This window comes from Euphorbia lathyris, chromosome 10 (assembly GCF_963576675.1).
Source record: "Euphorbia lathyris chromosome 10, ddEupLath1.1, whole genome shotgun sequence".
Lineage (NCBI taxonomy): Eukaryota > Viridiplantae > Streptophyta > Magnoliopsida > Malpighiales > Euphorbiaceae > Euphorbia > Euphorbia lathyris.
Genome location: NC_088919.1, coordinates 1,234,084 through 1,295,031, shown reverse-complemented (window position 1 = coordinate 1,295,031; position 60,948 = coordinate 1,234,084). Strand labels below are relative to the sequence as shown.

General features: G+C 37.8%; 3 protein-coding genes and 1 long non-coding RNA gene across 13 annotated transcripts; 1 reads left to right on the top strand and 3 right to left on the bottom strand.

Annotated features, from left to right (window-relative positions):
- Positions 1 to 738: 738 nt before the first annotated feature.
- Positions 739 to 8,944, bottom strand: LOC136208626 (sufE-like protein 1, chloroplastic/mitochondrial). 8 transcript variants are annotated; one of them, XM_065999695.1, is made up of 6 exons: positions 8,765 to 8,944; positions 7,349 to 8,525; positions 6,666 to 6,754; positions 6,169 to 6,339; positions 1,310 to 2,165; positions 739 to 1,117 (listed from the first exon to the last, which is right to left on the bottom strand). In XM_065999695.1, exons 1-2 carry the CDS (start codon positions 8,896 to 8,898, stop codon positions 7,379 to 7,381), a joined length of 1,281 nt encoding a protein of 426 aa, XP_065855767.1. In that variant the 5' UTR covers positions 8,899 to 8,944; the 3' UTR covers positions 739 to 1,117; positions 1,310 to 2,165; positions 6,169 to 6,339; positions 6,666 to 6,754; positions 7,349 to 7,378. The 8 variants fall into 8 exon arrangements, with proteins under 8 accessions (XP_065855767.1, XP_065855764.1, XP_065855766.1 ...); XM_065999692.1 differs by having other exon boundaries at positions 6,169 to 6,754; XM_065999694.1 differs by lacking the exon at positions 6,666 to 6,754 and having other exon boundaries at positions 6,169 to 6,411.
- Positions 4,859 to 5,725, top strand: LOC136208627 (uncharacterized). Its single transcript, XR_010677211.1, has 3 exons — positions 4,859 to 4,934; positions 5,352 to 5,387; positions 5,614 to 5,725. It is a non-coding gene; the product is annotated as an uncharacterized lncRNA (long non-coding RNA).
- A 7,879-nt stretch (positions 8,945 to 16,823) lies between the features above and the next one.
- Positions 16,824 to 18,059, bottom strand: LOC136208958 (NDR1/HIN1-like protein 3; the record flags this gene model as incomplete). The annotated part of the gene is made up of 1 exon (XM_066000266.1): positions 16,824 to 18,059. A coding segment is annotated over one exon (585 nt), but the record flags the coding sequence as incomplete, so codon positions are not given.
- A 721-nt stretch (positions 18,060 to 18,780) lies between these two features.
- LOC136208824 (tubulin-folding cofactor B-like) lies at positions 18,781 to 30,739 on the bottom strand. 3 transcript variants are annotated; one of them, XM_066000075.1, is made up of 10 exons: positions 30,486 to 30,739; positions 29,881 to 30,092; positions 28,022 to 28,163; positions 27,773 to 27,924; positions 23,074 to 23,180; positions 22,572 to 22,633; positions 22,383 to 22,424; positions 20,865 to 20,998; positions 19,684 to 19,753; positions 18,781 to 19,027 (listed from the first exon to the last, which is right to left on the bottom strand). In XM_066000075.1, the coding sequence occupies exons 3-10, from the start codon at positions 28,121 to 28,123 to the stop codon at positions 18,977 to 18,979; spliced, it is 720 nt and encodes a 239-aa protein (XP_065856147.1). In that variant the 5' UTR covers positions 28,124 to 28,163; positions 29,881 to 30,092; positions 30,486 to 30,739; the 3' UTR covers positions 18,781 to 18,976. The 3 variants fall into 3 exon arrangements, with proteins under 3 accessions (XP_065856147.1, XP_065856146.1, XP_065856148.1); XM_066000074.1 differs by having other exon boundaries at positions 29,881 to 30,051; XM_066000076.1 differs by having other exon boundaries at positions 29,881 to 29,970.
- Positions 30,740 to 60,948: the final 30,209 nt, after the last annotated feature.

Below are 60,948 nucleotides of genomic sequence, written 5' to 3'. Positions count from 1 at the left end.
TTAATAGAAGGAGAGAACCTGAACTTGAAGGTACTGCATTCTCCCAAGGGGAACGGCTTATCACATCTTCTCATTCTGCTATCTCCTCTCTTGTTGTTATACCCCGGATAGTCTTCTATCTTAAAATCAGCACACTCAATTAACCTTAAAGAGTTCTTCCAAGCAAGTTCCTCGATGTGCCAGCGGCTAAACGGATATGATGTTTTGTGAGTTACATGTATTTCTCCTTCGGCTCGTAGCATGCCACTTGCGCTTGTGAAGAAACCAAGCACAAGTTTCTTATGTCTCCTAGGCAGTCAAAAATAGGCAATGGCAACAATATATGCCAGATTGAACTAGGCAAAATGTAAAATTTGGTCCCCGAAACATTGTTTGATTATAAGTAGTCCCTCTACATTTTCATTTTATTACAAATGGTCCCATATAGTAAAATGCAGAATGTAAATTATACACACTTAAATTGAATTATTAGCGTACATTTAATCTTGTTTTAGTTTAAACCATATCCATTTTTCATCTTAATATTGTTATAGGACATGTCATATGTTTCTAAAGGGTAATTAGAGATGGATTATATGTGGTAAAAATGAAATGACATGTAAAAAATAACAAGCTATTAACATCATGTCCTTGGACTATTTCTATACTTTAGATTCTGGACCATTTATAAGCAAATCAACAAGTTCAGGGACTCTGGTATGACCAAATTGAAGTTCATTAACCAAACATACACATTGAGACATATAAAGGGATCAAATTTAGTGTTTTTCCATCAAACTATAACAAAGTACCTCAAAAAATTTGATGTTTCAGTTCTGTTTCATGATGGAAAATAATGTGTATTCATGCTAGAAATTCTAAAGAAGAAAGGAAAGCCTCATAAAATATACTGAAAGTCATCAAAGTGATCATAATGTAACAGGCAGCTTACCCAATCTGATGGCGTGAAACCCTGCATGCGGAAAGTTAAAGATAATCATCCTGTCGAACTTTTGCATCTTCAAATCTGAGTAGAGTTTCATTTTGGTTGCATCAACACCATGTAATATCCATGCTCCTAACTTGAATAACATTTCCAAATTCCATTTTGCTTTCTTGTATTTCCCAACCACAATATCTAATTGATCAAACAAGCAAGGAGAAAAACAAATAAATGGAAGCAAAAGAGAACAAATAACATAAAACATATTTATGTGTTTCATGATGGAAAATAATGTGTATTCATGCTAGAAATTCTAAAGAAGAAAGGAAAGCCTCATAAAATATACTGAAAGTCATCAAAGTGATCATAATGTAACAGGCAGCTTACCCAATCTGATGGCGTGAAACCCTGCATGCGGAAAGTTAAAGATAATCCTGTCGAACTTTTGCATCTTCAAATCTGAGTAGAGTTTCATTTTGGTTGCATCAACACCATGTAATATCCATGCTCCTAACTTGAATAACATTTCCAAATTCCATTTTGCTTTCTTGTATTTCCCAACCACAATATCTAATTGATCAAACAAGGAGAAAAACAAATAAATGGAAGCAAAAGAGAACAAATAACATAAAACATATTTATGTCCTACCGAATTTAATAACATAAAACATAAAACATATTTATTTAAAAAAAAACCATTTTCAGGGATCCCAAAACAAGGGTGTACTGGGGGCAAGCCTTCCCTTGCCAATTTATTTGGCAAGAGGCTGCTCCTACGACTCGAACCCGTGACCTCTGGTCACACGACAACAACGTTTTACCGTTGCGCCAAGGCTCGCCCTCTCAAACACTCATCATATAAATAACATTAATCCTTAAATTGGTCAAAACAAAAGGTAAAATTTTCATCAGATCAATACAATCCAATACAATACAAGCACAGAACTAGTACTAGAAAATAAATACATCAAAAAAGCTCAAGATGGAAGAAGCAGGGCCGAGAGTCATATTGGTGAATCAAAAAGATGTATGCAAGCCAAGTGGATGAACAATGCTTCTGCCCAACTGCAATACTTTCTTAAGGTGGTTAAACACCTTGGTTGCCACATCTCAAGCTAGCCAACAATTCAAATTCTACCTCTGCTTTTGTATCCTCTTGTCTCTAATAGGTAGCTCCTCCGGCTTCTGCGCCTCGTGTGGGAGCCCTGGGCCCTTGTACACCTTAAGGTGGTTGAATAATGCTCTGCAATTAACACGAATAATATCAACAACTTCACTGCCCTGCTTCTCAATAGGCAGGTACCATAATATCACATTTGGGCTCCTAATAACTTTTAAGACAAAAAAGATTCTCAATCCTGCATCCTTTAGTTAAACCTATAAGTGACATTATTTCTAATGAATGAAACGATTAAGCTGCATATTAATTTATCGATATGTATAGACAATTATGTGGAAAAACTAAAATGAAACTTGATATAAGTATTTAGATGGCGACTCTTTATGCCATGTTCTGCAGAGAAAAAGCTTGCCTGTCACAAGATGTTGTACATTGTTTGATATTACAGCTCTAAAAGGGTTCGATTATCCAAAATAAAAGTCAAGAGACCAAACATATCTCTGTAGAATGCAGATACTTCAACATTAGCTTTTCTAGTAAAATATTTGACAAAAGAATCATCAGAATAACATGGAGTTGAATAATTTAGTGTAGTTGTTGGACAAAAATATGTACGCACAACAAAGCATGCACACAAGTTAGCATAACTTCAAATCATAACATGACATAAATGCACACGATTTGTTCACAACCATATTAGAGAATTTGATCATAGTATCCTTTGTTTTGGCATTGTGCCTCAAAATTCACACAAGGAAGGAGAGGATAGGAAAAGTGCTTCAATGGCACAAGGTTCCCTTAATTCCAGACTATGAAAAGTCGAAGAAGCACAGCCTTACCCTTGCACAGCAAGGAGGCTGTTTCGGTCAAACTCTGTAATATTGAAGTCGGAACCAAGGCTCTTCCACTCAACCAAGACTCGCCTCAAGAAAATGGGTGAGGATGAACTTAATAGGAACCACATTGTAAGGTATAAACAAGTAAATCGTCACTCTCATAAAAATTTAAGACAGTATCACATTTATTTGAAATCTTGAGAGCATGCAAGGATGTCAAGTGTAATGAATCCAATTTTAAATTTATCAAAACCCAATCATACAAAAAGTCCAATAAATGAGCAACTTCCTCACACTATCTCTTCTACATATAGACCACACAAGGAAAATTTATTTCTTTCAGAAAATTCACCCTGCCCAAAATATAAGGACAAAAGCTCACTTTTCCCTAAACAGTCAACTCAGGATATGAACAAAAGATGTTGTCAGTGATTTTCTTTACTCAAATAAAAGAACAAAAGTTTTTGAAGACAAAAGAGAAATACACTTAGAAGAGATATTATCCTCTCACTTATTCTTACCAGTTGATTTTATTTATTAAGAAAAATATGGGAGATTAAATGCAAAGATTAATCCGTTTCATGTAATAGACTAGCTATTTTATAGTTATACTTTGTACATGTAGTCATAGCTACAACCATCACTAGTTTCAGTTCAGAGTCGCTTCAAAGTTCAAACGCACTACACATTCAACACATCAGTTTCTACACGCTAGAAGATAGAAACCATGCCCTACATTTGTTCCCTTATGTCAAGAGTAAGTAACCAGTGAATATTCTACTCTACAGCTCTCACCAAACTCTTCTCCCCATGGAACTTCAAGTGCCTCACAAATATCAAAATCATTCATGAATACATGGAAAACTGTGATGCAACTTAGCCAAAAGGACTTCAAAAGTGATACAGAATTCAACTTTCTCTGCACTAAAAGCATTGAAATTTCCTTTTGATCAGCTATTTTCCCACCATTGGAGGTGTACAGAAACAGATATAGTATAAGAATAAACATGCCCTTGAGTTGTACACCAACTTTCAATGTTCAGCCTTCTTGGTCACTTGACGGGCTTTGGAATTTAGTATTACACAGTTCATAGACTTATCCAAAGCATCAATATGATTCAAGTCCTTAGCAAGCACAGATTGTCTCCATATGTTATTGATAAACGTAAACCCATCACTAATCCATGTAAGAGCACACACAAATAGAAAAAAGCAGAAAGCAGGGGTACAATTAGGACGTGCACTCATACAATTGATAGCCATAAGGGAGAGATTCTTCTTTAACTAATTATTGAGCCATGCTCATAATTTTATAAGTACTATATCACCGATGGTAACATTCACTGATTGCCTTTTGCCGCATCCAAAACATTTGGAAGTTACTGTGAGACAGTTTGGCATTGCTTTCCCAAACCCTAAAAGCAGCTTTCCTAGCTAAAAGCAGCATTTGGTAAATGCAAAACTGCTTGCTTAAAAGCTGGGAAAGCTGGTTTGCAGCTTTTGGGATAAATAGCTTTCGCAACTTAGCTGATATTAAATTTTTTTGGACAAAAATAGGCCTAATTTTCAAAATAACATAATTAAGGGCGGCCCGGTCGCATTACGCGTCCCCGCTGAGTGAGGGTCCGGGGAGGGGTCCCACCACAAGGGTGTACTGGGGGCAAGCCTTCCCCTGCCAATTTATTTGGCAAGAGGCCGCTCCTAAGACTCGAACCCGTGACCTCTTGGTCACACGACAACAACGTTTACCATGATTGAAGAAAAAGGGAAAGGATGGAAGCCTCTTGTATGAGTATCTACAACTACTATATAGTACATCAATTTATCACATTAAATGATTGTACTTCCCATTAGCAGTAATCATTTTAATTCTAACCGTCAAAATGTTAATAATATTAATGAATATTAATGAAGGATAAGACTTTTGAAGTATTGACTCATTTCAGCATGCATGTTTAAGGGATCAAGTTACGTTGGAGACAGACTCCTATCAGCAGTAATACCATATGAAGAGAGTGGATGGTACGGTGGACAAATGTGGGCAAAGCCGCCAGAGGTAGCACTCTCTCATTATGATTTTGTTTTTCTCAAACTAACTTATATAGAATGATTGATGTATGCAAAAGTAAATGCTCAATTACTTCCCACTGTTGAACTAACTGGCAGCCAAAATGTTCTCTATTTATCATCTTGACAGTGCTAACTCAAGTTACTTCTCTTTAAACTAATACTAATGTCAAACCAGTAAAATTTGCCCAACCTTGATCAAAAGAAAAAATGTAACTACTAAGTAAATAAATGTGTACCAAAACCCCTTGACATTTTCAGCTATGTTCTCATACAGTTGGTCTAATATAGAGCCCTGGGATGAATAGATGTCATGATTGCAAAAGTAGTCATACATAAGCAGCTAATACAGTGTTAAGACTGACATCATGAACTATCAACTAATAACATCTTTTATTCATGGCAGGTCCTGGCTCGTGATAGACTGTTGGGATCTTACAAGGTATTGTGAGTACATATGATCAATCCAAAATAACCAAAATAGAAGAAATAAATATATGCCCTAAACTAGGAAAATTAAGTACCTCACACACAAAGAATATGCGCAAGCTAATAATGCACTCATGGATATATGATACCAAGCCATCAAACTACACTGTAACACCGAGCAGATAATAAATGAAGATTTTAGTTTGAATGGGATTAATATGGTCATTTCATGCTTTCAGGTTAAACCAGTCATCAAGTTGCTGAAACAGACACTAGTTGGAACAGGTGCATTACTTGTTGCATCAGCATTTCTCTTTGTCTTTGCCACACCAGTACAAGATTTCTTTCAAATATATATATATTTTAATTTTTAATTTCTTGACTTTTAGAACTTGTATCATATATTTACCAAACACATCAACTTTGGCCTAAAATGCAGAAGTTTGCTGCTTGACTGAACTCAGAAGCATATGGCAGGAAGACTTGGTTGTACTCAACTTCAAACACAAATGAATTCAGTAATGTCAGCAGCACAGCTACCATAGTGCTCCCCTTTGTTCTCTTACATTTAAAGGACAGTAACTCATTCCAATTAAAATAACCTAGTACCTAAAACAAGAAGCCAAAGACATCTATGCAAAACGAAAACCACACCACCAAAATAAATGGCACCAAAAGGAAGAGGTTATGGAAACAAAAAACTAGACCTGAGCAAAATTCCAGTCATGTAAACACGAGAGGGAAAAAAACTTAATACATAGACAGTCATACTGAATTAGAAATTCAGAACTTACTCTTCCTTTAGGAAGCATTCCACGAACAGCATGTTCAATAATTCTTTCTGGAATCCTCTGTTGTAGTTGATCAAATGTTTCCACTGTCATACCACCTGGTCTTCCTGAATGCCTCCTGTATACTTTTTGAGTTCTTTTCTTGCCAGATACAGCAACTTTCTCAGCATTCACCTTATGGACAAAATGTTTCAGAACCTCATCAACTTAAATTGCAACTAAGTCATTTATGAATCAACAGGCATTCTGCAAAAAATAGTTAAGTCTAGCTAATTTTCCACAACCTTAACACGTGAACAAATCATGTACAACTAACTAAAGCAGAAATATCATTTGTATAAATGTCAGTAACATTTCTATCATAATGAGAAGCAAATACAAACATATTAGGAGCAGTTTCAACAAAATCTTAAGCATGGGCCTTTAGGAGTTAACGCATTAGAAGATTGATATATTTGAAAATTGAAATCTCTAATGACAAATAATACTAGAGATAACACCTAACATATAGGAACTCCAAGAAGCAGCCATCGATAGTTGCAAGATGTCGATTGAACTCCAACATGTTGGGCCAATCCTAGAGCTTATTCTGAAAAGGATATCCCAATAACAACTATATTGAGTTACCATGGATATTCAATATAAATATATATTACCCTGATCAAATATCAAGTGAAACATTATCTTGCAATAAGTGACAGAAAATCTCTTCCGGTCTTCCCTACCCTACTGAGTCTACATTTTAGTGAGCAACACTTTTAGCTTTTAAGTATATCATGTAAATATTGATTTCCTAGATTAGAACACAGCTACAAAACATCTAACAGAAGAGTAATAGACTCGCAAAGACATCATAGAAGTCAAGCCTTAATTATAGAACTAAGTCGAGCCATTTTGACCCAGAATGCAAAGCAACATGAATATAGATAAAAATAGCACTATAAGAAATTGAATCACACTAATGCAATCAATTGACTAAATAACCGAGAAAGAGTGGATGATGTGTTATGATCCATCTTCATAATGCATTAGCAACATTTAACACATAAAAAGTACATTATTAAATATGTTGTCAATGAAATTGGTAAAGTAATAAAGAGAGCATATAAGCATGAGAATACAAACATAACCTATACCACAATTAAGTAGTGCACATATTGATAATAAGCATATATAAATCAACCTAGATGCCAAGTTAAGTCATTGACATTCATCATCTTGCATCAACCTCAGCCGGTGTGTTTGCCACAATTGACAAAGCATGTAATCCACTCTGTAATTCCTCTTGCAGTAAACCATAAACTAATCTATGCCTTTTAACCAAACTCTTCCCCTCAAACTCTTGGGATACCACCTTCAAATTGAAATGAGTCTCGCCATCACTTCCTCTTACACCAGCATGCCCCGCGTGCTGATAAGAAACATCCTCCACTTCCAACTCTATTGGCTTGAGCTCTCTCTCCAATATCTCCTTAATTCTTTTTCCTCTACTGCCTATTTTATCTGAATCATCATTATTACCACCATTAGCAGCTTTTGGTTCTGAAATTGACACCGAATTGTCAATGGAATTCCTTATGGCATTTGACTCTATATCATTTTGAATACTCACTGTTTTATTACCCAATTCAACACTCGATTCCTCGCTTCCACCCACCCCTAAATTCAACCCATTAGGCTTTTCAGCCTCAACATACAACTCAAGTGCCTTCTTTTGCATCAATTTCAACATATTCAAAAACCCATTATTCCTAGAAGGGGTCAAACTTTGCTGCAATCCAAGAAGCACAGCGAAATCCGGTGAAACCCTTAACACCTCTTCCACCGGCCGGCCAGAAAGCCCCTGAACAAGCAAAGCGGCTAGCCCCTTTGTGAGAACTGAATCGGAATCAGCTTCAAATACAACATTCCTATCGGTATCTAAATATGCCCGAACCCAGACTTGCGAAACACAACCTTCTACTTTGTTCTCTCTGGTTTTAAATTGGGAATCGAGTGGCTTCAAGTTTTTGCCATAAAAAAGGAGCTGCTCGTATTTAGCCTTTGGTTCTTGGACAGATTGAAAGAGCTTGACGATTTCTTGAAGCTTTGGAGGAAGTTCTTCAATGGGTTGCAAAGACGTAGCGCCCGGTGCCGATGCAAACGGTGGCGGAGGTTTCTTCGTTGTAATTTTCTGGAAAGAGATTGGTTTATACAAAATGAATAAGGATTGCTTTATGGGTTTGACATCAGAGATGAAGAATTTTGATGGGTTAAGGGAAATTGGGAATCTAGTGGTAAATAAGCGAAGAGAAGAGGAGATCGAGGTAGCCGATGAAAGTATCATAGAAGACGGTGCACAGATTGCCATACTCCCCTTCCTACAAGACAAAATCCAACTATGATTAACCATGAAGAAGCAGAGGACATACCTATTTCAGTATTCATTCTTTTCTTTTTTTTCGAAATAAAAGTTCTAAATCCAAGAATTGCAGCGAGCTAAAGTGACTATGGACATCAAAAACAACAAATTAGAAAGAACCCCATAATTCAAAGATAGGAAAAGTGCTCAAGCAAGCATGTATATGAAAAAACCAAAGAGAGGGAGCGAAGGAATTACAGGGCCGTTAAGCTCGGACTCCTCAAACATCCAGCGTTGATCAAGGGGCACACGAGAAATGATCGCTTCTTCTGGGAGCGAACCACACAATTGCGGCTGCTGGTAAGAGAAAAGGAAGGATTTGATTTTAGCATGGAGTACCCAAGAAGAAATGGAGTGGTACTAGTAACATTGTTGGTTGAACAAGGGAAAAAAGATTTCGCGGTAGAAACGGGTTAAGGTGCAAAAATACCCCTAACGTTTTGGGTTAGGAGTAATTTTACCCCTAACGTCTAAAATGGTGCAATTTTACCCCTAATGTTTATAGCCAGGAGCAATTTTACCCCTAACGTTGATAAATTGGATCAATTTCAGAAATAATTCATCAAACTGTCTTCTCGGTCATAAATCTTATCATCTACACTTCACATGTGCGTCATTTTATCAATAACAAATCATAAACATATGTCGGGTTGTGAAAAAAAAATAAAAAAAAATAAAAAATATACTGTCTTTTGTACGAAGTAAACAAAAAAATTCAAAAAATTCACCGAATTTATAAATATTAATCTCAAATTCTATTATTAAATTACAAAAGACATGAAATCCTTTTTTTAGAATAAATTGATATGCAATTGGTGCAAAATAATAAACAAAAACATCTGTGTTTTATAATAGTGTCTGAAATTGACCCAAATTACCAATGTTAGGGGTAAAATTGCTCTTGGCTACAAACGTTAGGAGCAAAATTGCACCATTTTAAACGTTAGGGATAAAATTGCTCCTGACCCAAAACATTAGGGGTATTTTTGCACCTTAACCCCGGTAGAAACAGTAGTCAGAGAAGAAGAAGATGAGGTAGCCGATGAAAGTATCATAGAAGACGGTGCACAGATTGCCATACTCCCCTTCCTTTCTATCTCACTCCGACTCCCACCCTCTGGTTTTGGTACTGTTAGGTCTATGATTGATGGTCATGGCCATGACTATTGGGCAAAGCTCTTGGACCCAATTCTATTCTTTCTCGGGTCAAATACATGAATATCGGTACAAAATTACAACTAAGTCATATCACCAAACTTAATTCTCAATATATCATTATTCTCTATATATTATAATTTTACATTATAATTTAAATATTCTAAACTCCAATTCATAAATTATAAACCCTATAAAATATATTCTAGACTTCTAATTTATAAATTCTAATCAATAAAATATATTAAAAGGACTGATTTTACTAGTTGGACATAATCCAAAATTATGATTTGACATAATTGTAAATAGTTTATAAAATATGAATTTCTGTGTAATTTTCCCTTCTTTCTCTATCTCCAAGATGGGTCGGAGCCCAACTCCATAATACAAATTTCAAAAATTCAATCTATTTACATATTTATCATTGAACTACTTATTTTACAAAATCTTCATTTTTGTAAATTTCTTTTTTTTTTTTTTTTAACTTTGACATTAAAACAAAAAAAAATTGAAGAATTAAAGTTGCTTAAAATATAATCAATTCTGGATTTTTTTTATTTTGAGGTCATCATCAGTTAAATTGATCATATCAACCTAAAAATCATTAGTTTGCAAATGAGCGAGAAACTCAATCCTCTTTTTACAAAAAAAAAAAAAAAAACCACAAACACTAATTTGTAAATCACCCAAAGCATAGGAATTATTTTTGGAATTATCTCAATCTTATACTAGAGATGGTAGAATGGGTGGAATAATTTTAGTACGATGGAAAAGTTCATTTTATCTCTGACCAAACTTGTTATGTAATTTAAGTATGGCTAAATAATAAAATATATTATTTTATCCTTATCCATGTCCAATATAATAATAATTCTTAATTATATTATTATTATCCACATCTCAATCTTTTATCTTTATCATTATCTCAGGTTCATCAAATATCAAACACTCTTTCAATGGCAAAATAATTAAACTTAGAAAAAAATCATGACAATTGGAAGTTATATTACAGTGTCTAACTACCTCATTTTTTCATATTTTTTTTATTTGTATTTCTTTTTTGAAAAAAAAATTGCATTAATAAGCCTCAAACGAGCAAGCAAATAACATTACAAAGAGATTAAACTGGGTAAATAATCATAAACAACGAGACAAGTGAAAAAAACGGGATGACTTTGCAAACACATGAATCAACTTATTAGCTTATCGCCTATTAAAATTGACTGAGTAGAAATCATGTTGACGAAGGAGTAACCTTCAATTCTTAATGATTCCTCTCTCTCATCTCTCATCAATCATATTTCATTCCCTTTAATTTTTCAATTCAATTCAAGCAAAAAATCACATGTTCTTTTTTTATAAAAATACTTGTATCGTTCCATTAGATGAAAAAAAGTACACCAAAGCTAGAAAATAATGAGGTATAAAACTAAGATATGTCAAATGTCATCAATATCCCCGCTACAATGTACACACACATTATACACTTTGATTCCTTTCTTCAATAGATTCGTACGAGTAGGGACACAGTTCTGAGCTAGACGCCAGCTGAAGTAGCGGACTTTGAAAGGCACATCGGCTTTCCAGGTGAAGGGCCACTCTCTAGCCACTCGGAGGTGTTCAGAAGGCTCCAACTGCTCCACCGCCAGCTTATAGGCATTTTTAACCGAGTACATGTCTAAGGGATTACTACGCTAAATAATTATGTCCTCCTTATCTTCCAACCGTGGTGGAAATTTTGACAATTCTTAAATGTCCCGAGGGAGAAACAGCTCCTCTAATAACTCGAAATCCCACCCCAAATGAATTAGGAATAAAAAGATCATAGAGTCTGAGATTTTCCAATCCATCAATCAAAAATGTCTAGAGTTTAAGGTTTTGTTACTCTAACACAAGGCTCCGACCAAACATTAATATGATTCTCATTACCAATATTCCATTTATACCATTCCTTAAGCAAATGTTGAGAACTCCAAATGTAGCTAAGTAAATTTAAATGATACAATCATTGTTCTTATCCCAAAGGTGGAAAGCCCAGAACAGATGAAGGATCTTAGGCCTATCTTTCTTTGTAACATCTTGTACAAAGTCATTGTGAAGGTCTTATCCAACCGATTGAAGGATGTGCCGCTTATTATCATTTCTGATACCCAGTCCGCGTTTGTCACTAGCAGATCAATTGTGGATAATGTCCATGTTGCATTTGAGGCTATTCGCTACATGAAACATAAGAATAGAGGAGAGCATAGCCAGGTGGCACTAAAGATCGATATTAATAAGGCATATGCAAAGTTAATAGGGATTTCTAAAGACGATGTTTAATAGATTGGGGTTTCACACGACTTTGATTGATTATATGATGTTGTGCATCACTACTGTAACGTATTCAGTCCCAGTTAATTGGGATTTTGTTGGCCCTATTCAACCAAATAGAGGTCTCAGACAGGGGGATCCTGTATCCCCTTACTTATTTATTATATGTGTTGTGGTACTTTCTAATCTGATTAAGCGGGCAAAGGCAACAGGTCAGATTCATGTCAGCCGTGTTTCCATGTATGTGCCTAGTATTTCCCACTTATTCTTTGCTGACTACAGTTTCCTATTCTTTAAAGCATCCACTGAAGAATGTCAAGTTATTCAAGGGTTATTAGCAAATAATAAGTTGGTGTCAGGGTAGGCAGTGAATTTACAGAAATCATGAATATTCTTTAGTAGTAATGTTACTGTTAATACCAGGGAATGCATATGTGATCTATTGAAGGTGGATACACCATTACACATGGGCCAATATTTAGGACTCTCGTCCTTTATTAGGAAAACTAAAAAAAATTATCTTTGGATTCTTAAAAGATAGGTTCAAGAAAAGATTTGGTAGCTGGAGCTTCAAATCTCTATCGATGGCCGATAAAGAAATTTTATTCAAACATGTGGCTCAAGCATTGACCTCATTCTGTATGAGTACATTTTTACTTCTGAATGCAACATGTGATGACCTTCAGAAGATTATGAATTTATTTTGGTGGGGAAGGAATAGTGGATGGGGAAGAATATTCATTGGTATAGTTTGGAACAGGTTGTGCCAGGCAAAAGAACGGGGAGGTTTGATATTTAAGGATCTACTGGATTTCAACATCTCATTGTCAGGTAAACAAGGTTGAAAACTTATTAGCAAACCACATATTATGGTGAGTCGGGTCTTTAAAGCCAAATACTTTAATAGAAATTCATTCATGTCTTCTAAATTAGACAATAATCCTATTTATGTGTAGACCAGTGTCTGGGAGGAAAAATCAGTTCTTACTAAAGAGATGAGATGGCGGATAGGTGATGGTACTTCAGTCTCGATGTGGAAGGACCCGTGGCTTCCAAATATGGGAGATTCAGGGTTCAGTCAGCATGTATAGCCGGGTTGGAGGATTGTAGAGCCTAGGATTTGCTTATTGGTAATATATGGCTTTGGGATAGAGGGAAAATTTAGGCCATATTGAACCTGATCGTGGTTGGGGAAGTGTGCCAAATTGTTTCACCACATATGTTGGAGGAGGGTAGGCTAATCTGGAATTGGACTAAGGATTGCATATATACATCTAAATTTGGCTACCAGTGTTTAGCAGGGCCTTGGGAGGAAGGACCACATGGGGCAGCTTGGAATAAATTGTGGAGCTTACACATTCCACCGAAACTCAAAAACTTCATGTGGCGTTTGTGTGCTGAGTGTTTGCCAACTCGTAGCCGCCCGAATACTAAAAATATGGGGGTTCCACTAACTTGTGTATTGTGTTGGCAGGTGAATGAAAATGAGGGGCACTTATTTTTCAACTATCTGTTTGCGGCAGATTATTAGATCCAATTAGCTATTATCACAAGGCGATCAAAGCGAAGGATACTAGGTTTGAGAGGACTCTTAGAAGGTAGGAACTGAATTATAGTTATCCAAATGAGAGTGCAGGATCCCTAATCTTACTAGAAAAGCATGGTGCCCTTACCCTTTCATGTAGCCTCAAATCACTCTCTTAAAGATCAGTTCCAGCATTATATTATGTGAATTTAGTATATAATTTCTGAATAAGCCTTGTACTAGGCAGGTAGATGAGAGGTATCAAATGAAAATCTTTTTATGGTTGTTGTTGCCATAAAGAAAAGAGTAGTTGATAGGGAGTGAAAGAGAGGAGGTCAGATCAATCTAAAAATTTCTAGACAGAAAAAATACGGTTCAGTTCGATACAACTTAATTCAATCTTCTTTAGTTTGTTTCATGAGAGAAAGAAAGCTATGAATTGATAGTAAAAGCTCATCCTCGGTGCTAGCTTTTATCCTCCACTCTCCATCTACAAGCCGGTCTAAAATTTCCGCTAAATCAGCTTTCAAAAAATGGCTTTACTACTTTATATAAAACGATATCAAAATGATTTGAGCCTCTTTCAGGTTCAGTTCCTGAGATAGTTCCCTTTTGTGCCTTTTGGCTTCCTTTAGTTCATTCTCTCTCACATTTATTGAAGTGTGTCATTAATGGCTTCCTTTAGTTCATTCTCGACAACTTTGATGATTTTCATGGCGAGACTCATTTCAATTTGAAGGTGGTATCCCAAGAGTTTGAGGGGAAGAGTTTGGTTAAAAGGCATATATTAGTTTATGGTTTACTGCAAGAGGAATTACAGAGTGGATTACATGCTTTGTCAATTGTGGCAAACACACCGGCTGAGGTTGATGCACAATGATGAATGTCAATGACTTAACTTGGCATCTAGGTTGATTTATATATGCTTATTATCAATATGTGCACTACTTAATCAATTTGAAAGTATTGGTTTTCTTGTGGTATATTTTACTCATCACTTTTGCAAGTATGCTGTCCTAATGCTTTCTCTGTTCGTCTGAAGTGCTACCTACATGTTTGATGTCAAATATTTTTTAACTCTGCTTTTGTGCTTCGCTCAGAACTAGCTTGTTGGAATTAGGGGTTATTTGTAAAGAAACTTACCAGAATTGAGCATATGAATTTAATCAGGAATGTATATTTTTATATATTGTTAGGAGATCAAAATATCACCCAACAAATTACGGTGGAAACTCTTTGTGAATTCATGGCCTTTTTAGTTCTGCTGCCTTGAGTTTGAGAAGTTCTCTTAGTTTAAATTTCGCATAAAGCAATATGAACTTCAGAATTTTTCAGAATTGGATGAACGAGGATATAATAGAAGATGTGGGAGTTTGGTTTGTAGTTGAATAATTGTGGGGGTGAAAGGCTTATCTACTTGGTGAAGGCAATTACTAACTTGGCATATAAAGGGGTTAGTGGCATCAATCCATAATCACAATAATACATATGTAATCCATATTTTACTTTACCTTCAAAATTTTGATACATAAAAACAACACTAAAACGATTCACGGACAAGCCGCAGTCCCTAAAACCACTTGGTGGAAAATGTATGTTTTATGAAGGAGGTGGCTGCAACTGATCCTCTTAAGCATTTGCCTCCTTTACTGAGATTGCTCAAAACCAGACGTAAAGTTCATAAACCGCTATTGTGTATTCAACTATACATTGAAGCTCGTAAGTTGATACAATTCAGAAAACAGTATTCGTCTTCAGTTGAAATCTTTGGCCTTCAAATGGGTATCTTTTTTCTTCAAAGTTGCTGTTTTCTTTGGCCATGTGGCATTATATTTTGTATTCTTTATTGCTTCTATGTTTTCACATTGAGAAGCCATTGTCTTTTATCTGTTTGATATTTGCCATCAACTTCTACTGTGGAATGAAACTTCTACTTGGGAATGAAGTACTCAATTCAAATAGCCATCCAGAAAACTAAATCTGCTTTTGAAATGAAAAAGTTGTACTTCTTGATTCGAGTAACGTCTCATGCTGACTGATAAAAGTTAGCCTATCTTGTCTCTACATGATGTATATGGCATTCCCATTTTTGTTCAGATGTCGCATTTATAGAATCATTATTATTTAATTTAGTCCTTGTTTGATTATTGGAATTAGGTGAGTCCATAATTTCTCGTGGAGTTAAGCAAGGATTAATCCCTTTTGTTGTCCATTTGCCAAAAATAGCTCGGGCAAGGATAAAGGTGTGCCATATATTGATCTTCTTCAGGCCTATGAAGTGAGAAGTATTTGAGTTCTAGTTTTCATATATGATTTTATTATGTGTGACCAGGTGTTGTGATTGGACTACTGATACGGCCAACAACACCAGCTAGGTAAGACAGTGTACCAACATTGGACCTCTGTTTGCTATTTTAATTTTTTATCCTTTAATAATTATCTGGTGTATGATAATTAGTTCAGAAGTTTCCGTTTGATGATTATGACCATGAAAAACGCTTCATAGGATCTTCCATTACTTGAGTTTGTTATGTGTTTTAGAAGTTCAATATAATTTGTAATTTTAAAAACTATCATGGAGATGATGTTACAGTCAACCTGGTTGGATTGGGCTGTTTAAACATGATTTGATCATCTAACAGTTCAACCTATTGGATATTATTACAAGTGGTTTAGTCTTGCCATTTTTGAATTTTGTTTGCCCCCTTTGAACTCATGTATTACTTCTTCCCATCAAAATTCATAGACCCAAATTGAATTCTCAATGAATCTGCAGCAACCCATTGTGTTTATTTGTTTATTGTTATTATTTTTTTTTTGGCGGGGGGAGGGGAATTGGGACCATGGAAAATTATAACACACTCACTCTTATGCTTCTCTCGAATCATGTATATCATGTTACAAAATGCTACAAAATTAAAAAGATTCTCCAAGAAGCAAAAGAAACTGTAGTAGAGTCAGATATAAGAGCTAGAATGGAGCCATTGAAGGACCAGCTGACTAATACAATCAATCAATCACCTTCAATCAGTATTTGGGAATCTTGTCTTTCTTGCCATCTGACAAGGCTACAGGGATGGAATAGGGAAGGTATGACTTGTGAGATTGACAGTTGGCAATTTATGTGCAATCTCAGCTGTACTGGTGAAACTAAATCACTTCCTCTTTTTTTTATGTTACATAATGTTCTCAGTTTCTTGGAAGACAGGAAAGAAAACAGGTCTTGGTATAAAGGATCACGAATTGCAGTTTCTGTGAGTATTTTTTTTTTTGTTAACTAGTTCAAGTTAACTAGTCCTAAATATTTATCCAACTTTTATGGGATTTGTATGTTCACCAACCAATCAATTATGTTTCTTGATTTATTATCTTATATCTAAGTTACATAACCTTAAATGGTGGTTGCAGCATCTCTGTGGAAAGCAAGTCCATCGGCGTCTTTGGTTAACTGCTCTGATTTTCATATCAACCTTCTAGAACTCGTCAGAGAACTTGAAAATAATATAAAATTTAAGGATTTCATTTTTCATAAAAACGAAATGTGATCAATCACTGAAATTTTTACTATTTGGGCTTCCATATTCTTGTTTCAGCTGTCAAACCTTCAAAGTGGTGGCTCAAGTTCAATGAATAGGAAAAAGTTTATTTTATGGCATAAATTTTTGAAGGATCCTATTACTTATTTTTGTCCTACTGGCTGCTATATTGTGTTATTGATTGAACATGACATTTAAGGATTATCACAAATTAGCTGGATAATTATAAAAAACATGAAAGTAATCTGTTTTCTTTGCATGATGTTTCAAATAACAGGAATTCTTTTCTGAGGGAGGGATTTGACATCATATTTTCTATTTGGATATGAACACCAGACAAAAGTAGGAAAAGTAAAAGTAATATCTATCTTGTGCAACTTCATCTTTTTGTTTTGCAAGTTCGAGCTACTAAAACACCAGTAGGCGGACCTGTCATCTCTATCACACATCTACTGTGTAACCAGTATGAGTAATGGATCAAACCAATTGTAGCTCTCACTTTGAAAGTTCCTCTTACATTGTAGATGATTTTGTTATTCTGCACCTGCCTTTGAAGTTGTGCAGCAAGATCACGAGGTAAATACACTAAACTTGATATCACATGAACTGACTCCAACCTCGTTTCTTTTCGCCTTTGGGTGAAAGGTTGACGAGCTGTTTGTATTCCTACGAGTCTGTCAGAAAAGTAGAGCTCTATATCCACATGCTCGAATCTTACATCGATTTTCTGGTTTGGGTTGGAGAAGTTTGCCAGGAAAGTAATGTCCCCATTGAAATACTGGGGTGAATCAAAGTAGATGCTATTTAGATTTGCATTAGGAATATCAAACACAGGGTTTCTTGGCTTAATGACAAGATAGATGATCAAAGTTGCGATACCGAAGAAGATGAGAATAAGGCTGAAGATGAGACATATTATTGCACCAAACCAGATCAAAAAGGGTTGGTGCGATGGTGATGGAGATTATGTGGCTTTCTCGGTCTTTTGCCTGCAGAAGTGGGTGCGGTTGTGGTTGTTGATGAATTGTGTTGGGTTATGGCTTGTTTTGGTATGTTGAAGAAGAAGACAAGGTTGAAGAAATTTACTCTAAACATTCAAAATTTACTTCTACTTTCTACTTTTTCTTCATTGTTTTTTTAGACCTTTAGGGTCTCTTTACAAATTTAATGAGTTAATCATGTCTTTTTAATTAAGTTCCTGGTATTAATGAGATATTATTTTTTAGACAAGTTTAAGAGGCTACTAATTTATTAAGTTTACATTTATATTTGGGAATCATGTCATTCTATGAAAAGCATGGTATTAGCCAAGCATTTAGTATAAAATTAGTAAAATAGTAACTTAGCTGAAGCATATAAAGATTTTGTTTTTTTCTTTTACAATTTGAAATATACATCATTTTGAACAAATTCATAAAGCTAGTAGATCACTATAAAGTGGACTAATATGTCACTTTAAACAAATTCAGGTGACCAATATGTTACCTTAAGCAAATTAAGTAACTAACGAGACACTTTATAAGTTCATGAGACCTTTGATATATGAAGCGCTAAATACCATATTCATGCATGAATACTTATGTCATATTCTAGATGGTCTAGGAATGTCAAATCTCTAATATTCCATAGGAATCGTACAACCGACAACCCCTTCTCCTTCTCGGATCACCTTAAAAAAAACACAATACTCAAATCACGCATCATCAATATCAATCCCAAATCCCAACATAAAACAAATAAATTCTTTCAATTTCAACTTCTGGTCCTCAAAAGGTCAAACGTTGTTGACTGCTTTGATCTGAAAAGAATGTGGATACTCACTCATAAATCTGATACAAAACGTTATGATCACGAAAATATACAGAAAAAGAACCATTGACACTATGGTATTTCTTCCTCTTCAAAGGGATCTCTTTCTGGAAAGTCACCAACCTGGAAAATAATGCCATCACAAAACAATCAAGCAAAGGCCATGTCTTGACAATTTACGTCAAGTCAAGTGCAGTGTAGATGGTAATGCACAAGCGGCCTGAAGAACTCAAATTAAATGATATTTGGTTGAATTGAAATAAGGGAAGAACATGAAGATCTACCACACCTATGAAAGGATCTAGAAGCAACAAAAGAATTCAGAAAAACAACATGGTACTCTGGTACAAATATTCATTATATGTTTTTTTTATATATTAAGGATTATTTATAAAATTAATATATCATGTAACGATGGAATAGCTATTCTTTTAGTTTCATAAAGAGAGAATAGATATTCCATCCTATCAAGAAATAATTGTTCCAAGTGGAATAGCTTTTTTATTTTTTGCCAAAAACTAATAGTTATTCTATTCCTTATCTATTTCATGAACCAAACATAGCCTATGTGTGTTGAACAAGTGTATTAACAAGCCAGGCAACCGGTTAGGGGCTTCAAGACAAACCCCCGCACTGTTACTCGCATCTGCTCATAGGTTCCTAGTTCATCTAAACTCATTAAAGTATTAGACCGTAAAGCACTCTGCATTTTAATTTCATAATCAGCAATTGATAGTTCCAACATTCAAGCAGCATTGAGGACAGAGTTGCATACGAACCTTTACTTTATCTGGCCTAACCATTGCACCATGTAGTGAAGGGCATTCGAAATACCGAACTCCCTTTACCCTAAAAAACGAACAAGAAACAAAATGATTAGAACAGAGAGACTTGTAAATGAAAAAGTTCAAAGTGGGTGATAAGATAGTTCAGGCAGAACTCACTAGTCCAAGGAACTAGACTCCTAGGACAAAAAGAAGTCTTAGCCAATATGAGTTAGTTATGAACCTGGGATCTAGTATAGGATGGGTATAATTTTTGGCGTCGTTTGATCTTTTGATTTATGTTAAGGGCTTGTTAGAGAGAGCCCTTTGATCTCTTGAAACTAGTTGCTGGAAAATAAATAGGACATAGGGGCCAGTTGCTGTAACATGTTACTGCTATCCAAGACAGTCACTACTTGTAATTGCTGTCTAAAACAATTACCAAAAAAAGTTCCAGGCAGTCTTATTGAAAAATACAGAACTTATGACACAAATGAAGATAGACTAATAAACTTAGGCCACATAGAAAACCCAAACTAATAATAATGAATTAATTTCATGGGCTGCTTGCGCATAACAAAGCTACGAGTGAAAGTTCAAAATAAGAGTAAACTATGACCACACAACTTTTCAGCTGCTCACATAAGTATGGTAAGACTCTTTCCAGCTCATTACAGGCTAGTAAAGATTGGTCGTCATCTTAAAATATAACATTTTGCATGGACTCTAGAATTTAAAATCAATCGGAAGTTCTTGCAAAGCTTGTGCTCCATCTCTAGAGGTCATCAATCATAGTTTCTGTTAAAAAGGCTGCAAGTTTTAATATAGGCCTACTGATGCAGGATAACCATACCCACCAGTAAATAATATATTTACCTTTTCAGGTTGTCAGGCTGTCCAACTAAGTGCTCTTCATCCTTTTTTGTATTCCACAATATGACACGTTAATTTTCAGTCGGAACAATCCTCAAGAATAGATTCTTACCATTCTAAATGCACGACTTTCAAATGGTTTCCATCAATCATATGATTTACCATGCCTTAATAACCCTAAGCCATTGCAAATACATATTAATTCTTCAGTAAATCCATGATGAACATATAACATCACTTAATGCAAGGCCTTCAACAAGTCATAATAAACAAGATATATAGCAAATAAGGGAGAGAGAGAGAGAGCTGACTAATGTACGCACATGCCATCATGTTTCCCCAATGGCTCATCATATTGAACTCCAATCCAAAAGCCTGGTGAAAGAGATTCCGCTCGACCGACAAACTTAACGAATCCTCTTTTCTCCCCTGGTTCAACTTCACATCGATCTCCTACCTAATCATTTAATGACACGGAAACCAAAAGTTATGTATGTCATAACTAACTATATAGCATAATGCCACAAATATTTGACAGAAGCAAGAAGAGAAACTAAAAAAAAAGAACTGTTATTAACTCTTAGCAATTAAAGAAACAAAAATTCAGTCTAAAAAAAGGAATTCTAACTTATCCAACATTATTTCCAACTAAATAACTTTTCCAGTCATGCCTCATCCACCAAAGCATAGCCTACTCTAGGATGCCATCAACAATATGGTATTGATAGATAGGCGGATTGCTTCATGTCACCAAAAACAGGTTTCATAGTTTAAGCTAATTTATTTTTAATGAGGAAACCTTAATCCTTGACTGATACAGCATAAGGGGAAATTTGCAAGTGGCTTCTAACAACTTTCACAAACATCCAGACCTACCAAGAAACTTATTTTCACTACTCTTGTGATAAATCAATGTAGGATCTATTCGTCTTCTCAAACAATTTCCTGCATTTTGGTGTTCAATGGTACTTGGAAGAATTAGTAAAAACATTAAACATTTTCTAAATAGAAGATAACATCAACAAATTTAAGAGAACTAATTTGTTTTCAAAACAGAAGTTCATCTTTTGGCATCCACAAACATATTAAGAACAAAGGAACCTGCAAGGGAACTATATAGGAAGATGCCTGCAAGTTCAAATCGGTGGCCACTGGCCAATCAATGGCCAGCAGCGATCACACTTGTCCATCACTGACAGACATGACCACTTCATTAATGTAGATAATAGTTTTAAAAAAAGATAGCAGGGAAACATGAGAAGTTGTTGTAGGTCCAAACTTAACAGGCTCATTCACTGGAAAAAAAAAATATACATATATTTTCAATGTACTTCAAGCAGCATCAAGCAATTTCCACTATAACTTTTTAGCATCATTACAAACAATAGAAAACAAGTCATTTTTTTGAAGATGGTTTCTACTTGAAAAATCTTTTACACAAAGTTATTCTTTCAGAATAAATAAAACTGCATACTAGTTACACAATCTGTATGATGATTCCTTTCTAGAGAATGAAAACTAGATGATGCTTAAAGCCCCCACACTCAAAACATCAAGAATGCAATTTGATGGGCAAGAAACGATCTAATATGTTGCCAAGCTTAGCATAAATCATTTCTAATTTTTACAGGCATTTTTATTTTCTATAATTGTATACAAAATAGTGTATATAATGGATTGCAAAGGTCTCTGATATCATAAAACTTTGTATGGAGGTTTACAAGAATAATTTTGTCTACATAACTGATATCTGCACACTTTTTTTTTTTAAACACATCTGCATTACATGAAAAACCCCAACACTATAAATACTAAGGAATAAAACAAAGGGAATGACCAACCTTAATATTTGCACACAGGTCTTCCATGTAGTTTTCAGTTATCTGTCAAAGAAAGATTGATGAAACAAAAGTCAGTAGATCATCAATTTCAATTTTGCCTCCTTTCAAGTTATTCACAGGAAACAAGGAAAGAGAAGAAGCACTAAAGCCTCCAATGGCTAGGAGATACTCAAATCATAGGAAGGTTACCTTAGGCTCAAAGGTTGATGGATTTTGAGAGACCAGTCTATCTTTAAATTTTCTAAAAGTACCTGCAAACAGGAATAACTCATAAATTTGCTAGCAAGCTACAAGATCTGGTTTCCAAATACCAGAAATTTTTTCTTATGCTCATGAATCATTTGAAACCAAAAGGAGTTGAACATTTAATTAGAAGTTAAATTTTCTTAAATTTGAGAATATCAAATTACTGTGAATACAATGAGAAGTTATAAAATGGAGTACAGGTAAAAGTCTTGAGCATTAATGTGTGTGCCTGTATATATATGTCCGGGTGTGTGTTTGATGATTTATTGAGCTCAGAGATCAATCCGCGTCTAGATAAACACAGCCAAGGATAAGAAAAAAAACCATTAAGTAAACTAACATATGTTTAATGAACAATTTGATATCAGTTAAACCAGAAGAAACTATCTCTTATAATACAAGGGGACATATATGACTGTGTCCTAAGAATTCCCTTAAAACTTACCGCCACGTTTTTCATAATCCTCTTCTGAAATTGTGTATTTCTCCACCAATGATGTATCTTCTAGCCACCCACCAGAGGTTAGTGATGAAGGGTTGTTGGAAATGTGCCTTAGTTAATTTATTAACAGATAATGTTTTATTTAATTATTTGAATTCAGGAGAAGTTATTCAGTTATTGCTTATGTTTAGGAGAAGTTATGGAAGTCAGTTGTAACTGATGTCTGTATTTCTGTATAAATTTCCTGAAGTTCAATAGAAGTTTACATTGGTTCCAAACTCTTAAATATTAATTACTACAAATTGGTATCAGAGCAAATTATCTTGAGGGATCTGTGAGAATGGATGCAGTATCTTTTAATCAGGTGGCTGCACCAGTTTTTGATGGCCAGAATTATCAAGCTTGGGCTATTAAAATGAAGGTTTATCTTGAAGCATTGGATCTTTGGGAGGCTGTAGAAGAAGATTATGAAGTTGCTCCGCTTCCACTAAATCCAACAATGGCGCAGATAAAGAATCATAAGGAGAGAAAGACAAGGAAGTCAAAAGCTAAAGCCTGTCTTTTTTCTTCTGTTTCCAACACCATATTTACTAGAATTATGAGTCTGGAATCAGCAAAAGAAATATGGGACTACATCAAGGAGTACCAGGGAAATGAAAGAACCAAGAACATGCAGGTGCTCAATTTGATTAGAGAATTTGAGATGCTGAAGATGAGGGAGTCAGAAACAATTAAAGACTATTCTGACAAGTTGCTGGGCATTGTTAACAAAGTCAGGCTGCTTGGTAAGGAGTTCTCTGATGAGAGAATTGTCCAAAAAATCCTTGTTACTTTGCCTGAAAAATATGAGTCTAAGATTTCTTCTTTGGAGGAGTCTAAAGATCTGCCAAACATATCTTTGGCAGAATTAGTGAATGCTTTACAGGCTCAAGAGCAAAGGAGAATGATGAGAAAAGAAGAAATGGTAGAGGGTGCTTTCAAGGCCAAAACTGAAAGTTCAGGAGGCAGCAAAGACAAAAATTACAAGGAGAAGAAGAAGAACAAGTTCAGCAGTGACAACAAAAATGATGTGAGCACACCTTGCCCACATTGCAAGAAGATGAATCATATGGCAAAAAGATGCTGGTGGCGGCCTAACATCAAGTGCAGAAAATGTGGTAATATGGGGCACATGGAAAAGGTTTGCAGATCACAACAAACTGAAGCCGCAAAAGTTACAGAACAACAAGATGAAGAGCAACTCTTTGTGGCAACTTGTTTTGCAATTAACAACAGTTCCAGTGATGCGTGGTTGATAGATAGTGGTTGCACAAATCACATGACCAACGATCAAACTCTTTTCACAGAAATAGATAAAACTCTCATTTCTAAAGTCAAAATTGGAAATGGTGAGTTTATCTCAGTGAAAGGAAAAGGAACAGTGGCCATTGAAAGCTTAGCAAGTGTAAAACATATTACTGATATACGTGCCTGACATTGATCAAAACTTGCTTAGTGTTGGACAGCTTGTTGAAAAAGGCTTCAAAGTTACTTTTGAAGACAAGTGGTGCTTCATCAAAGATACAAGGGGCAAAGATGTGTTTAAAGTGAAGATGAAAGCCAAAAGTTTTGCGTTGAATTTGATGGAGGATGAGCAAGCAACACCAGCAAGTCATGTTAGCAATGAAGATTTGTGGCACAAACGACTTGGGCATTTTCATCATGCTGGACTTTTATATATGCTGAAAAATAATTATGTGAAGGGTGTACCATTGTTAAAGAGCGAACCAGCAGATTGTGTGGCTTGTCAATACGGGAAGCAAGTTAGAAAATCATTTCCTCATTCCAGTTGGAGAGCATCACACAAACTTCATCTTGTTCACACCGATGTTGGAGGACCTCTAGCAACTCCATCCTTAAGGGCGGTCCGGTCGCATTACGCGTCCCCGCTGAGCGAGGGTCCGGGGAGGGGTCCCACCACAAGGGTGTATTGGGTAAACGGTAGAAAATACTACATTGTCTTTATAGATGATTTTACCCGTTTTTGCTGGATTTATTTTCTCAAATCCAAAGCTGAGGTTGCTAATGTATTTTGGAAGTTTAAAGCTTGGGTGGAGAATCAAAGTAACTGCAGGTTGCGCACAATCAGATCAGACAATGGAAAGGAATTCACAAATAAAACTTTTGATAAGTCTTGTGAGGAAGCAGGAATTGAGCATCAACTTACAACACCTTACACACCACAACAGAACGGTGTAAGTGAGAGAAAGAATCGGAGTGTCATGGAGATGGCTAGATGCATGCTTCATGAAAAGGAATTGCCAAAAAGTCTTTGGGCGGAAGCAGCGAGTACTGCAGTTTTTCTACTAAACAGGCTGCCCACTAGAGCTGTGCAAGGAAAAACACCATTTGAGGCTTGGTTTGGTTATAAACCATGCTTTCAAAATCTGAAATTTTTTGGTTCTCTCTTTTTCTTATGTGCCACAGGTGAAGCGAGACAAACTCGATAAGAAGGCAGAACCAGGCATTTTTATTGGCTATAGCAGCACTTCAAAAGCTTACAGAATTTTCCAACCACAAAATGGGAAAATTATTGTGAGCCGAGATGTCAAGTTCATGGAAGATAAACAATGGAGTTGGGAGGAGTCACTTGATAGGCAATCTCCAACAAATTTGCAGATTCTTGATGAAAAGATCGATGATGTTCCTGTTCGTGGCACAAGATCTCTATCTGATATCTATGAAACAAGTAATGTTTCTGTTTTTGAGCCTTCGGAATTTAAAGAAGCCGAGAAGGATGACAAATGGATAGAAGCCATGAAAGAGGAGCTTCGTATGATTGAGAAAAATGACACTTGGGAGCTAGTTGACTTGCCTCAAAATAGAAAGAAAATTGGAGTTAAATGGGTTTTCAGAACCAAACTCAATGCTGATGGTTCTGTCAACAAACTCAAAGCGAGGCTAGTTGTTAAAGGGTATAGTCAAGTTTTTGGTGTGGATTTTTCAGAAACTTTCGCTCCTGTTGCACGCTTGGACACCATCAGAATGTTATTGGCATTGGCTGCACAAAATGGGTGGAAGCTTTTACCAATTGGATGTTAAATCAGCCTTTCTAAATGGCTATCTTCATGAAGAAATTTTTGTTGAGCAGCCAGAAGGTTTTGTAGTCAAAGGACAGGAGGAGAAAGTTTACAAATTAAAAAAGGCATTGTATGGCCTTAAGCAGGCTCCTAGAGCATGGTACAGCAGAATTGATGAGTATGTGCAGAGTCTTGGATTTGTTAAAAGTCCAAGTGAAGCCACCTTATATGTAAAAAAATCAGATGCTAACTTAATCATAGTGTCTATTTATGTGGATGATCTGCTTGTTACAGGAAACAATGAGGAGCTTGTGAATGAATTTAAAGCAGATATGTTCAAAGTTTTTGAGATGACAGATCTTGGTTTGCTTTCTTACTTTCTTGGTATGGAAGTGAAACAAAGTCATGATGAAGTCTTTATATGCCAAAGGAAGTTTGCAAAAGAAATTCTGAAGAAATTCCATATGGCGGATTGCAAAGAAATTCGCTCACCAATGAATCAAAAAGAGAAGTTAAGAAAAGAAGATGGAGCTGAGAAAGTAGATGAAGGATTGTACAGGAGTTTGATTGGTTGCTTGATGTATCTCACAGCCACAAGACCAAACATAATGTTTGCAGTAAGTTTGTTGTCCAGGTTTATGCATTGTGCTAGTAAAATTCATTTTGTTGCTGCTAAGCGTATTTTGAGATATGTCAAAGGCACGACAGATTATGGTATTAAATATTCTTGCTGCAATAATTTCCAACTCCAAGGCAGTCATGATTTTCAGCTCCGAGGATTTTCTGATAGTGATTGGGCTGGTTCAGTTGATGATATGAGAAGCACAACTGGTTTCTGTTTCAGCTTCGGCTCAGGTGTTTTCTCTTGGAGTTCAAAAAAACAAAGTGTGGTTGCTCAAAGTACAGCAGAGGCTGAATTTATTGCAGCAAATACTACTGTGAATCAAGCAATTTGGATCAGAAAAATACTTGCAGATTTAGACATGAAGCAATTTCAGCCAACAGAGATATTTGTAGACAATCAAGCAGCTATTGCAATCTCTAAAGATCCCATTTTCCATGGGAAAACAAAGCACTTCAATATCAAACTCTATCACTTGAGAGAAAAGCAGAAAGATGGTGAAGTCAAGCTGATTTATTGCAAAACAGAGGAGCAGATTGCAGATGTGCTGACCAAAGCTCTTCCAAAAGGAAGTTTTGAATATTTGAGAAACAAGTTGGGTGTTTGTAAATACTAAGGCAAGGAGGAGTTTGTTGGAAATGTGCCTTAGTTAATTTATTAACAGATAATGTTTTATTTAATTATTTGAATTCAGGAGAAGTTATTCAGTTATTGCTTATGTTTAGGAGAAGTTATGGAAGTCAGTTGTAACTGAAGTTCAATAGAAGTTTACATTGGTTCCAAACTCTTAAATATTAATTACTACAAGGGTCAAGATCTATTACATGTAGCCGAAACCTTTTAATACACAAAAACACCCAAGTGAAAAAAATCAAATTCTATGAAGTAAGAAATTTCTACACCCTTTTTCAAGTTAAAGCAAGGAATGAGAAAGTTTAGAAACAACCAGATAAAAACTTCAAAAACAGAATTTGACCCATTTCAAGATTTAAGATTATATTATATGTATAACGAGACAAACCCGTCAAGAGGGGAATAAAAGCCAAGGGGTCTGGAATCATCAGCTAAATCACAAATTTTGGACTTGTTGTCATTGTAAAGCTCAAGGGACATATAGTTAACTGATGTCCCGCATTTCCTCCACAGCTTCTCTTTCACAGATTCCACTGTAGACTATATTTTTTGTCAAGAGAGAATGTCAAATTTATGGATTATTATTAACAAAAAAAGTCAAGGTATAGTACCATTAAAAATTGGGTATTATACAGACCTGGAGGGAGAAGCGGACATCAGCGGAGAAGGTCTTGAGGTTGGAGTGAGTAATGTGCAAGAGGACCGAGTCATCCCCATCTATCTGTAGTCGACCTGCCATGCTTTTCTATTTTCCTTTGTGATTTTCAATTTCTCGTGTACTGCAAATCAAGATTTCAAAATCAGTTCAAAATTCACTGACCTTTTTTTTTGGGTTAAAATATTAACCAATTTGTGGATAGTTTTGTTAAGCTCACAAAATTTCAATTCATACTAAAATGTTTACTTCCTCTATGCCGCGAATATAGGTAGAAATCTGATTTCACACAAGACAAAAAAATAAAATAAATGATGTTGTTTTCCTAATATACCCTTAAATTAATGAAGTGCTTTAATGAATGAAGCATTTATTTTATTCTAAATTTGTATTTTTAACCATGATAAATAAGGGTATATTAGGAAGTTGATGCATTATTTGTGTCATGGAACCAATTGAACTACAAGCTTAAGCTTATAGTTAAGGTCCAATTCATATTAATATGTGACACATCCCCACATGCGAATGTCAACTGGGCTTGAAACGGGAACAACACATGCCCATCTTACCATGTGTTGAAATTAAATCAGCTGATAGTTAAGGCGCAATTCATATTAATTAAAAATCGAGTTGTGCCTATTTCATGGCATGTCAACAAGGTGAATTTGTTCCTATATTCGTGGGGTGGGATGGAGGGAGAATCAAATTCCAACTCTGATCAATTTCTCGCTATGCGGAAAGGTGTTTCTTAAATGCTTATTAAAACGTTACATCAGCCACTCAAGAAGGAATTGGTGGAAGTTAGTCAGATTTAACTTTTGTGAAATCTGACTAAAAAAGTTCATACAATTTTTTAGCACAAATTGGAATAAATTTTGTGGATGTGATGAAACTATTCTCAAAAGTTTGGAGACAATCACTGCTTTTAACCCATAACCTGAATCCGGTTGTTATTAGTAAAGTTGATCAGATGAGGTTTACAATATACAGTAACATATTGTCTAAGATTAAGATTTTAACAGGGTGGGATGTAAGGGATGAGCAACAGCCGATTCGGGTCACAAACAAAACCGAACTATAACTGAACCAAATTTTGACAGGATTTATACACTGGACTGGACCTTATATGTTAACTGAACAGAACTGAACCAAAATTATTGGTTTGGTTCAAAATCAAACTATGCAAAGTTTTCTCACACATTGAAGAAGGAAAAAAAAAGCCAATTTTGTGAACCTATTATTCTGCATACTAAGCTTGTAATTTAGAAACCTCTTATAGAAATGAAATTAAGCAGAATTACTATTACTAGTGCGTAACTGCTTTACCAGTCCAGTATCTTTCAAATTTCAGCCAAGAATTTTGGTAGTAATTAAGTGCATTTTAAGGCAAGGAAAGCTACCAAAAACTCAAAACTCAAACCGCAAACACCTTCACTGGCTTCAACCCTTTGTATTCCGAACTAAATTTTTCGTTCATTTCAATGAAGAAAGCATAAAATTGTAATCCATAATACATAATTGGGTTTAGTAGTTTAGTTTAACTGTTCTACACAGAACAAAAAACACATTAGGAAAATGTATTATTCTACAACTGTTTACATTCTATATTACCATACCAGCTAATTCATAATATTTTATCAATGCAACAAATCATACCATAAGGAATTTAGGGATCATAACTCAATGCAGCAATTAACATATTCTGATTGTGAATTCTTTTGTTTATAATTCACATATTTTCACTGATTTTCTTTAAATATGAACGCAATAACAGACATATTTCACTGAATTTCTTCAGTAAAATGAAATTAGAATTAGGGACTTAAGATTAGGGTTCTTACTTGCTGGAGATGTGTGGTCTGGTGGAGATAGCTGAGTTCCACTTCACAAGGCTAATGGCTTCAAGTCTTCAACAAAGGTCGACTAAGGGACTGGCATTGATAAAAGAAAGGAAGCCGGGATCAAGGAAACAGAGCGCAGGCAGGATGGCGACCGAACAGGACAACGGTGAGCTGAGGTCAGTGGCGGAACCAGAGTCTTAGATGATCCCGGGCTTAAATATTGAACAAAATTTTTTTTTTTTGATGAAGTAAAGAAAAACACCAAAATATTCAATTAAGCTTTTAAGCAAATGTTACCAACAACAGAAAAAACCAACAGTAGCTTCCTTCAATTAAGCTTTTATGCTTAAACAAAACAACAAAACAAACCAAACCAACAGTACAACACACACACATATATATATATATATATATATATATATAAAATTTCAAAGTCAGATGGTGTTGATATCAATTTTATATCTATGTAATAATTTACCAGCTCATTAAATTCCATCTCACTAAGGATTGAAGATAATTGCTCTATTTGATATGATAATTCTGCATCTTTTGCTAGGAAACAGAAAAATGAGAACTACCGATTTAGTTTGCATTGTGGATGGTACCTGTTATCTGCCGAAGTTGATTCCGTTTCAGTTGAAGAAGAGAGAAGGTTGCGGTGGTGGCAGAAGGAGCAGCGCCGGCGGTGGAGACTGACCGGCCGGCAGAGTGGCTGGCCGACTCTTTTTCTCTTGTGCGATTTCCCCAATTCGCAGCAATTAGGGATTAGATTAGGAGGAGAACAGGGCTGCAGGTGTGCGTGTAGAAGGTTGTTCAGTTTTCATTTAACGAAACGACGCCGTTTTGATCATTAAGTAAAACGACGTCGTTTTTATTTAAAGAATAAGAATCAAAATTACAAAATAGACCCTCATTCCCCTTCGTCTTCTCCAAACAGCAGCTGCAATGGGGGGCTAGGTTTTCTGGTTTTCAGAACACGGGTAAAAAAAAAATATATTACTTAAACTTTCCGGTGGCTGCCGGGGCTCCAGCCCCGGCAAACCCCCCTGATTCCGCCACTGGCTGAGGTGGTGCTGGTTGCGGCTCGGGGTGGGAGAGAGGCTGAGCTGAGAGGAGTTGAACTGGTAATGGGAAATTCGGGTGGGGTACAAAACGGCATAGTATTAGGGTAAGTAATGTAAAATAGGGGTATTACTATTTACTAGACCCGCCAAAGCGACACACGACCCGATGACACGAACACGAACACGATATACTTTTTTAGTGTTAGTGTTTAGGGTTTTATGACACGACACGAAAGTTGACACGACACGAAATGACACGTTAATTTTCGTGTCATTTTCGTGTCAACCCGAAAACACGAAACTGACACGGGTATTGAAAATTATTGTTATATTCTCTCGTGTTTTTATATCACTTTATTAATAAAGATAATAAAATTATAATTATTAATTGTAAATATTGATTTGAATTTCCTAAATTGTTATAAACACATTACATGACCCTCTAACATGATATTATCGAACTTTTCGATAATTATTGTTAACATACTAATCTAAAAATGATATAAAACATTTAAAAACAGTACCATATCTTTTTATATTTTTAAGAGTTATTATTAATATATATGCATAACAAAATTACATGTAACCCGAAAACACGACACGAAATCGACACTAACCCGAACAGGTTAACACGACTTTGACACGAAAGTTTTTGGGTTGGGTTTGGGTTTACTCTTTTGTGACATGAACCCGAAATGACACAACACGAACACGACAATTGCCAGGTCTACTATTGACCGCCACCAAATTACTTATCAACGCTCCTATGGACAATTTTACCATTTTCATAAAAAAAATGTCAAAATTGAAAATTTGGATGTCAGAGAGAATCGGACAAAATTTGGCCTAGGAGGATGCCAGTTCCGCCCTAAAAATAAATAGAATTCAATGGCCGTGAATGAAATTTATCTGCTTTTTCTTTAAGATTGTAATCGTTACCTTCTAAATTTCTTCTTTATAAGCAACGTTCTTCGAATACAACGCCGAATAGAAAATGAAAAACGGAATTGTTTTCCTTAAAAGCTGGAAAACTTATGTTAACAAAAACAATAATTTGTTTCATTTAGAACAATAATTCTCACAAGGAAATGTGATATTATTATTTTTGGAACAAAAATAACCATAATATTCAATTTAATTTCAAAAATACCCTTAAATTTCAACATAATTTTAAAAATACTGTACTAGCTTTCAATTTTTATCTATGTATTTATTAAACCTTTATCAACTTTTAGTGGCTATGGGTGCAATTTACCCTTTTATTTTCGAAATTGTAATTGTTACCTTACAATTTTCTTTTTGTTCTTTTAGTGCACGGTAACATTCAAATTGTTAAATTTTAAAAGCAGCATTCTCAACTTTCTCAATAAAAAAGCAACGTTTCCTAAATGTAAAATTATTTTCCTTAAAAGATAAAAAAACTGATTATAGAAAAAGCTACAATTTATATCTTTTGGGAAATCATTATTCACATTTTATAAAAAAAAGTTGATATTATTATTTTTTTTGGATAAAAATAACTTTAATATTCAACTTAATTTCAAAAAATACTCTTAACTTTCAACATAATTTAAAAAATAATCTTAACTTTCAATTTTTTCTTCATAATATTTTCCTTCACAAGATGTTGTATTGATCACAACAATGCCAAACTAACCTTTAAGTGTGTTAGCGGCTTGAAAAATAGTACAAGTCATTTCTCATATTAGTTAGAGCTTTGACATTCTTTTTCAAATGAAGAAAACTTTCTTCCTAAAGGAAGTTTCTTTCCTTTCGGCATATAATACTGCATCATATTCCTAACGTTTATAAGTTGGACTAATTTTATTTGTAACTGCAATTATATTTTACACAGACATGATTCTCATTTTTTTCCACACCGTACGTTATGTTGCCATTCAATAACAACCGATCAAAGACATGTGTACGCACGTGGAAAAAAAATCTCGTGTATATATGTGTCTTTGATCTGGTGCAAACACTGAATAACATTTTTGAATTTTTTTTTTTCATATTTGTATATATTTTTTTGATTTGTTACTAATTAGTATCATGACCTACGTATATAAAGTAGAGCTAACGAGATTCGTGATTGCATAGAATGCTTCGTTAATTATAACTACAAATTAATCATATTTTTAAATGTTAAGGATAATTGCCCAACATGCAAATGTTGGGTATAAAATTGTATAATTTTAAATTTTAAATGTTATGAGTAAAATTGTTTTTAACTCTAATATCAAATTTTATACCTTATCCTAAGATGCGAGTTTTACAAGGCTAAAGAGTTTAATTTAGTAATTAACTATCTTTAATTTAGTAAAGCAAAAATCGAGAACATACGGGAGGATGGATGAAAATGGGTCGGAATTCTCTGTCCCTATCGGTGACCCGTCCTGATGGGAACGGAAAATCACCGATAAAAATCCCCATGAGACAGGTATGGAGATACTTTTATCCTTTGTAATGGGGATGGAGCAGAGGTGGGGAATGGTATCCCCACCCCACGGGGATTCCCGATTCTGTCCCATTAATCTCCGATGGATCCCTAAATATTTTCCATGATAATTAAATTTATACTTTAACTTTTAAATTAAATTAAATGGAAATATTTTTAAAAAATAATAAATAAATGGGACAAACAAAATATTAGTCAGAGGCTAAATGAGGTATTTTTCCTATCTATCTTTATTCCTCCTAATCTAAAGGCAAAATATTTTACTGTCGATACCATGAAAACAATTTTATTTTTAGAATGGTTATTGATTTTTGGTATTTCTTAGAAGTTTTAGTATATGTTGATTTGTGATTCCCCGCGGGGAACGGAGAATGCGGAAAAAGTTCTTTTGAACATCTATAAATGGGGATGAGATTCCCGCGGGGACATGAATTCCCCGCGGAACGGGGATAGGGACAAATATATCTCCATTTAATTCACGGAGACGATGATGAGGAATCCCTGACTAGTCAGAACGAGGATGGAAAATGCATTTCTTGCCCCGTTTATATCCCTAGAGGATTTACATTGGCTTTAGGTTTCGTAATTTAATGTTGATAGTTATGAGTAATTTTACTCGAGTTTAATATATTGTTGGTTATTGAATTTTCATGGTTGTCTCAAAATGGTTACTAAACTTCAATTTGTCTCATTAATATCATTGAATTTTGAATTTTGTCTCAATTAAGTTATCCCGACAACTTCAAGAGTAAAAAAACACTAAAAAAGCGATGTGATTGCCACATCATCACTAATCAACTTTTACCGATCCTTGAAAAAAAGTAGCTGCCACCTAGATAATACGTGGCTGCCACATGTCAAAGAACTTTATTAACAAGTATTGATATGTTCAATTGCTTGGTTTTTTACCGCATATGTGGCTGCCACGTATCGGCCACGTCAGCGATCTGATTTGAGTGTGACTGATGTAGAAGTCACGGGGTTAAATGCACAATTGATCACTGAACTTACATAGTTGTCTTAAAATGGTCAGTAAACTTCAATTTGTCTCAATAAAATCACTCAACTTTGAGTTTTATCTCAATTAGGTCACTCCGTCGATTTTAGTAGTTAAAACGCATCGAAATAATGACATGGATGACACGTCAACATGGGTTAACTCAAATCTCTGGCCGGAACGAAATATGACAGCCGCATGTCGAGTATTTTTATGGTTTTTTTCCATAAAAATAATCGACACATGATAGTCATGTGGCGCATATGTGGATGTCATGTGTCATTTCGGTTAGAAATATGAGTTGTCTCATATTGACGTATCACTTATGTCATCATTCTGATGATTTTTAATCATTAAAATCGTTATAGTGACTTAATTGAGATAAAACTCAAAGTTTAGTGATTTTATTGAGACAAATTAAAGTTGAGTGACCATTTTGAGATAACCATGTAAGTTCAGTGACCAATGGTGCATTTAACCCAGAAGTCACATCATATTTCTGATATCTTTTTACTCTTGAAGTCACCGGAGTGATTTTATTGAGACAAAATTCAAAGTTGAATACTTTTATTGAGACAAATTGAAGTTGAATACTTTAAAAATATTAAACTATAATTTTATAAAGACATAGAAATACCATTTAGAACAAAATATGAGAACAAAATATCTATGTTTTAATGATGTCTGAAATTGATTCAACTTGTTAAAGTTGTAAAGTTGTTTTTATTGCAAAATTAAAAGTAAAACTACATCATTTTAAACGTAACTCCATATTTTTACATTTTATTCCTAATCTAACTAATAAAATAATCATTTCCCAAACTTCAAAAATTCCAAGTGTAGTGGTTGTTTTAAAACAAAAACTAAAATTGAGAACAAGTGATCATTTATTATCTAAAAAACTGAAGCTATAAGAGCGTGGTCCCTTTGTTCGTTTTATAAGTGATGATGGCAGGCAGAAGAAGAAGATGTTCATAATTTCAGCACAACCAAAGTTTCTGAATTCAGACTGTCATCTATAACATGGAATTTAACTGAACTATTTCAAAAGCATTCAAAACAAATCTGAATTTCTTCAGTTCCAAACGCAAATAGTACTGCTCTTAAATTCAGTTAAAAAAAAAAGCGGTCTAATCGCACTACGCGTCCTCGCTGAGCGAGGGTCCGGGGAGGGGTCCCACTACAAGGGTGTACTGGGGGCAAGCCTTCCCCTACCAATTTATTTGGCAAGAAGCCGCTCCTAGGACTCGAACCCTTGACCTCTTGGTCACACGACAACAACGTTTACCGTTACGCCAAGGCTCGCCCTCTTTCTTAAATTCAGTTACTTCAGTTAAATTTTAATATCTTTTTTCCCAATGCATATTAAATATTATTATCTAGAAAATTCGTTTGGTTCGCGCAGAGATAACGGAATGGAATCAAGAAAGGAAAACAATGACAAATGAATAGAATGATCATGAATTCCCTTATGATTTTGTTTCAGTTCCATAAATAGAATGATATAGATCTGATTCCATCTGTTTGATTCAAATGAGGTAATAAACTAGAGTTGTGTTTTTAACAATAATATACATACATGTATCTGTATTAATAAAATATAAGAATTAAAATCAATTAATTTAACCATTAAAATCAAAAGATTGATGAAACTGAGAAAACTGAAATAAAATTAATAAAAAAAGCATAAATATTCTATTTTAAAAAGAAAATAATTAAAAATAAATATTAGAACCGAAAAGTATGATAAAAAGAAAAAATTTGATCGAAATTATTTTTCAGAATAAAAAGTAAAAATAAAAAAGTATAGAGATCAAAAGTGAAATTAGTCTAGGAGTAAAAAAAAGTATAAATAAATAAATACAAAGATAAAAAAATAAAAAAGTAAAGTTTAGTCAGAAAAAAATTAAAAATATATAAATATAAGGATCAAAAGTGAAACTAATCCAAGGATAAAAAAATAAAAATAAATTAATATATGGACCAAAATAAAAAATAAAAAGTAAAATAGAGAGTAACGTAGTGTGAAATGGAATAGAAAACTTTAGGGGGCTAGGGAACGAGATTAGAAAAATTAGAGATAAAGTCAAATCTAAAAAAGTAAAGAGAATAGTTGAATTAATAAAACAAACATCAACAAATGGAATGAAACCTCATCTTTCTCTTACCATTTTCTCAAACCCTAGAACAAATATCCCTTAATGATTATTTGTACCCTCATATTCCAATTTATAAGCTTAAAAATCTGAGCAATCCAAATTGAATCGGATTTGGAATAAAGTTGCAAATAGATTGATATAAGTGGTACATTATTTGGTATTTTTTTTTTTTTTTAATCAAAATCACATTATTTGGTATTGTTGGAAAATTAATTTGGGTCAAATATCCGCGGTAACTGAAATAAGCTATACTGGGCTTATATGTGTAATTAAGGGTAAAGCTTAATTAGGGTTACGTGGGTAATTAGAGCTTTTCTCACTCTCCTCAAGTGATTGTTCCATTTCTCTCAAACCAGTCTGGATCACATACACCTTAATGAGCATGTAGAATTTGCTCATTCACCGTTAGATCTATGCTTATTAAAATCCTAAAGTGAAGATTCAAAGCATCCTGAAACTTAGATTTAATAAGCCTATATCTAACTGTGATAACAACCAGATACAATTTATGGGACTAAAAGGGTAATTGACCAAACGACCGCGTATTCAGACGATCCGGAAAGAAATGGCGTATCAAGCAAGTCATCCGCATGGCGAATCACCTAGATTCCACCAGACGTCATCCGTAGTCAAACCTACGGGAGACCCGCCATCATGCCTCGATCCGTCCGATGAACGGTTAAGCCGATTCCCAATGAAGGCACTTAATAACCCATTAATGAGCTAACGGTCATACTTGAATGAGATCGGTAACCGCCATTAATGAGGCATTAATGGAGACTTTCTGGTTACTGGGAGTTACGACTACATGACTATAAATAGCTTGCATCCCAAGCTATTGAGGTACACATACATTCTCGCTCTAAACCCTTCTTTGTCAATACAGTTTATTCACTACACTCATACTGACTTTGGCATCGGAGCTTCCCCCCGTCGAACCCAACGACGCCCCCCCGCAGGGAAGGAATCCGGTCGAAGATCACCACCCGTTATCAATTGGTGCGGTGAGCGTGGAAGTTCTAAACAAAAAAGGACTTAGTTCACGATTTAAACATGGCAAGTGGGGGGTCTAACCCCTTAACAGGAACTACAATACCGCCCCTACCACCATCAATTAATCCAACTACAAACGCTGGTCGCGTTGATCCCAATGCACCCACCATCCATGATGAAAGGAACATGTCACCAGAATCCTTTTGGGATATTTGCGCAGGTACCATAGGGAGAGAACATGGACCCATTATGGAAGGTCGATTAAGAGCCTATCTAGTGAACAAGATGTAGGCGGACCCACAATGATAATCGTTCCCCCACTAAATCGTCGTCAACCGCCAAGACCGACTCTATCACAATGGCAAAACGCCTGTGTGGGCCCCAATGCCCGCCGTGACTCGTCATTTTTTCTCTCTCAACCTGTGGATTCAACAGTTATTAATCCGGAGCTCATTAGTAGCCTACCGTTAAATCGAAGGCTATTTCATGATATACCGGAGGGAAGTCGTAGGAACGATCAATCTCCCCTGAGGAACACAACAAATCCGGGGATCACTATTGGCGGATCTCGACCTCCTCCAATAGGAACGTTGGTGAGTCAAGATGACACAGTGATGGATCCACCAGAAGGCAGACATGATGGTCGCAGGCATAAAAGACGAACCCGATCACATAGGAAAGGACGATCCAGATCCCATTCTCATCACAGACGTAGAATTGGATCCCCCCGGCGTGGAAGGTCGCCTCCACCACCTGAGCCAAGGGAGAACGAACGCCAAGCTGGGTCACCTCGCCAGGTCATACAACATCCGCCACCAAATCGAGGTAACGGGGGACGATCTCCACTAAAGGGGCGTGGCGGCGGCGGCGGCGGAGGAAGGTCACCATCAGAACCTTCATCAGGATCCAGCTCCTCTTCCTCACAGCGAAGCAGGTCACATAGTAGGAGACGTCTAAGGAGGGATCAAGGTTCCATAGCGGATCAGATCAGGGCAGAGATACGCAGACAGAATGAAGAGAATGCACGGCACAATCCGTTTGCCAATCGAGAATCGCCCTTCACTGCGTGGATTGAAGCCGAGGAAACGGTAGGCATTTTAAGATTCCAAATATACCAGCCTACTTTGGCGAAGATAATCCCGAAGCCCATGCAAGGAAGTATCTCATGTTGCTCGGACTTAACCGTGCAAGCAAGGCAGTGCAATGTCGAATGTTTATCACCACGCTGAAAGGTCCAGCCTACGACTGGTTCCAATCTCTTCGCCCGGGATCGATAAACAGTTGGGATCAGTTGAGTAGGGAATTCTGCTCAAAATTCGCAGGAAGCATTCCCCCAGTGGTTAAATCGCGAAAGCTCTTTGAGCTGAAGCAAAAAGAAAATGAATCTCTCTAGGAATATGTCGACAAGTTCAATAAGTTATGTATCCGCATTGTTGATGTGGATCTCTCTATGGTAGTGGAAGCACTAGTAAAAAATACAACATGCAAGAGCTTATAGAAGGGCCTAATCAGAAACAAACCAAAAAATATGGCGGAGCTGATAGAAAGGTGCAAAGAATTCATGGAGGTCAATGATATTCGAAGAGAGTCGGCATCTCCACCCAAGAGAGGAAAAGGCGAATCCCGGAGGTGGGATAAGGAGAAAGAAAATCTCCCTGACTCATCCTCCCGAAACAGACGAAGAGGCTCTAGGAACAAATCAGCATATACGTCATCGTTTACACCGTTAAACGCCTCCAAAAGCGAAGTGCTAATGTGGCTAAAGAACAGCCAGCACAAGCGGAGCATTTCATACCCCGAACCAAAAGGGGGAGAGTACACCAACACGGGGAGAAACCCCAAGAATTATTGCAAATACCACAGAAGGAACGGTCATGATACAGATGCGTACTGGGAGTTGGCTAGGGAGATTGAGAGGCTTATCGAGAGAGGAAAGCTGGAGAGGTTCGTCCAGAATTACAAGAAGGGAGATAGCGATAAACCCAGAGATGAGCCAAAGAAAAAGGCTAAGGGGGTCATTAATGTTATCGCTGGCGGACCAGGGTATCAGCCTACGGTAAAGAAAGCAAAAACCATTGCTCTAGATAGAGCATCACTCAACCGTCCCTTGCAGACGCTCTCGTCACCACTATGATGGTGGACGGATGGGAAATGAAGAGAGTGATGATAGACACTGGCAGTTCTTGTAATGTCATCACTAGGGGAGCATTCGCCAAACTCAAGGTTGACCCTATTCAAATCGAGACCACCATCGTAGATATTCTGGGAGTGACGGGTCACACAATCTAGACAAAGGGCCAAGTAACACTGGAATGCGAGTTAGCAGATGAGGACCAGGTATGGATGGGAGATCTGGAGTTCTCCATCATGGACGGTCAATTGGCATACAACATCATCTTAGGGCGGCCTTTTATCTCAAAAGTGGCGGCTCTCATATCGATACGCCATTTGACGATTTACATCCCTACTGCCAAGGGAGGCGTGATGATCAAGGGGAGCCAGAAGGTTGCTCAGGAGACATACTCTGCATCCTTATCAATTCGCCCCCAGTCCAAAGATGACGAAGAAGATGAACTTGTCACGATGGCCCTGGGAGATACAGAAATGTTCCTCATTGCAGACGGTAAACAGGTACGGATCGCCAAAGGCTTAAAAGTTGAGATTAAGGAAGATGTTACGAAAGTTCTCCGCGAATCGAAAGACGTATTCGCGTGGAAGGATGAGATCCTCACAGGGGTCAGTCCGGATGTGATCACTCACAAGCTCAATATCGCCGAAGATGCGGTCCCAGTGGCTCAGAAAAGAAGGAATCATGGGCCAGAGAGACAGAAAGTAATAGAGGAAGAGATATCTAAACTGAAAAGGCAGACGCCATTGAGGAAGTTATTTACACGCAATGGCTGGCGAATGTAGTCCTGGTTAAAAAGGCAGGCGGATCGTACCGCATGTGTATTGATTTCACGGACCTTAATAAGGCTTGTGTTGGTCCCGTGTGATTAGTTCCAGGGGGGTTAGGAACTAATGTAACTTTTTCATTTAATTATGCTGACTTAATTGATTCTTTAAGTTACTTAACTTAGTTTAGGTCAGCACGGCCGAGAGATGTAAGACAGCTTTAGTCAGATGCTGACTAGAACTGTTTTACTTGTGAGTTCGGAATTAACACTTGAGGTCAGCTTCCAACTCAGCACCAAGATTACTCAGTGTCAGCTTTTACAATCTATATTCTGAGCAATTTAATCAAGCAACACATATATAGATAGATTGAGGGAGAGTTAGAAATTACTCAGCACGACTTATCCTGGTTCGGCCTCTCCGCCTACGTCCAGTCCCCAGAGTACCTCCGGGCTTTTTCAATCCAATACTGAGCTCTTTAAAGGTAGAGCACAAACCGTTTACAAGGCAGTTGAATATGCAAGAGTACCTTCCTCTATTCGTCTACTCAACTCCTACTGAGCGCTATAACCAAACACTCAGATTTTCTACCGCTGAGTACTTAAAACCGAGTACTCAGCACAACTCTCTCAATTTTACAATTGATACAAACTTGTTCTTTTTGGATGAAGAACACTTTAGATGATTACAAAATCAATTTAGCTTTTACACAGAAATGGAAATTTGGTGTAAGATTTTTTTTGTTTGAATGTGCTTTGTATGTATGCTCTTTTTCTCTTTTTGTATTTCGGCAATCGGCAAAGGATCCAAGAATGAACTTGTCCTTTTATAGTTGAGGTCTGAAGCTCTAATGATTTGAATCTGGAATTATCCGTTGGATTCAAACGGATCTATTGCGTCATTGTTCTGGTCAGCTTCAGATTTGCAGGCCAATCCTGTCGTCTGAGATTAGCAGGCGTCAGGCTTGTCTTCTTTCCACAGGTGCGTCTTCTAGTGCCAGTTCGTCTTTTAGCTAACGGACAGTTGACCCATGCATCTCGAAATTGACTCTGTGCGTAATTCCAAGGTTTCTATTATTGGTGCAGACAGTTGTCGGATCTTGTCTTCTAGCAAACGGATCATTCTTTCTGTCCTGATGAATACTCAGCTTGACTGTATTGACGTTGCTTTTGTTCTTTGTTTCTGAGTCATATTCTTACTCAGCTTCCGTGGTCAGCTTCGTCTGCAAGCATTAGTTTAGAGGAAGACTTCTCTTCTTTGATACTGAGTTGCGTTTCACTCAGCTTCTTTGGTCAGCTTCATCTTTAAGTATTTGTTCTGAAGATGACTTTTCTTCTATCATACTGAGTTCACTTCACTCAGCTTGTGCTGTGTTCTCATGCTAACTTCATCCTGTCTTACTTTTTGATTCTATTTTCATTTATACTTATACTCAACATTGAACAAACATATTAGTACAATTAAATCAAAGCACTTAAATTTAATTGCCTCTTAATCATGGATTAACTTAAATAATTTTTTCAAATCAAAATCATGTGGAAAGGTGTTTCAACGAACTCCCCCATTTTGATGTTTGCAAAATATTTAATTGTGGAACTCAGCATTGAGATTCCCCATGATTGAAATTCTTTTTATACTTCTGAAGTTACTCCCCCGTAAGGGTTGCATCTATTGACTTAAATTAACTCTAAACCTTCTAAGATTTAATCGAGTAAAATTAAGACATACATATACTGACTTAGTTCAATTCTAGACCTTCCAAGATCTAATTCAGATGAGCCTAGGTCAGCTTTCAGAAGAGTTCAATGCTTGACACATATGTTTACTCAGTTTGATACATAGTCAGTTTAGGTACCAGAGTTATGAAAGGATGTATCAGAGCTAATGTGTACTGAGTATGTTCCTGTTTAATTTTGTTTGTTTGTTCATTTAAGACAGATCAGCACAAAGCACAATAAGTAGGTAAGCATCACATAAGATTTATCAGGTGTTAATAAAAAATGCATAATTATATAGATGGTCAGCATAATCAAAATAGAACAGGTCAGATAAAATTACAAGTCAAGTACTAAGACTAGTCAATCTATTTCTTCCTGTTGACTTGAGCTTGGTTAGCTAATCCTTTGCCTTTGGCGTTTCTGTGTTGCTGACTTTGAGTTGCGGAACCAGATGCTTCTCCCATTTTCTGCTGAGTTCCAACAACTTGCTTTTCTTTCTCCCCCGTTTTGCCATCATCAGAAGATGGAGGAATAAATGTCTCGCGAAGAACAGCACGAGCCAGTTTTGTTGAGTAGGCTTGGAGTTAACTCGTACTTTCCCGAAGACCATCGAAGACAGCCATGCCATCATCTAAAGTGGCAGCAGGGATCCTAATATTAGCACTTAGCATGCTCAGAAGATGCTCCTGGGATTTCCCGATCCAAGTAATAGATTCTGTCATCTTAGCATATGATTGATGGTACATTTTGAGCAATGCCGCATCATAGAACTGACGTTGAGCATTGGTATGCCGGGCATGTTTGAGTGTGGCTTGAGAGTACTGCAGAATCTCATTTGTCTTTACTTGGTCAGTATCCATTTCTTCTTTACTCAAGTTGAGTAGGCGAACAGCTTCACTAATTTGCTCAATGGAACACTGGGAGGAGGAGGAGATTAATTCACGAGCTCCGGTTAGCTCAGAACTGAGCTAGGTAAAGAGTTGATGAACCTCAGTAGAGGTTGCATAGATCGAGTTCGCAGCTGACAAGGTATTAAGTTGACCTTGAATGGAGTTCATATGATTTACATAGTCAGCTGGAGTTCAGCCAGCTTTAAAATAGATTCTTGCTTGGGTTGTTAAGATTGAAAGGATGTCATGACACTCAGTAAGTCCTTGAGACCCTTGATTTCAGTCAAAAGCTGAGTGATAAAAGAGAGTTGAGTTGGCTCAACATTGACAGACCCAGCAGCATCGGCATTGGATTGATGAATATCTTGAATTAAGGCTTGAGCTGAGTCAATGATTCTTCGTCTAGACTCAGTAGCATGCATGTAAGCATAAGATTCATCATGTTGTGGTTCAGAGGCCAGAAATGGAATAGGACCGGATGGAGGAGGAGTATTATGCTGTCCAGACTTGGATGTGCCAGCTTGGTCAGCAGCTGGGCTTTTGTTTAGGTCAGCAGCAGGAACTGACTGGTTTTCATTCTGCGTTGAAGAATTTGGAAGAGGTGGATCGGCAGAGATATTAACTTGTTTAGAGTCAGCCTGAAGCTGAGTAGTTTCAGAAGATTGAGGTAATGCAGTGCTGACCTGAGCATGATTTTCCTTTGCTAACTCATTGTTTTGAGTAGCAGGAACTTCGAGCACTTGCTCGGCAGAAACAGGACCTTGTGGGGCTTTGGGGTCGGCTTGTTCCTCAGCTTGAGAAACAGAGGCTTGCTTTTTCTTGATTTGGTCCAAAGTTGGTTCAATGACGGTGTTGAAGAACTGGAACTGGAGTGTGGTAAGGTCAGAGATTGGTTCCCTTAGCGGAGAATCATCCAGAAGGTCAATGACTGGAGATTTTTTAGCCTTTCGTTTGAGGCGTTTGCCTGTGCTGACTTTTGGAGGAGAATGATCAGCAGCAATGGAGTCAAGAGACTCGAAAGATGAGTTCAGCCCAAGGTCAGCATTGAGATCTGTCACAGCTTTGTCTTTCACTGTGGACTCAGCATCAACTGTTTTACTTTGCTCAGTTGGATTCTCAGTCTGCTCAGCATCAACTGTTTGATTTTTCTCAGCAGCATCTGTCTCACTTAGCTCAACATTATCTGTCTTTTCAGCATCAAACTGACCTCCAAGATCACCCAGTTCTTCTTCTTGGTCAGCAGGAGGTTTCTCAAGATCGATATCTTGACTTCTCACAAAGTGTGAGTCTTCAGAGACTAAAAAGTCTAGAGGAGGTGCATCAATCGGCTTTAGCCCAGAAGGTTTCTTCTTCTTTTGCAAAGGTTGCTCAGGAGTTTCCTCACTTTCTTCTTCAGTCTCTGCTGGCCTTTTCTGTTTTTCTGCTGATGCAGGTTCCTCCTGACCTTGCTCAGTATCAACTTTCTTCCCACGTGATACAAACCGAATTTTCTTTGGAGCTGAGTTAATATCTTTGGAAGAGGTTTGGTCAGCTTTCCTCTTTTTATCCTGCCTAGTGCGATCAGCAGGTTCCTTGCTTACCACCACTGTCTTTCCTTTCTTGGTTGGCATAGCTTGTGCTCCTTCCTCAGCATTAACTTCTTCCACATTCTCCTCAATAACCCCCTTTCCTTTCTTAGACTTGAGGGGTTGGTTGTATGCTAACCCAAACAGCAGTGCCGCTGTGATTTCAGTACCCCATGACTCAGCTTCACCGACCGTGCTTACCTGATGGTCTTCAAGAATTCTCGTGATGAGGGAGCCCATCTTGAATTTCCCAGTACTCCATTGGAATGCACTGACAAGAAAGACGGGCATATTGAGTGGTTGGTAGGTTAGCATGTGCCAGATAAAATTTTGCTCGAAATTTGAGGCTGATGAGGCGGAGTTGACTTTAGGGAATATGAAGTTGGTCAGGATGTAGTGAGCCATTTTTTTATTCTAACCCATACACGTGCTGGCAATTTCTCCTTTGTGGTCCTTCGGTTTACAAAACTCAACGGGGTAGTCAAGTTTGGCGTTTGTGGTTCTGAATTCTTTACCTTTGTTCGGCAGCTTTAGCAAAGTTGCTAGATAGGATGGAGTTATCGTGATGTCCTTGCCTGTGACCTTGGTGACTAGATGGTCAGCATTGTCCTTATCCACTCTGAGATTCGAATAGAATTCCCTTACTAACCGGGGGTAAGTTTTACCGGAGAGAGAAAAGAATTCTGACCACCCGTTTTTAGAGATCCATTCACAGAACGGTTGCTCAGCTGTTAAAAAACTTGGGGAGAACCACCGGCAATGAAGTACCTCACAATTCTTTACACAGTTGTAAACCTGGAGAAATTCCTTTTCCTTAGGTTGCTTGTCTTTCTTTTCCTTCTTCTTTTTCGAAGAGGTTGCTTGGTCATCTTGAGGGTTCTTGCTCGGAGTATTGACCTTGGATTGGTCATGCTGACCATGTCCTTGAGACTCAATAGAAGTCTCATCATAGTCCTACTGAGCAGGAGATGGAGGGTTTTCATCGGAGCGATTTTGGTCGTAATCGGCACCGGAGATATTCTAGGAATCAGACATGATTTTCTTGAGAAATTTTGAGAGGTTTTGGGATTTAAGAGAGAGAGAGATTGAATGCCATAAATTTTGAGTGTAAAGAGGTATGAGTGTAAATTCGTCCACTATTTATAAGGATGGCAGGTTGATCTAAAGGGTTGGAATAGCCGTTTTACCTCGAGATGATCAATCGACAATTATTCTGGCATTTATGACACAATCGGCGCATGTGTTTTCTAATTATTACGCTTACGTCATCCTAGGTGGCTATTTAATACGCGTGCTAGCATTCATTGTGCAAGTGGATTTACTCAGTATCTAGAATTCTAAACGTTTGATATTCTGAGTAGTCAGTTTCACATAGAGGAATTTCGTTATGCTTAGTAACTCGGTTTATGTTAATCACTCAGTATGTATGTCGACTCAGCATAGGGTGATTTTGTATTATTCATATTAGCTCAGCATGCAATAGTTACATACTAAGCATAAATCACTCAGCATGTAATAATCACTCAACATTCAATTTAAACATAGAATTTTATTGAAGAGTATTAGACATACCGATAGCTTCTCTTAGTATGTTAAATTGCTCACGAGCCAATGGCTTCGTAAAGATATCCGTAAGTTGTTCGTCTGTTGGAACATAGGTCAGCTTGATCTCACCCTTGAGTACATGATCTCTGATGAAGTGATTCCTTATGCTGACATGCTTCATCCTGCTGTGTTGGATTGAATTTTTATATAAGTCAATGGCACTCTTGTTGTCGCATTTGACCTCTATTGTTTCCATTTTCACGCCATAATCCTCAAGCTGTTGCGTTATCCATAGGACCTGGGCCACACAGCTTCCTGCAGCAATGTACTCAGCTTTAGTTGTTGACAGGGCCACTGATGATTGCGTCTTGCTGAACCAGGATACTAGACAGCTTCCAAGGAAGTGACACCCTCCTGAAGTACTCTTACGCTCTAGCTTATCTCGTCCATAGTCAGCATCAGTGTATCCAATGAGTGTGAAGTCATTTGTATTTGGATACCATAAACCTGCATTAACTGAGCTCTGCAAATATCTAAAAATTCTTTTCACAGCTATAAGATGAGATTCCCTGGGGTCAGCTTGATATCTTGCGCAATAACATACTGAGTATTGAATGTCAGGTCTACTAGCAGTAAGATAAAGTAGAGAGCCAATCATGCCTCGATATAATTTACTATCTACTGACTTACCTTTCTCGTCAGCACAAAGGACAGTGTCAGTACCCATTGGGGTAGATATGGGCTTACATTCTTCCATATCAAATTTCTTTAGCATTTCTTTGGCATACTTAGACTGACTAATGAAGATGCCGTTCTTTCCTTGCTTGATTTGAAGTCCAAGGAAGAAGTTGAGTTCTCTCATCATTGACATCTTGAACTCAGTTTGCATCTGTTTACTAAATTCCTTGCACATAGATTCGTTAGTAGCACCAAAGATTATATCATCTACGTAAATCTGTGCCAGCAGGGTATTTTTACCCTTTTTCTTAATGAATAAGGTTGTGTCAGCTTTGCCTCTGACATAGTTCCTGGTCAGCAGGAAACTAGTCAACCTCTCGTACCAAGCACGTGGTGCTTGTTTCAGGCCGTATAGGGCCTTCTTGAGTTTATAAACGTGGTTTGGAAATTTTGGATCTTCAAACCCTGGAGGCTGACTAACATATACCTCTTCGTTTATAAATCCATTAAGAAAAGCACTTTTGACATCCATTTGATATAGTTTGAAGTTCATGAAACTAGCATATGCACACAATATACGTATAGCCTCTAACCTAGCAACGGGAGCAAAAGTCTCACCATAGTCAATGCCCTCTTGCTGACTATAGCCTTGGGCTACAAGTCGGGCTTTGTTTCTGACTACATTGCCTTGCTCATCTAATTTGTTTCTAAAGACCCACTTAGTTCTTATGGTCTTTTGATTCCTAGGTTTTGGTACTAAGTCTCATACCTCATTTCTTTTGAATTGATCAAGCTCTTCTTGCATAGCATTGATCCAGAATTCATCGTGCTCAGCATCGGTGAAGTTCTTTGGTTCATAGACTGAGACGAACGCAACATTGCTGAGATATTTTCTAAGCTGATCTCTCGTCATCAACTTGTTTTCAGCAGCATCAAGAATGGACTTCTCCGAGTGTCCTCTTGGAATTTTGACTTCTTTAGGTAATGTTGAGTTGTCTGGAATAGGTGTTTCTACAATATCTGCAGGAGTAGATTGGTCAGCAAAGGTAATTTCGGGTTCGTGCTTACCTTTGGTCAACTCTTGTGGTGATGACTCAGCGGCTCCATTTTGGTCAGCGGAAGCTGAGCTTGGGTCATCTTCGGCGGACTGAGTTGTCTTTCCTGCAGGGTTAGTTTCGTCGAACTCAACATGTACAGACTCTTCTATAACCTGAGTTCGTTTATTATACACCCTATATGCTTTGCTGTTAGTTGAGTACCCTAGAAAGATCGCTTCGTCAGCTTTAGCATCAAATTTAGCAAGGTTTTCTTTTGTGTTGAGTATAAAATATTTACACCCAAAGGCACGAAAGTAGCCAATGTTGGGCTTTCGTCCTTTCCAAAGTTCATAAGGGGTTTTCTTGAGTATAGGTCTAACTAAAGCCCTATTGAGTATATAACATGCTGTGTGGACAGCTTCACCCCATAAATACTTTGGAAGCCTATTTTCGCTCAGCATTGTCCTAGCAATTTCAACTATTGTTCTGTTCTTCCTTTCAACAACCCCATTTTGTTGAGGAGTCCTAGGAGCAGAAAAATTATGGTCAATGCCACTGACTTCACAGAATTCGTCAAACTGTTGGTTTTTTAATTCTCCGCCATTATCACTTCTAATATGAGCTACTTTTAGGTCTTTGTCAGTTTCAAGCCTTTTGACTAATGTGGAGAACATCTCAAATGTTTCATCCTTGCTACTCAGCAAGATCATCCAAGTATACCGAGAGAAATCGTCTACAATGACTAAGGAACATTTCTTACCGCCCAAGCTGAGTGGCTGGACAGGTCCAAAAAGGTCCAAATATAGTAATTTCAATGGACATTTGGTTGAGACAATATTTTTATTTTGAAAAGACTTTTTAGTTTGTTTACCTTGCTGACAAGCACTACGCAATTGATCTTTCTCAAATCTAAGTTTGGGCAATCCCTCAACTAATTGCTTTCTTGCTAGTTTGGCAAGGAGGTCCATGCTTACATGACCAAGTCTCCTATGCCATAGCCAGGAATTGTCTTCCTTTGACACTAAGCATATATTTTTTGAAAAATTCTTTTCTAAACTCAACATGTACACATTGTCAACACGAGGGGCAGTTAAAATCAAATTGTTTGTTTTTCCCTCGAGTATATGACACTCAGTGGCATCAATTACAACCCTTCTACCGCTGTCACACAGCTGAGCTACGCTCAATAGGTTATATTTGAGACCTTTGACTAAGGAGACTTACTCAATAGTAGGGTTACCTCCGATAGTACCTGAACCGACTATCTTACCCTTTTTATTGTCTCCGAAGCTTACACTTCCACCTCGTTTATGCTCAAGTGTGATGAATTGAGTTTCATCACCAGTCATGTGCCTCGAGCATGCGCTGTCAATATACCAAAGCTTTGACTTCTCCACGCACCTCAGGCTCACCTGCATTTTGAATCATTCATCTTTAGGCACCCAAATGTTTTAATTTGTGACGACATATATTTATTGTGTGGCCAGCTTTACCACAGAAGTCACAAAAGGTCACCCTTTGAGAGTGATTTTGCTTCTGGTCAGCACGATTGTGCTGAGCATACCAATATACCTTAGTGGTATGGCCTTTCTTTCCGCAGAAGTCACATTGGACATTCCGCCGAGTATACCAACACACATCAATGGTGTGCCCCCTTTTCCCACAACAGTCACACTGACTGTTCCGCTGAGTGTACTGTCTATGCTGACCAGTACCTTGAAACTCAGCATTGGGATAAAACCCTTTCTTTGCCGATTTACTCAGCTGGTTCTGTATGGTTGTGATGTCCTTTCTAAGCTTCTTTGACTCAGTTTGGACTTCTGAGACAAAACCATGTATGACTTTTAGATTTTCATCTTGCCTAGTGTTGTCTTGGGGAAGATATCGGAGGTCACTCAGTTTGACCTCTTTAATCTCATCACATCGCCTGCTGAGTGCCTTTATTTTCTTGTTACACTTTTTAGTTAGTGTGTATAAATCACTCAGGGCGTTAACCATCTCATTTCTAAGCAAGAGTAAGGATGTTACCTCATTGGAGTGGTCCTCTTGATCAGTGTCATCAGAGAGGTCAGCTTGCTCAGATTGGCAGTGGTCAGCAACGTCGTCGGCCATGAAGCATATATTTGCTGTCTCATTTGCATCAGCTTCAGATGAGGTTGACTCATCACTGTCACTCCACGTGGCCACCATAGCTTTTCTGCTACCTTTCTTTTCTTTCTTCAGATTTGGACAGCTTGATTTAATGTGCCCAATTTGGTGGCACTCAAAGCATGTGACAGACTTGGAGCTGTCCTTTTTGTATTTGTCGCTAGACTCAGCTTTGTACTTATCACTTCGTCTGAATGGCCTTTTACTGTTCTTATCATTCTTTCTGAACAACTTCTTCATTTTCCTGGTAAACATGGCCATCTCCTCATCATCTGATGAGTCAGCTTCGGTTGAGTCAGCTTCGGTTGAGTCAGCTTTCATGACAAGTGATTTTTGTGTCTTGTCTTCTGACTTTTCTTTAGCTTCAAAGTTCTTCATTGATATCTCATGGGTCAGCAGCGATCCGATCAGCTCGTCATATTTGTACGTGGTCAAGTCCTGAGCTTCTTCCACAACTGTTTTCTTAGCTTGCCAGCTCTTGGGTAGACTTCTCAGGATCTTCTTCACTTGCTCTTCTTCTGTGAAGTTCTTGCCGAGTCTTTTCAGCTCATTTATTATGTTGGTGAATCTAGCATTCATTTTCGAGATGTCTTCATTGTCATTCATCTCGAACAGCTCGTATAATCTCATATGTTGGTTCACCTTTGACTCCTTGACCTTGCTCGTGCCTTCATAGGTTACTTCGAGCTTCTTCCATATTTCTTGTGCTGACTCACAACCTGAAATTTTGTTGTATTCTGCAGCATCTAGCGCACAGTGAAGCATATTGATAGCCGAAGCATTATTTTGTAATTTTCTAATGTCATCTTCTGACCACTCAGTTTCACTCTTGACAACTTTTTCGTTGTCTACTGTTTTCTAAGGCACATATGGGCCTTGAACTATTGCAAGCCACGCGCTCATGTTTGTAGCTTGAATAAAGTTTTTCATCTTGTTTTTCCAAAATGTATAATTTGAACCGAAAAACAAGGGAGGCTGACTAATTGATAATCCCTCAGGGAGTATCTGTGTTGTTTGATTTCCTAGAAGGAAACGAGTGCTGTTCTCAGCCATTTATCGGGATCAGCTCAAGATAGTTATATCTTTGAGTAGTGAGCTACTTAGCTCTGATACCACTTGTTGGTCCCGTGTGATTAGTTCCAGGGGGGTTAGAAACTAATGTAACTTTTTCATTTAATTATGCTGACTTAATTGATTCTTTAAGTTACTTAACTTAGTTTAGGTCAGCACGACCGAGAGATGTAAGACAGCTTTAGTCAGATGCTGACTAGAACTGTTTTACTTGTGAGTTCGGAATTAACACTTGAGGTCAGCTTCCAACTCAGCACCAAGATTACTCAGTGTCAGCTTTTACAATCTATATTCTGAGCAATTTAATCAAGCAACACATATATAGATAGATTGAGGGAGAGTTAGAAATTACTCAGCACGACTTATCCTAGTTCGGCCTCTCCGCCTACGTCCAGTCCCCAGAGTACCTCCGGGCTTTTTCAATCCAATACTGAGCTCTTTAAAGGTAGAGCACAAACCGTTTACAAGGAAGTTGAATATGCAAGAGTACCTTCCTCCATTCGTCTACTCAACTCCTACTGAGCGCTATAACCAAACACTCAGATTTTCTACCGCTGAGTACTTAAAACCGAGTACTCAGCACAACTCTCTCAATTTTACAATTGATACAAACTTGGTCTTTCTGGATGAAGAACACTTTAGATGATTACAAAATCAATCTAGCTTTTACACAGAAATGGAAATTTGGTGTAAGATTTTTTTTTGTTTGAATGTGCTTTGTATGTATGCTCTTTTTCTCTTTTTGTATTTCGGCAATCGGCAAAGGATCCAAGAATGAACTTGTCCTTTTATAGTTGAGGTCTGAAGCTCTAATGATTTGAATCTGGAATTATCCATTGGATTCAAACGGATCTATTGCGTCATTGTTCTGGTCAGCTTCAGATTTGCAGGCCAATCCTATCGTCTGAGATTAGCAGGCGTCAGGCTTGTCTTCTTCCCGCAGGTGCGTCTTCTAGTGCCAGTTCGTATTTTAGCTAACGGACAGTTGACCCATGCATCTCGAAATTGACTCTGTGCGTAATTCCAAGATTTCTATTATTGGTGCAGACAGTTGTCGGATCTTGTCTTCTAGCAAACGGATCATTCGTGCTGTCCTGACGAATACACAGCTTGACTGTATTGACGTTGCTTTTGTTCTTTGTTTCTGAGTCGTATGCTTACTCAGCTTCCGTGGTCAGCTTCGTCTGCAAGCATTAGTTTAGAGGAAGACTTCTCTTCTTTGATACTGAGTTGCGTTCCACTCAGCTTCTTTGGTCAGCTTCATCTTTAAGTATTTGTTCTGAAGATGACTTTTCTTCTATCATGCTGAGTTCACTTCACTCAGCTTGTGATGTGTTCTCATGCTGACTTCGTCCTGTCTTACTTTTTGATTCTGTTTTCATTTATACCTATACTCAACATTGAACAAACATATTAGTACAATTAAATCAAAGCACTTAAATTTAATTGCCTCTTAATCAGGGATTAACTTAAATAATTTTGTCAAATCAAAATCATGTGGAAAGGTGTTTCAACAGCTTGTCCCAAAGACAACTACCCTCTGCCTAGCATTGACATCCTAGTTGACGGAACCGCAGGACATGCAGTATATTCCTTCACAGATGTGAAGTTGAGTTATCACCAGATCCTCATGGAGCTATTAGATAGGATCAAGACTTCCTTTGTAACTCACCAGGCGACTTATTGCTTCAAAGTCATGTCTTTCGGGCTTAAGAATGCTGGAGCTACCTACCAGCGGATGATGAACAAAATATTCGAAGGAAGAAAGGGTGACAACTTATCAGTTTATATGGATGGCATGATCATTAAAAGCACCACCATGGAGAGACATGCAGAGGACATAAGGGAAGTTTTTGGAGTCCTTCGTCATCACAACATCAAGCTAAATCCTGAGAAGTGTACTTTTGGGGCAACTTATGGAAAATTCCTGGGATACATGATCAGCCAGAAGGGAGTAGGTCCCAATCTAGATAAAATCAAGGCGGTACTGGACATGAAGGCGCCATAAAATGTTAGAGAAGTGCAACGCCTTAATGGGCGGATCATAGCACTTGGTCGATTCATCTCATGCTATGCTCGTAGATGCCAACCTTTTTATGAAGTGATCAAAAAACAGAAAGGCTTCGAGTGGAATGAAGATTGCAAACAGGCCTTCGAAGGGATCAAACGCTTTCTCTCAGAACCGCCTCTAATAAGAAGACCTTTGGAAGGTGAGAATCTGTACATGTATGTTTCTGTTACTGATAAAGCAGTTTGCACAGTCATGATAAGGGAAGAAGATGGCCAACAATATCCGATCTACTATGTAAGCAAAGTCTTAAAAGATGCTGAAACCTGGTATTCAAGATTGGACAAGATGGCTTTGGCCGTGGTCACCTGTAGACACTGGAGTCGTAGCCCTGTGATGAAAACCTTTTAAAGATGATTGGAAATATGATCAGAAATGGATCACGGAAAAATCCCTCGTTAGAAAGTCAAAGTCAACCATTTTTCATCCAAAACCAAAGTTTTCAGATAACCAAATTGAATTTTAGGATATCTTAGTGAGTCATGTCCCCCGAGAGTGTCATAATGCACCTTTCCAGGATCAATTCGGAGGTCTAACGAAGAATCTGTGACTAGTTGAAGTTTTTAAGTGAAAATCGGGGTAAAATGGACAATAACCTTGGTTCGGATCATTTTTAGCCTTAGCCCATTAGACACAAAAATGTCCGTCTCGTCAAAACAAGTCCAACGGAACAAGAATCGTCAAAATCGGAGATCGATAAGATCATTTTTCATATAAAACAAATGCTGGGACGGATTACCGACGTAAATGTCGCGGTAATCCGTTTGTGCGGCTGGGCTCTTGCTGCTGGCCGCTGGGCCGCGCGTAGGGCCCAGCAGCAGGCCCAGCTCGCCCCGCAGCAGGCCCAGCTCGCCCCCTTGCTCCTCTTTTACATTTTTTCATAAACCTAAAGCCCATAAATACCCTTTTAATCCCTGCCTCGTTTAATTAATTTCAAAATCGACCCTGAACCCTAATTCTAGCCTATAAATAGCAGCCTTTACACAGCTTTGAGGAGGACGAAAATAGGACAAAAATTAGATAGAAAATAGCCGAAATTCTACCGAATCACTCTGAATAAATTCTAGTTTTTTTTTGCGTTCATCATCCGTGTTCAATATTTGTGATTTTTCCAATCATCCCACAACTTAGGTAAAAGTTTCTGAGGGACAAATCTTGTCTATTATTTAATATTTGGTACTCTGAAATATAGATTGTTCTTCCCCTTTTTTATTTTATTTTTCATTGTTGATTTTTATTGTCAATAGGCTGTCAAATATATTTTCTGTATATATTTGATCCCTAAATTGATTTAATTTAACTATAAAGCAATGATTTACCAGTTAAATCATTTGTTTTGAACCTTTTTATTTATTTCAATCAACCTACTCTTTTTTTATACTTTTATTCTTTCTGATATTAATAATATTACGAGTTAATATTATTGATCTAATTCGTTCTTTCCGTTCGTAACAATGATTTGGGATAAACGAATCAACTCGAGATAAATTTTATCTCACAATCGTTTAGGCATCAATAGTTATGATAAAGCTTTCTTTTCCATTCATTTTAATTTCTAACCCAATAACTTCATTTTATTCACTCTAGCCCTTAATTTAGAACTTTTCCTTTTATTCATTCTAGTCCCTATTTTGGAACTTTATATTTTATTCACTTTGGTCCTTAATTTAAAGTTTTCCACTTTCTTTCAATTAGGTCCTTAAATAAACTTTTTAAGTTTATTCAATTTAGTCATTTGCCCATTTTTACACCATAATTAATTATATAATTATGTTATTTCTTTCTAACCTTTTATTTTGGTGGATATGAGTATGTGAGGATATTGTTTTGGAGCGGATTGAAGACCCGGGAATGCCCGGATGTAATTGTATTTAATTTTGCACCTATATCATTGCTTTTGGGATTGTAATATTTTGTTGTTTGTTTTCTTTTGTATACAACTATGCAATATGACACGAAAAGATGATTTTTTTCAAACAAATCATATTCAAAACGAATTTAAAAAGCTTAAAAGAGTTATTAATAGCCTGATTGTATTTAGAAATGCTAAGTAGGAGGCCGGTGGGTTCACCGGACGATTTTGGGGGTGCTTAATATTTCCTTTCGAGGAGATATTAACCTTCCCCAAGCGTACCTAACTTCCCGAACCCACTTGCTTCCCGTAAGGAATCTTAGTAACATTCTCGGACCTATAATCCGGGTGACGACTCTTTCTCCGACACCGGCCCTGCCGAGCTAGTCGTCTTCTCTAGTGGACCTCGAGTCCAAACAGCACCGTAGTAGTCATGGCGGACCTCCCGTGGGTGAAAGCTCGCGAGGTAGGCTTCGTCTACATCACCACTTCAATCCACTTGAGACCTTATTTTCAAGCACACACGATTATCATTCGTACCAACATACCTATGAGGAAGGTATTAAAAAAGCCGAAAACTTCAGGGAGGCTGATGGAGTGGACGATCCGCCTAGGCGAGTTTGATGTTCGTTATGAAGGCAGATCCGCCTTGAAAAGCCAAGTCTTGGCAGACTTTGTAAACGAATTCACTGAAGAGGGCATAAACCTTCCCTAACCAAAAGTAGAGGAATGGACGATGTACACGGATGGCGCTTCCTCAGCGGAAGGTGCAGGAATAGGCGTAGTAATCAAGGGACCACACTACATCAAGCTACATTATGCCGCGAAGTTAGAGTTCCCTGCAACAAATAATGCCGCAGAATATGAAGCCTTGATATTAGGGCTACGCCTGCTGAAGGAGATAACGCCAGAGTGAGTTGTGATCTACAACGAATCTAAGCTAATGGTCAATCAGGTGATCAAAAACTTTGATGTAAAAGATGAAACTCTGGTCAAGTATGTAGAGGAGGTCAAAAAGCTATTAAACCATCTAGAGATCAAAGAAACCAAATGGGAGCTAGTTCACGTGTTACGAGGATCAAACATAGAAGCGGATCAATTGGCTAAGCTGGCTTCAAGCAAAGATCAATGGGCGGACCTACAGTGCGCATTCGAGGTAAAAGCCAGACCGGCATTCGCCCCCGAGACCATAGCTCTTCTTACGCCCACCGGGGGAGATTGGAGATCGCCGATCCAGCAGTATCTCACAAATGGGACATTGCCTCAAGACAAAGAAGAAGCCCAGCGGACGGTAAGAAAGACAGCATACTTCTCCATAATAAATGATTGCCTGTACAGAAAATCTTTTGGACATCATTGGTTGAAATGCGTTACGACAGAAGAAGGACAACAGATCCTTAGAGAATTACATGAAGGTGCTTGCGGAGCCCATGAAGCATCCGCCTCCATTCTGAAAAAGTCCAGGCTATCCGGATTTTATTGGCCTACGGCAGAACTTGATGCACAGAAGCTGGTAGAGACGTGTCATAATTGCCAAGTCCATGCAAATGAGTCCCACACGGCTAAGCACCTGCAAAAGCCCATTATCGAAGGACGACCCTTTTCCATTTGGGGGATCGACATTGTTGGTCCTTTTCCTCCTACCAAGAGACAATGGAAATATGTGGTAGTAGCTGTGGACCACTTTACGAAGTGGGTAGAGGTCGAAGCTATCTCCTCCATAAATGTAGAACGGATGGTCGAGTTTGTCAGGGACAATATCGTTGGAAGATTAGGGGTCCCCTACACGATTATCATTGACAATGGGACGCAGTTCAATTGTGGAGAGTTTAGAACATTCTGCGAAAGTCAAGGCATTCAGAACAGGTTCGCCTCTGTTTACTACCTCGAATCCAACGGGATGACTGAAGTAACAAATCGAACGATCATCAAGGGCATAAAAAGAGACTGGGGGAGCATAACAAAAAGTGGGCGGATCAGCTAATGAATGTCCTATGGGCATACAGAACCACTCCTCGGACAACAATAGGCGAATCACCATTTGCCCTTTCCTATGGCGTAGAAGCTGTGATCCCCATTGAGATTCAGATCCCCAGCGACAGAGACTTATTTTATTGCAAAGATAAGAATGACCAAAGGTTGAGGGGAAGCCTCGACCAACTGGAAGCAAAAAGAGAGAGAGCGTATGTACGAATGGCTGCCTTTAAACAGAGGATCGCGGCATATCATGACAGACACGCCAAGCTCGTGGATCTGAACCCAGGAGATCTAGTGCTCCGAAAAGCGGTCAAGATTTAATCCACAGAGGGCAAAGGAAAGTTGGGAATCACCTGGACGGGACCATACAAAATAGCCACCAAAATTGGACCCGCCACTTTCAAGATCCAAGATATGGAGGGGAACACTCTACCACGGACGTGGAACATTCAGAACCTCCGCAAGTATTTCACCAGAGAGTAGAGTGTAACCAAGGTCTTGAGTACTCTTTTTCCTTTAGTAAGGTTTTATCCCATGTGGTTTTTCTTATTAAAGGTTTTAACGAGGCTCACACATAAGACCAATTTGTTGTAATAAGGCGAATCGACATTTAATAAAGAGAAATTTTCATCTTGCAAATTCTTCCTTAAGTATTTTCTTGCAGCAATATAAATATTCCAGATTCAAAGAGGGGGAGACAACAAACATATTCCCACAGTAGAATAATGCTATCATGGCATAACTACTTTCTCCTCAAAGATAGGAGAATAATCTCAGCGGCGGATCAATTCACCTCAAAGATAGGAAATAATTGATCACCGTCAGAGACAGAGTTAAAACATTTCTCAAACGTGAGATCTTTACACTCTCAAATACTCTTCCAAAAAAGAGTTTCAAGTCCTAGTGGCGGATCGATTCACCTCAAAGATAGGAAGCAAATCGATCACCTAAGGCAGCTTAACTTCCTCAAAAGGAATAAAAGCTTCAAAGCCTTCAAAAAGGCTCACATTCCAGGGTACGGCTGGCCACCTACCTTGAACCAACAAAATAAATCCTAAAACCTAGAAATTTACTTACTGAAAGATATAAAGCATAAAGTAAAGATAATGGTTGAAAAAAGGATTAAATAAATTGTACTTAGTTACATTCAAAGACTAAACATCTACAGGAGTATCCTCCTTAGCGTCTTTCTCTAAAGACGCGCCCTCTGGAGGAACCTCATTCCCCGTAACGATAGTTCCCCCGCGAGGAACCTCACGATCAATCATCGAATAGTTATCCTTGTCACCCGCCTCCTGGGATGCTTCGCCAAGATCATCTGATTCAAGATCAACAACAGGCTTGCTCTCCTCGACTGACCCGCTCAGCTCCCTCCGAATTTGATCATAGATGAAATCCTTAACGTTTAGTATCCTGTCATACTTAATGCAATCCTCAACCTCAGGGACCACGTACTCCGGGTCCACAAAATCGATCTCGGGGTAGGAAAGCTTAACGTATGCCATGATCCGTTCGCCATAGTAATAAGCACGTTCGCCCGCCATGATCTCCACGTTTGACAAGGCAGCTTTATGATTCTTAACATCCTCCTCCATCTCCTCCATCTTCTCCTTCAGGCTACGGATCTCGGCGTCCTTACTTTCATTAAGGGCAATGGCGGAAGCAGCATTCGCATTAGCAATGGCAACCTCTTTCTCCAGCCTTTTTATGGTGGCTTTATCTGCCACCCCTTGGAGTAGATCCGCCTCCATAGCACGCATGTGCGTATACGCCTGGCAAAGCAAATGATGATGTAAAAAACAAAATCTTCCCAAAGGAAATCACTCTTTCATCCAAAAATGTGAAATAAAGAAAATAAAACTCACCAAAAGGAGACCCTTTTTCCCCATCTTGGCATGGGCTGATCCGGAGAACTTGCTTTGGCTCTCCTGCACTTCACCAAGTTGACCGAGGGCCTCATCAAGATCATTGATAACCGACTCATTCCTCAGGGACCCTTTATCACCATACTTGGCGAGCCAATATCCTCCCAAGTCGGGCTTAACCACCTATGCAGGAATTAGAAGGCCAAAATCAAGATCCATGGTAGAAGAGAGAGAAACGGCAAAGTAAACATACCTGCTCTTGCTCCGTCCTAGGCTTCTCAGCTCTTATGGCATCCGCCAGTAACTTTTCTCCACCAGCAGCGGTCGATCTTTTCTTCTTAAGAGGGGGATCCGCGACGCCTTCAAAAGGACATTTTCCTGAGCTCTTACTGGGATCCACCACCTACGCATCTTTTTGGGCCTCCAACTCCTTCTGTTTCTTACGCTTCTCTACAAGGGCGCGACTGGCCTCAAACAAACCCCTGACAAGGGAACAATGAAATAATCAAGGTTCAAGGAAGAAACAAAGTTACCTTCATCAAGCTGAGTAAACTTTGCGTAAGTAATCACATCCCCCACACGGCGGACCAGAGAAATGTCATTCATCATGAATTCCAGAGCATCGGCGTACGTCCAAGCATCCGTCTTAATGCTGTTCATGCGATCCGCCACCTTCTCATCACTATCCGTCAGTATACGCAAATCCCCAGCCATATGTTGAGGCTTAGCATTCCAATTTAATGGGAATCCGAGAGGCTCATCTTTTTTCACCTTAACGAAGAAAAATTTCTCATCCCAGAGATGGACGTTCGACATCTTATCGCAAAAAGGCGAATAACTCTGGAAGGTGGCGGATCCCAGAGATGGAATTCAGTTTTACGCTTCGAGGGTTTGTGAAGAGACCGGAAGACACGAGGATTACAGACTACCCCTAGGTTCGAAGCTAAGTAACAATCTAGAGCAATGTCCAACCAGCCATTTGGATGCAGCTGGCAGCCAATGATCCCAAAAAACTCTAAGATATCCGTCATCATCCGAGGAAAAGGAAGACGGAATCCTCTCTCCACGTGACTACTATACACGGATAGATATCCTACGGGGGGACAAACGGGTCTCTGATGACCTGCCGCCAACTCGGTCTCATAACCTCTGATCCGCGGATAACGATCCGCCAAATCAGCCAGATCTACGGCGCTCATACGAGACGGAGTAGTCTCTGCACGCGGCTTCTTTTTCCTAATTGGAGTTGAAGGGGAAGCCTCCATTCCGGAAAGGCTCCTAGGATCTATCGCCGGAGCAATATGAGTCACAGCGGTGGAAAAATTCTGGGTCCTAATTAAACAAGTGCGACGACTCCTACTCTCCCTCACCGTATTACACAACTCAGATAAATCGTAACTAGGCGTACTTTCAGAAGAATTGGAACTCTCGGAAGAGGTGGTCCAGCTAAATAAAGGTTCGGAGGAAGTGGTCAAATTAAAGAGTTCAATGGTAGACCTAGAAGAAGAACTCATAAAAACCCAGAAACAGGACGAGAAGGTTCACTTACATGCAAAATCGGAAGTTTTGAAGCTTCTTGACGCCGGAAAAGCTCTGGAAAAATGCAAAACCAAATCGGAAGGAAATTAGCAAATAGGAAAGAAAGAGGAAAAGAGAAGTTGAAGAAGGTATTGCCACTTACCTCGAGCAGTGCATCCAAGACACCTGTCGCGCAGTGAATGGCCTGGAACAGAGCGGTAATTAATGCAACTCATCATGACGGCGTGCCAGGAAGTGCAAAAGCCCTAAAGGACTTTAACGGAACTTAGGGGGGCTTCTGATAACAACCAGATACAATTTACGGGACTAAAAGGGTAATTGACCAAATGACCGCGTATTCAGACGATCCGGAAAGCAATGGCGTATCAAGCAAGCCATCCGCATGTCGAATCACCTAGATTCCACCACACGTCATCCGTAGTCAAACCTACGGGAGACCCGCCATCATGCCTCGATCCGCCCGATGAACGGTTAAGCCGATTCCCAATGAAGGCACTTAATAACCCATTAATGAGCTAACGGTCATACTTGAATGAGATCGGTAACCGC

Excerpts from the sequence above, each read along its gene's own strand:
- LOC136208626 (XM_065999692.1), bottom strand. The coding sequence starts at position 8,898 with ATGCTAAAATCAAATCCTTCCTTTTCTCTTACCAGCAGCCGCAATTGT. Across the intron at positions 8,526-8,764 it reads AGTCCGAGCTTAACGGCCCT|GAAGGGGAGTATGGCAATCT; the intron begins GTAATTCCTTCG and ends TTTGTCTTGTAG.
- LOC136208824 (XM_066000075.1), bottom strand. The coding sequence starts at position 28,123 with ATGGCAGGTCGACTACAGATAGATGGGGATGACTCGGTCCTCTTGCAC. Across the intron at positions 22,634-23,073 it reads GGATTATGAAAAACGTGGCG|GTACTTTTAGAAAATTTAAA; the intron begins GTAAGTTTTAAG and ends TCCTGTTTGCAG. Across the intron at positions 22,425-22,571 it reads CATCAACCTTTGAGCCTAAG|ATAACTGAAAACTACATGGA; the intron begins GTAACCTTCCTA and ends TTTCTTTGACAG.